This window comes from Leucopleurus acutus, assembly GCF_964270905.1.
Source record: "Leucopleurus acutus genome assembly, chromosome: 3".
In the NCBI taxonomy this organism is placed as follows: domain Eukaryota; kingdom Metazoa; phylum Chordata; class Mammalia; order Artiodactyla; family Delphinidae; genus Leucopleurus; species Leucopleurus acutus.
In genome coordinates, this window is record NC_139145.1 from 19,800,890 (window position 1) to 19,856,205 (window position 55,316).

The 55,316-nt window shown below is 42.1% G+C and overlaps 1 protein-coding gene across 1 annotated transcript; it reads right to left on the reverse strand.

Moving 5' to 3' along the window:
- Positions 1-568: 568 nt before the first annotated feature.
- ZNF346 (zinc finger protein 346) lies at positions 569-25,327 on the reverse strand (the record flags this gene model as incomplete). The annotated part of the gene is made up of 7 exons (XM_082835956.1): positions 569-656; positions 3,005-3,098; positions 9,709-9,942; positions 13,938-14,082; positions 15,841-15,933; positions 16,489-16,592; positions 25,153-25,327. The coding sequence occupies 7 exons, from the start codon at positions 25,325-25,327 to the stop codon at positions 569-571; spliced, it is 933 nt and encodes a 310-aa protein (XP_082692082.1).
- Between the last annotated feature and the right edge of the window lie 29,989 nt (positions 25,328-55,316).

A 55,316-nucleotide genomic window follows, 5' to 3' on the forward strand; every position in this document is an offset into this window, starting at 1 on the left:
CGGCAGAAATCTGTACAACTGGCCAGCATCTGATCCCAGGCTCAGGAAAGCTTGCACTCTTTCGGGGGAGAGGGAGTGTCATATTAACTCCAAGTTTCCATGTGGCAGCCACTTCCATCTGCCCTTTCCTGCCTAGGCCAAGGTCTGGCGTGAAAGCTCCAGGTTTCACTGGAGATACCTAGAGCCCAGGGAGAGCTCAGTTCTTCAGCTGCAGGGACTGGTCCAAAACTGACCTGCAAAGGAAAGATAGGCCTGGCGCCTCATGACATATAGCCCAGAGGAGCTGGGGAAGGGGAAAGGCCGTCCTCCAAACTACCATTCTGGGATACCCCAAGTCCTGTCAAGATCTCTGCTTCCCTCATCCTGACCTACAGGGCCCATTCCAAAATGGGGAGGAGCAGGGGTGGATTTGCCTGGACCAATCAGACGCTCTCTGTGGTCCACTCCTGCCTCAGGCCTGTGTATTCTCCAGGTGTAAGAAAGGAGGAAGAAGGAGCCAAGGGCTGACCATAGTCACAGAAAGTTGGCTCATGGCTGGTTCAACCTGGAGTGCTGGACAGAAACACCTCTAGTTTTCCAAGGTGGCTGAGTCTTTATGAATGGGTTGCCTTTGCATGGGAATCTGGCCCAGAGGTGATGCCATTGTTTTTGGTGACCTGTAATTTGAGAAGGAACAAAGGCACAGGGTTAGTTTGTAGTGGTTGTGATGGTATTCCAGGTAGCTTATTCCAACGGTAGTACAGCTCTTCCAGGGCATGGAGTAATAAGCAGGGCAGCTCTCCTTTACTGAGGGCCACTGCATGCTAGGCACAAGGCCGGGTGTCTTGCTTCCAGTATCCTATTTCATTCTCATGCTAATTCTGCAAGGGGGGGACCAGCACCCCCATTTTACATATGAGGAAACTAAAGTTCAGAAAGTATAAGTGACCTGCTCACAGTAAGCTTTTTTTGTGTGGTAGATTCAGGACTGCAGCGTATGTGTTTCCTCTATACCAAATCATTTATTCTGCCTACAGGGCCCTACGTGACCTGGACGGTACAGAATGACCATTCTCCCCAACACATGGAATGAAATGTAAAGTGGCTCTTCTATCACTATCCCACTAGCACCACCTGATATTGTCTTATATGCTTATGGATTTGTTTAGGATCTGATTCTACCACCAGAGGGGGATCCAAAGGATCAGGGAACAGCATTGGTCTTGGTTCCTACTGTAGCCCCAGTGCTCAAAACAGGGCTTGGCACATAATAGATACACAATAAATCTTTGTTGAATGAGTGAAAGCTTATCTCTAACAGCTCCCCTTATCAGGACTAGAACTTCACATATATTATCTCTAACCCTTATATCATCCCATAAAGTGAGGATAATGAGCTCCATTTGGAAATGGCAGAGCAAAATGAATAGACTTTGAAGTCAGAGGTTTGAATCCTGGGTCTGACTCCAAGTAACTATGAGATTGTGGGCAAAGTTACTTAATCTACCTGACATTCGGTTTCCTTGGGTTGTAAAGTGTGTGTGGGGGGTCCTAATTTGGAGCTGCTGGTGCAAATTAATGAGTTTGAATTAGGTGTCCAACAAATTGTACTATAATCTTACAGAAAAGGAATTGGAGACTCAAAGAGGTTTACTGACTCACCCAAGGTCACACAGCTGGGAAGTGTAGGAAGAAAACAGTAAACAACACTAGCATTTTCAAGTCTGGGTAGTCCCAGGGTAGGGCTCTGACTGGTTCCACGTTATCTGACAAAATTGCCACCAGCCAAGCTGCAAGGGAGGTATGCTGAAACAGGAGTGAGATGCAGGCCAGGTTTCTATGGCTTGTCTCAAGTCCATATCTAAGAGGAACCTCAAGAGTCCTCTCAGTTAAAGACATATCTATCAATAAAGCCGCAGTGTAGGAGAGGAGACTTCAGGCAGAGCAGAGAGGACCAGGGATGTTTTGACCCCAACACTCTGTACTTCTACCACTTTTATTCATTTGGCTCTGTAAGCAATGCAGAACCAATCACCAAAGTCAAAGCAATCATTTTAGCAGACTTGCCTGACTGAAACTGTTTCCTCATCTGTAAAACGGGGATAATTCCTATCTCAGAAGGTTATGTTGTGGCACACTGCCCACACTGCACAGTTCCCTTCTGAGAGGCAGGGACAGAACCATGTGGGCCCTCCCCGGCAGGACCTCACCTGTTTATATCATATGGCGCCACAACCCCCTTGTCAGCATGATGCCCTGGAGCAGCATGCTGTGAGCCAGACAAGCCTCAGTGTGAATTATGGCTCTGCCTCATAATACCACTCTGAACAGTGGTTGCCATATCTGTAAAATCAGAGTAATAACCCCTTCTTCCCAGGATTGTTGTGAGGATTACCTGAGAGAATTTGCTTGGCATGTGGCCCGCAACAGACCAGGAGCTCAAACAAAGAATGTTAGTCATTTTCAAGATTATCATGAACAGATGACTCTGCTAATCTCGTCCCTTCAAAGAACTTATCACAATTTGTAATTATTGGTTGTTTACATGCTTACTGTTTGTCTCCTCCCATCAGAATGTTGGGTTACAAGAGTAGGGACTGGGTCTGTCTTGGCTACCGCTCAGAGGGTGTTCAATATTTGATGAAAGAACCTGGTCATATTTGGTAATAACCAGTAGAGGGAGGTCTTGCCACATAATTGATGGCAGTGAAGACTAAGGTCTTCAGGCCAGTGGTGAGTGGGGGTGGGGGAGCTTCCCTAGTCAGACTGCTGACAGCCAAAAAATCTAGGAGACCACCAAGGGAATTGTTTATGTTTCTCTACTAAAACCTTCAGCCCAACAGGTCTAAAGGCTGGGGAGAAGCTGATGGGAGAAGAACTTTCTGTTAATGGATTGAGCTTCTGTTGACTGGCAGAAAAGACTGCCAGGATTCCCTTTTAGCCAAGGAGTACCTTGGCTTTGTTCTGCTTCCAAAGCCCTGAGCTCCTGCTGCAGGCTCTTGAATTTCAAAGTATGATTACTCACTGGTTCTTGTGTTTGAAGCCGCTGACATGAGCTTGGTACTGTTCTATGGAGTTCAGTACTATCTTACATGTCTTGCAGGCGTAGCCCTTCCCGGCTGAAACACACATAAAAGTCAAGATGCTTAGTTATCCAATAAGAAGGGACCTGGGGACTGCTGCTTTCCACAGCATGTGCAAATGCCCTTCTGAAGATGGATGGGTGGGGTGAGGTTAGGTGATTGGCCCTGATAAGAATCCCAGTGGCCTCAATGCTCAGGGGGCACATGTATGCCTGGGGCTGGGAACCTCCTCGTTCCCCTCTGTGCCCTCAGTCCCAGCACTGAGCCTGGTCCAGAGTAGCTGTCTGTTGAGTAAATAAAAGATTGCTAGAACAAAGAGGTGACATTTGGTGTAACTGTCTTTTCCACCTTGACTGTGCTAAGTAGCCTCATTAAGGATGCCTTTAGCTAAGAGATCTCTGGGAAGGTGCCACTCTCTTTGGGCTTGCAGTAACAGTAATTTATGAGGCCTGTTAGCAAAATCAATCTCTCTCTCTCTCTACCGTGGGGCTCACAGACACCCTGTCTCACTACCAGGGCTGCTCCAGTGACAAAGTGGCCTTTCTTCACATGGTCTAGCAGAGAGAGCATGGGCCAGGAACCAAGATATGGGGCTGGACTCCTGGCTCTGCATTCACGTGACCTTGGCTAAATCCCTTCCCCTTTCTGATCCTCAGCTTTACTCAACAATAAACCAACTATACCACAACCATCATACTTACAATAAAAAGCAGCTATTGTTTACCAAGTGCCTGATATAGGCCATGCACTTCATATAATTTTGATTGGTGCTCATAATGATTCTGTGAAAACCATTATCATTATTCTCTTAGAGATGAGGAAAATAAGGCATGGTTACATGTCCAAGAACACAGAGTTAGTAAATGGCAAGCAGGCTTGGCTGACTGCCAAGGCTGTACTTATTCAGCATGCCAGGTGCTAGCTGCGCAAGACAGGCAACTGTACACATGACTTCAAGAGTCCTCTGACACCTTTTTTAAAAAAAAAAAAAGTATTTATTTTTGGCTGCATTGGGTGTTTGTTGTTGCACGTGGGCTTTCTCTAGTTGCGGCGAGCAGGGTCTACTCTTTGCTGCTCTTGTTGCGGAGCGTGGGCTCTAGGCGTGCAGGCTTCCATAGTTGTGGCTCACGGGCTCTAGAGCGCAGGCTCAGTAGTTGTGGCGCATGGGTTTAGTTGCTCTGCGGCGTGTAGGATCCTCCCCGGCCAGGGCTTGAACCCATGTCCCCTGCATTAGCAGGCAGATTCCTAACCACTGCGCCACCAGGGAAGCTCCCCTCTGACACCTTTTGAATCATCTGCCATCCTAAAGTCTCACAGCTCTGGAGTGAGATCATCTAGGTTCAAATCCCAGCTCTATCATTTCTTACTTGTAGGACCACAGGCCAGTTACTTAGTCTCTCTGGGATTTGCTTTCCTCATTTGTAAAAGTGGGGCTTCCCTGAGACTTAGGTTCCTTACCTATAAAATGAGGTTAATACTAGTATCAACCTCATAAGGTTATTGTAATGATTCAAATAAAAGCAACTGGGACCTAGTAAGTATCCAATAAATGTGAACTTTTGGCTTATCATCACTCTTATGAGTTCCATGAGTGATGCTGGCAAAGAAGTGGAGAGTATCTTTTAACCAGCCTTCCATGGCAGTTGCAGCTACTGAGAACACCAACGATCTCCTCTAATCCAATAAACTAGCAGACATTCCCAGCTACATCTGTTTCTCTTGTATCTTCAGGTATTTCCTGGAAGACACATCCCTTTAAAGCATTTAAGGGGAAAATTACTGCAATCAGAATTCAGGTCTTTTTTTAGACACTGAAGGCCAGAATTAATGGTTCAATACTAACAGGGAAAAGATGCATAATGGACTAGCAGGATCACCCTCCCCACAAAGTCCAGAGTTGAACCTGAAGCTGGTGTGGGGGTGACAACCACCCATTCTTATCAGTTAAGGGTCACTGATGCCCAGATTACAACAGCCCACTCTTATCATCTATTAAGCACCAAGCACCATGCCAAAATTCTGGATACTTATGCCCTTGGATTTTTACAATAGTGCTGCAAGATAGGTGATTAGCTCCATTTTTCAGAGCAGGAAACAGACTCAGGGAGGTTAAGTGGTTGACCTGGGGTCAGAGCTGGGATTTGCCCTCTGGTCTGTGAAGCTCCCGTTTTTCCTTCTGCACCACAGGTCTCTGGACTCTCCTATGGGAGGTACATCTCAGCACACAGTTTACTGATCTGTAAGCTAGATTCAAATCATCATTTGGGGCAAGTGAATAATTCATTGGTGCTTCTAAAAAACCAGCTTTGTCCAGTACCCACACTAATCCATTTTCATTTTACATGTTTGATACTCTGGTTTACCCCTGTGATTTTGTGAAGTATAAGTCACTAGAGTTGATTTTTAAACATCTGGTTTATTTGGAAAAGCACCTGTATCTCCTCCCCTTTACTGCCAAGACTTTTGAAAGCCCTGTCTACAACTGCTTCTCCATTTCCTTGTCTCTCAATTACTTTGCAACCTATCCTCCTACACACACACACACACACGCACACACACACACACACACGCGCGCGCACACACGCACACACGCAGTCTTTCTGAGGCCAATGGAGGCTTCCCTGTATCTGAATTTAATGGACAAAATGAATGCTTATGTGGCCTCTTCATATTTGACCTCTCAACAGCACCTGACAGAACTGGTGACTCCTTCCTTCTTCAAAGTCTCCCCGTCCTTGGCTTTCAGCATGCCGCACTCTTGATTTTTCTTCTCTGGTGGCTCCTTCTCAGTTTCTTTTGCTGTCTCATGTTTGACCTCCACCATTTAATACTGGCAGTTCCAGAGGGCTCAATCTTGGTTTTCTTTCTTTCTCTCTTTAAATTTCTTTTTATTATTTTAAATTGTGGTAGAATACAAATAACAGAAAATTTACCATCTAATCCATTTTAAGTGTACAATTCAGTAATTGTAAAGGACAGTTCTGGGTTAGAGAAATTTGTGTTTTCATCATGTTAAGTATCTTCACATTGTCGTGTAACCAATCTCCAGAACTCTGCCATTTTGTAAAACTAAAAACCTACACCCATTAGACTCCCCATTTCTCCCTCCCCCTAATCCCTGGCAAACCACATTCTTTCTGTTTCTATGAGTGTGATTACTCTTGATATCTCATACAAATGAAATCATAGAGGATTTGTCTTTTTGTGACTGGCTTGTTTCACTGTGCAGAATGTCCTCAAGGTTCATCCAGGTTTGTAGCATGTGCCAGAATTTTCAGGGGGCTCAATCGTAGATCCTTTGCTCCTTTCTCTCTAAACTCTAAGGGATCTCATTCATTTCTCTGACTTCAATGACCACTTATTAGTTTAAAACATATGAAACTACCAATATTTAACAGTTTCTAACCTACCAAAATGGCAATATCTCTAACCCAGACCTCTCTTTTAGGCCTAGACCTATATATCCAATTGCCTCTTGAACATCTCTACTTTGATATCTCGTGGGCATCTTAAACTCAAGCTGCCAAAACCTGGTTATTCACCTAATGGCTTCAGACTAAACCTGGGCACCATCCTTGCCTGTTCCCTTTCCTTCATCTCCCACACTGGATGGCCAATTCTACTTCCTACATACCTCTTGAATCTATCTATTCCTGTCTACCTCTACCACTGCTATCTTAGTCCAGCCTCCCATATTCTCCAGTATGAATTATTGCAATAGTCTCACTGCTGGTCTCTCTCCACTACCCTTCCTCCCTAATTGCAAGCCATTCTCCACTTTGTAACTAGAATGATCTAATAATGCTGAAGCTGTGAGTAGCTTCCCAATGCTCTTAGGATAAAGGTCCAAATCTCTAACATGACCCACAATGCCATGACTAGATACTTGCTCATCTCGCCAGCAGCATGTTGCCCCACACTATCTCTCTTGTCCCTGGTCCCCCATCTTAAGTTATCTTCATAGCATCCTGTTTGTTTCCTTTTCTAAAGCTTGCCACACTTGTAGTTCATTGCTCAATGCCTGTTTTCTCTGCTAGACTCTAAGCTCCACAAGAATATGGACAATACCTGTCTTGTTTATGTAACCCAGAGGGGATGCTGAGAGCTCTGGCTGCTGGAAGGATTTGGCTACCTGAATGATATGCAGGTTTTAGTTTTGACATTCTTGAGTGAATGAGAGGAATGTGAGCTTGGAGTATAAAGCAAACTCCAAGTCTTGTTTAATCTGCTTGGTAGATGCTGCATCCACCCCTGGTGGGAGAGATCTGGACACTCTGGATCAGATACATCTCACATTTGACCCATACTCATCATGAGACACTTGCCAGGAGCCCCATGGAAACTGTTCTCTGGACCTAACACAGAACCCTGACTTGGGTTTCAATGCTGGCTGCCACAGCCTAGTGTGGGACCCAGAACAAATCATTTCATCTTTCTGATCCTAATGTCCTCATTTGTGAAATGGTGATAATCAAATGTGCACAACAGAGTTGTTGTGTGGATTAAGTCAGGTAATTAAGTGTGAGAGCATCTAGCCTAAGGCCTGGACTACAGCAGCCATTGGTAAGTGCAGGATGACTGACTGTCTGAAAGAACAAATGAACAAGGGTTGACTGAAGCCAGCAGGGAAAAGCCAAGCTGCTAACAACCTAAATCCTTTGCTAGGGCAGAACCCCGGTCAGCAGAAGTCACTGCTTGCATACCCTAGGGTCAACATCCCACCTCTGTAAGAAGGGGGTCAGAGAGAGCTCAGTGTCTCTGCTGACATCCAGGAATCGGAGAGCCTACAGCCAAGTACACTCAGAGCTGAAGGCAGGGAGAAGGAGTGTACGTTTTGGAACCAGACAGAGCTACAGACCCCTACTGATGCTGTCACTTATTAACATCAGGTCATATCAGCTGTATGACCTGAGCAAGTCACTCTGAGTCTCATCTTCTTTATTTGTAAAGTGGGAAAATCACAACTATTTTATAGGAATGCTGTGGGGATCAAATTATAATGTATATATAAATATCAAAGTAGGATGTGACACCCCTTCCCCCCACCTAGATTTTCATGAAAGAACTTAGTTGATCTGTAATGAAGTCAAATGATTTAAGCCAGAAAAAAGGATCCAGGATACAGTTCTAGGATTAAATATGGTAATTTAGCTTAGACAAATGGAGGAGGGTAAATACAAGAAGGAGGCTTTGGCTTGAAATAAAAGAAAAGAATGGATACAAGTTAAGATAAGCAGCCTGAAACACTGCAGTGCCTCAGTCCTGCCAGTGGAAAAGAGATAATGAGGGAATGACCAGGGCAGGACCGAGTAAAGCTGGGGCAGGAACTGGAACACTGGGTTGTGCTAGCTGGATGCTATGTCGTGAAGCAGGGCTCTGAGGAGCTTGGTTCTGAAGTTTCCAGATGCCTCAGCATATGGAATTGATCCTGTTAAAGGGAAAGGCACTACCTATATGTAGGACCAGTAAATAAATATTAGTCATTCCTTTCTGATTTTGAAGAGGTTTCTAAAAGAGGGTCTTTCAAAGGCTTTGGAAAGGCGATCCTTGGCACCCTGCTAAAGGAATCTCCCCCTTGCTGCATAGCCACCACTTTGCACCTTCTCATCAGTCAGTATTGCCCAAGGACGGCCTGTGTTGTATGGTGCTTTGGGGTTTGGGGGGTTGTTAGAGAGGCATGATCGTTCCCCTTGCCCATATGTGGTCTGGAACATCTATGGCATCTGGGTGTTCACCTCTCCAGGATTGTGGGAAGAGCACAGATGGCTCTGAGCAAGAGCTTCCTTGCACCTGGATGCCATGGTGCTCTCTGTCTGGTGCTGCATCTCCATGGCCTGGGGAAGAAGCCCTGGGGACCCACACCAATGCTTAAGTGGGCGCCACAAGACAGAGACTGTATCAGATTTGGTCACTACTATACCCCAATGAGGGAATGCAGCAGGTTTTCAATAAATATTTGCTGACTGAAAGAGAAAATAATAACCTCCCCCTCCCCACCCTTACTATAAGCTGTGAGTAGTTACTGTGATGGGAAGGGCTCCTAACTTTTTATGAATGCTCACTCCTGTGATGCTGACTTGTATCTGGAGGTCAGGGCAGTAGCTAATGTTCTGAGTCAGAGTGGTCTCCTTCACCACTCTATCCCAGGGACACAGGTGGGCCTTAGCTGCTGGGAGACGAGGGATTCTGAGGACGTTATAAAATCTGGCAGAGGCTGCTGAGGCCCTCACACAAGAAACGTGGATGACAGGGAGTTTAAATCAGAGGTTACAGATTGGTGGCCCTTGCCCCAAATCTGGCTTGCAGGCAGGTTTGACTCACATACGGTTTAAACTTTTAAAAATTTAGTTGCACATTTAAAAATCAGGAGAATTCTTATTCAAATCTGGCTTCTAGATTCTTTTGAAAAACTGAAAGATATGGTAACAACTGGCTGGAGCTGTCTAGGAGAGGCACATACCCTCAGCTGATCATATCCCCTACTGGCTCTTTCACATATTGAAATTTCCTGTCCAGCCTCTGCAGGCATTTGAGTTTGCAATGCCTGCTTCAGAAGACCTAAGGAGGAAAAGCATAGCCTTGGTGGTCCAGGGAACCCCAGCAGTCAAGCCCCGATCCAGCTCTGGGTGTGAGCTGAGCCCCTTACCTGATGAGTCAGTGACAGCAGGGTCGGCCAGCCGCCCGTAGTGTGCCATAAGTTTGAGCTTGGTCTCCTGTTTCCTGTGTTTCTTGCCCATATAATGTTGCTGAGCCATGACAGGGTCATTGAAAGTCGCGTGGCAGAGGCTGCAGAACTTGTCTGGGTCTATCATCTCTCTATTCTGGTGCAAGGCTAAGGTGGAGGCCACAAGGAAAGGGTTTGTAAGGCGTTTCGACAGAGCTGCGGTGAGAGAGTTCAAACAGAAACAATGAAAAAACCCAGAAGGTGCCAGGCTTTCGCGTATGCTGAATGCAAAGAAAGGCTGGGTCACTAGTTAATCACACCTGCAGGTGTGGCACTGCCTGTGTGAATTACACAGTGAAAATCTTCTCTAATTGAGAAGATATGGGGAGCCCAAAGACCGCCTACTTTGTTCCGCAGCTTTAACTACTTCAGGCACATGAATCCTGATTTTCTTATATTCAGAGAGGGATCTGCACTTCTACTATCAAGTTGACAAATTACAACAGATTAGATATGTACATGCTTGCAATCTTCTCATCCCTCAGAATTCCCCAGAACTTCACAGCAAATAGGACAAGAAGTTTGGGTGTTTTACTCCCATCCTCAAAGTATCCCAGTTATAGATTTGGAAGTCAATGCACAGATGTAGAAAATGAGGGCCTGAGGGCCTGGAGGGTCATTTAGAAAAGGCACTATACTAGGGGGGCCTTTTAGGCTACACTGCCTTCTAGGCTGAGTGGGGGAGCGGAGGATGACATTGACATTTAGTTATGAGATTTGTATATATATTTTCTCTTTTGGTCCTCAGAACTATGCCATGAGGTAGGTGTCATTTTGCCACAATACAGAGAAAAACCGAGGCTCAGATGGGTGAAATGACTTACCCAAGATCACCCAGCTAATGAGTGAATACAGGCCTGTGTGACCCTAAAGACCATGCCCTGTCCTCTATGCCAGGCTACCAGAGCGTGGCAGGGAGATCTGAAGGCTACAGTCCATGCGTTCACCTTCAGAAAACATCCCTGGCTGTGGTCCATGAATTCAGTTAATCAGAGCCTGGTATGGGCATATATGTAAGCCTCCCGTGGGCCAACAAATGTCCTGATGCTGACTGCAGGCTGCACTGCTGCTTTATAAAGTGGATGTCATGACTCACTAATGAGTCCACGTGGCTGGAATGGTGTCAATCTAGTAACCACTGCTTTAAAAATGTGGTCTAGAACCCCCACCAATGGTGGAGGAGAGGTGAGGCTCAGCAGCACTCACAGACAGATGTTCTTTCATCTCTGTACCAGTTCAATGGGGGAAGTTTTGAGGATTTTCAACAAGCCAGAAGTAACTTGCTGGCTTTTCCCACAATGGTTTTCCAGTATAGGAAATCTCAATTTCCCTGGCTACTTGATTTTCCTTAGCCATTGTTTCAGCAAGTCACTGGAAAAGTAAGGTACATGTTGTAGAATATTCAGTAATATTAGAAAATATTCAGTATGTGGTGTTGAGTTAAAAAAAAAAAAAGCAGGTTATACAGCAAACTGGTTCTTATGTCCTCGGTTCTGTAAAACAACAAAAACCATACTGGTGATGTGTGGAAAGAAGACCAAAAGCATGGAGCAGAAGTGTGCTTTTCAGTCTTTTCCAACTTTTCTACAATGAATGTAGATTCTTGATATCAGAAAAGAAATAATCATGACCACTGAAACATAAGGGTCTTTCTTTAAAAGATACTGAAGAGAAGCATCAGAGGTAAATGGTTAAGTAAAGTTGGAGGAACCACTTAATAGACATCCAGTAAAAATGAGAGCTACAGGAGTCTTCTCTCAGGAAACAACTTGAAATATGGAAAGAGAATTCTACAGGAATGTTTGCTGTAGTGTTATTTACAAACATTAATAAAGGAGAGGGGGAAAACGTAAATGTTCACCATTAGAGGACTGGTTAAATAAATGTGCTGTGATGGGATATTGTCATTAAAAATGTTTATGAAAAAGTTTTTAATAACATGGGGAAATACAAATGTTATATTAAGTGAAAAGAGCATAAAAGAAAATTATACATATGATACGATCATGTCATTATTAAAAGATATAACGTGCAATCTATATGTGTATACTGGTATTTTGAAATGTTACCAACATATTAACAGTGTTTCTCTCTTGATGGCAGGATTTGGGTGGTATTTTACTTTCCTCTTTGTACCTTTTGCATTGTTTGAACTAGAAATAACAATAATGAGTATGCGTTGTTTTTATAAAAACAATAAGGTTAAAGTATTTTACGTTTATATACATAATCTAGACATACATAAAACACATATACGCACAGATATACACACATACACATAACAAAAGATTATAGGAGAAACAGTACTCCAAAATGTTAACAGTGGTTATCTTTGAATGGTAAAATTATGAGTATTTTTCTTTCCATTTATCTATATTTTCCATATTTTCTACAACATGCTTGTATTACTTTTACATTAGAAAAATGTTTAATTTCAGAAATATAGTTGTAAACTCATGTAATAACATGGAAATGTGCTTAAACTACAAAATCAAAAGTTAAAGCAGGATACAAATGGTACATGCACTATGATTATAACTATATAAAAACATACCTGTTATGTGGCAAGGGCCAAAAGTAAATACAAAACATAAACCCTTGAATATGGAATCTTTGGACCGGGCATATTCCAGGGAATTTTCCCATTTATAGAAAGTTAAGCTCATATAAACCTAAAGATAAGTGACCATATAAAGTTCTGTTCTTAAGCTAATTTCCCTTGGTCTAATGTTTAATCTTTTTGGTACCATAAATGGTACCAACACTGACTTTAAACAAAAGCAATTAGTACTAGTATAACTTAATGATGAACAAACCATAAGCAAAGCCAGTGACACGCTCCAGGTGGTGGATGCCTGATCAACTACTGCATTTTATGTGGGGATTCCATTCACTGGCTATCTTGATGATGGTGATAATACTAACAATAGGAACTGTCGGGAATTCCCTGGCAGTCCAGTGATTAGGACTTGGCACTTTCACTACCAGGGCCTGGGTTCAATCCTTGGTCGGGGAACTAAGATCCTGCAGGCCACTTGGCCAAAAAAAAAGGGAACTGTCCTTTACTGAGCATTTATTACATCCTAGGTTCCTTGTATACCTTATTTCATCCTCAAAACCTATGAAGTAGTATTATCAACATTTTATAGGTGAGAAAACTCAGGCACAAAGAAGTTCAGTCATACAGATGGTAAATAGCAGTGGCAGGATTTAAACTTGGGCATCCATGACTTTATCTGTTTCATAGCAGGAATACTAGATTGGGGTGTAATAAGAGAGTATAATTATGAGTGATTTTTTTACCCTCTCTTCAAAGTCTTCCAAAACATCACTGTCTTGTTTTTATAATACAGCAATTCAAAAAAGGACAAGTATTATAGATAGTATAGTCTACTTCTTGGTCCAAAATAAAGACAGAAGCAAAAATTACCAAGAAAAAAATAAAATAAAGATCAAAGAACTTTCAGTTTTGACTAATTGCAGTTAGCAGAGGTTTAAAATCCCAGAAAGTCATTAGTTAATGAGATGAAAGTGAAGGCTGAGCCCCAGTGGTGACAAGATAAAGGGGGCTATTTTAGAAGTCACTGCACTGGGAATGAATTCATGGCAGTTGCAAATACAGTTTGCTGGGCAGTAGTGGCAGCACTGAAGTATTCAGCTTCGAAAGGCAAGTCCCTGTCTTGAGGAGAACAGGCAGCTTTGAGGATTAAAGTGAGCAGGGCATAACCTGAGCACACGAAAAAGACACGGATTTAGCTTTTAACTTGGAATGCATGGCAACAGGGCAGGTGGATGCTAGGAGGGAAAAATCTAAGTGAGAGAGGTAGGAGATGGAATGCTCTCCTGGTGTGCATAGCCTGGAGGACTCTGGTACTCCTGACTTATAATTATTTTTAAGGACAAAAGCTCAGGGCTAAGAAGCTTCTATAGAGAAAAACTGATGTAACCAAAGAAAGGGAGGTTAGGTGAGTACAACTCCGAGGATGCATTTCACTGAAGCTGGGTCTACTTTGATATTTTTAAGGGCTCTCAAAAGCAGTTCAACCTCTTCAAGTCTGTGGCCCCAGTGAGCATTTCTGGGAGCACCTGGCATTGGTGCCTTGAGGACGGGAGGGGTCCCGATACATAGCACCACTCAGGAAAACCAGTACCTTCCACCTTAGTGGATTGCTGCTTCAGCTTTAAGTTCTTTGCGTGGGTCTTCCCCAGGTAGTGCGACTGGGCCACGACAGGGGAGGAAAAGGTCATGTTACAGATGGGGCAGCACTGGTTCTTGTCTTTGCTTCTGCTGCTCTTCTGGTTAGGAGAAAGAACACAGGTCTGATCACGCCACTGCCCGGCCATAAAATCTTCACTGGTTCCCCACTGCCCATAGGAGAATGAGCATTCAAGGCCCCCTTCACACACTAACCCCAACCTACCTTTCTGGATTCTTTTCCAGCTACTTCATCCCATGCTCTACTCACCATTCCCCATTTTGTTCTCTGCTACTTCCTTGTTTTACTTGGGCCATTCCTGCTGCCTAGAATGATCTTCCTTTCTTTACTGCCTGGCATATGTCTGCTTAGCCTTCAAGGCCCAGATTAAATATTACCTCTTCTGAGAGACTTTTACTCAAGAAAATTACTCAGTAAACAATTATCAAGCCACTTTGTGTGATTATTCCAGGAAGGAAGAACTAATCTTGCTCTTCCTCTGTACTCCTGGAGTGCATTAAATAGACCTCTATCATACCACTCGCTTGTCACCCTAAACTGACAGTGTCACAGCTTAGGAGACTTTTCTGTGAACTAAAGTGCAACATTTGGGCAAAGACTGTTGGATTCATCTTTGTTTCCTATCCTTAGCACTCTGCTGGAGTCTGGCACACAGCAGATGTTCAGGGTTTGATGAACAAGCAGATCATTGGGTTTTATTTCATGATTATGATTAGGCTAGAAAACAATGTACTTCAAGTCTATATTAAGAGTTCCCAGCCTCTCTCTTATGTCTGATTTCTGAATACAGTATTCATTCTAATATAGCATTTTTCAACCTTGGTACTATTGTCATTTTGGGTTGGATAACTCTTTGTTGGACGGGGAGGGGCCCACGATCTCATTAGAACTACTGGGCCACTCCGAGAGTAGAAGGATCAGAGATATAAAGAGGTGAAGTGACTTGCCCAGGGTCACAGAGTTGATCTTGTCTTTCTGGATTCTAAATCACAAGAAGGGCAACCAGGGGATGAGCCAGTGAATTTGGAGAAGGGATAAGCAAGGCCCTTGCAAACCTGTGGTCCCTATGACAGGGAGGCACAGTTTGTAGTGTAAGCTCTTACTCACTGAGCATCCACTAGGAATTGGAATTTTACCTCACAATACCCTTAAGAGGTAGGAACTATTATCTCCATTTTATGGGTGAAGTACAGAGAGGTTAAGTGACTTGTCCAAAGTCACCCAACCATTAAGTTGTAGAGCTAGTATTGGGCCCTAGTCTGCTGACTTTTCATCCCATGACATTTGCACAGCCTGCTATGGAACAAAAATAATGGTACACCTGAGGCACTGGGGTTGTTTCAGCATAATTCTCACAGTATTTCTAAGGCAAAAAGCAAACATGCTGGAAAAGTGTTTATTCCACTTGTTTATTCCAAATATTCAAGTATTGAACTCAGCTCTTTCCCCCAGATCTCAAGAAAGCAAGCAACCTGGCTTTCTTCCACTTTCTCTTCTTGAGTAGGGAATGGACAGCTGTCCTACTCTAACAAACCACTGACAATGGCTCCATTTACTGAGCCCCTACTATGTGCCAGGCTCTGTGTTGGGTGCTTTAATAAACCTTCCTTCATTTTAGTTTGGAAAAATCCTGAAAGGTAGTTGACATTAGCATCCTCATTATTATAGAGGAAGAAATCAAGGCTCAGAGAAGTAATAAGACTTGCCCAAATCACAGAACAGGGCCAGGATTTGTAGCCAAGTCAGTCTGACTCAAAGCCCATGTTCTTTCCACCACACCAACCTGCCTGCTGGCTTCATCAGGAAGTGAGCAGTCTCAACATGGCAGCTGTATTACCTGATCTGAGTCTAGCTTCTTCGTGTCCCCCTTTAATGTCTCCATTCCATGGATTGCTAGGTATCTCTTCACTTTGTTGGCATGTTTTTTGCTCTGCAAGAACCCAGGAAAAAGATCAAAGATAGCTAAATGCCATTTCATATCTAAGGCACTCAAAAACACTAGATTTTCATCTGATTCATCCTCACAGACACTTTTGAGGAGGAGAGGGTGGGGGAAGAAACCTAGTTTATTGAGTTCCTACTCTGTATAAAGTACTTAAATGCTGTCAAATCTAATCATCACAATAATTTATGAGAAAATTATCATCATCTCAATCTTATAGATGAGGAAACTGAGGCTGAAGATAGTGAGGTTTCTTGCCCAAGATGAGTAGCGGAGATGTGATTCAAACACAGGTCTATTTAAAGCCAAAGCATGTACTTTCTACTGTACCAAGCTGCATGGGAACATGTAAGTATAATGATCCTGATTTGGATGGAAGAAATGAGACTCAGAAAAATTAAGTCAATCTTCAAGTCACAGCCAACATGCATGGAGGCAACACCTGGGTGGCTAAAAAGGAATTCACTGCACAAGCCAGGGAGAAGTGGGGGTTTGACACTGGGTCTGGAAAAATAAAGCAGTACTAAAGGTACAAGGGCATACCTGGTAGTGTGCCAGCTTCTGGGACTCAGAAATTAGCAAGGCGCAGCAAACCTTACACTGGGTGCTGGTGAAGAGACACTGGTTCTTCTGGATCATGTGTTCCACTACAGAGAGGAAAATAAAAAATCTTTGAGTTAAAAACCTGCCTCAACAGCACTGTCTTTGAACCCTGCCTCAAACACATGAACTGAGTAATGGAATGCCATACTATTAAATCAGCAAACCTCAGCCACCCCTGCCCTACTGCTTTCATGACTCACGCTATATTCTTGTGCCACCTCACCTGTAACTTACTTTATACTTTTATGTACGCCAACTTTCTTTCTTTCTTTCTAAATGATTATTATTATTTATTTAGTTATTTTTGGCTGTGCCACATGGCATGTGGGATCTTAGTTCCCCGACCAGGGATGGAACCCAAGCCCCCTGCAGTGGAAGCGTGGAGTCTTAGCCACTGGACCGCCAGGGAAGTCCCTATGCCAACTTTCTTTACTAAGTAAATTCTTTTAAAAAGGAATCTTTAAATTATAAACTTAAGTAAATACCAATAAAAATAAATACAATAAAAATGAAACAATTCTAGCCAGATACTGGTGTGAGAGGCTTGCAGTTCTCTCTAAAAAGAACATTAAGAAAGTGGCAAACGCAGTCTCTGCTGCTGTCACTGCCCCAGTCTCTTCCCCCGGCCTCTTGTTGCCACTGAATTGCCAAGATGTCACTTTCTAACAAGCTGACTCTGGACAAGCTGGACGTGAAGGGGTAGCGGGTCATCATGAGAGTGGACTTCAATGTTCCTAGGAAGAACAACAAGATAACAAACAACCAGAGGATCAAGGCTGCCATTCCAAGCATCAAATTCTGCTTGGACACTGGAGCCAAGTCAGTTGTTCTTATGAGCCATCTGGGCTGGACTGATGGTGTCCCCATGCCTGACAAGTACTCCCTGCAGCCAGTTGCTGTAGAACTCAAATCTCTGCTGGGCAAGGATGTTTTGTTCTTGAAGGACTAGAAAGCTTGTGCTGACCTAGCTGCTGGGTCTGTCATCCTGCTGGAGAACCTTCGCTTTCACGTGGAGGAAGACGGGAAGGGAAAAGATGCTTCTGGGAACAAGGTTAAAGCTGAGCCAGCCAAAATGGAATTCCGTTAGGTAATTTTAGATATTTCAAAATCAGATCAAGAACAGTGAGAAGGGACTTCCCTGGTGGCGCAGTGGTTAAGAATCCGCCTGCCAGTGCACGGGACACAGGTTCGAGCCCTGGTCTAGGAAGATCCCACATGCCACGGAGCAACTAAGCCCATGCACCCCAACTACTGAGCCCACGAGCCACAACTACTGAAGCCTGCACGCTTAGAGCCTGTGTTGCGCAACAAGAGGAGTCACCGCAATGAGAAGCCCGTGCACTGCAACGAAGAGTAGCCACCACTCGCCGCAACCAGAGAAAGCCTGCTCACAGCAACAAAGACCCAATGCAGCCAAAAAAAAAATTACCTAATGTGTCACACAAGTTCCACACCATAGGAATCTATAGTATTAACCTGTGCTTAATTGTTGGGCCTGGAAAACAAAGCTTTACTTTTTGAGGAGGGAGTAAAATCTCACACAAGGCATGAGTTCTATCATGACATCGACAATCTGAGGCAGGGGTAGAATCTGGCAAATTCATGTGTTTTATATTCTACTCTGGACCAAAAAGTGGGCAAGATTCTCTGGAGGGAGGTTCTTGGGGGGGAACTTTTTTTTTTTTTTTTTTGCGGTACGCGGGCCTCTCACTGCTGTGGCCTCTCCCGTTGCGGAGCACAGGCTCCGGACGCGCAAGCTCAGCGGCCATGGCTCACGGGCCCAGCCGCTCCACGGCATGCGGGATCTTCCCGGACGGGGGCACGAACCCGCGTCCCCTGCAACGGCAGGCGGACTCTCAACCACTGCGCCACCAGGAAAGCCCGGGGGGGAACTTTTAAGGTGCCTCTCCCTACTCCACAAGATACAAAGCTTATTTATTTATGCCAGCCCTTTTGGGAAGAAGGGCTGTTGTCTGGCTATATTTCTGACCCTGAGGGTCTTTTGTTTATTTCCCTATTTTTCTCCTACAGTGTTTGGTAAATTTTTGTGAAAGACTGTGGCTGCCTCAGCCGTGCTCAGAGAAATCAACAGAAGTGGGTCTGTGAACACATCTGGGCCAGAGCTTTTTTTTTTTTTTTTTTTTGTGGTATGCGGGCCTCTCACTGTCGTGGCCTCTCCCGTTGCAGAGCACAGGCTCCGGACGCGCAGGCTCAGCGGCCATGGCTCACGGGCCCAGCCGCTCCGCGGCATGTGGGATCTTCCCGGACCGGGGCACGAACCCGTGTCCCCTGCATCGGCAGGCGGACTCTCAACCACTGCGCCACCAGGGAAGCCCGGGCCAGAGCTTTTTAAAAGGAGGGTGAGAGGCTCCTCAGAATGCAAAGCCCATAAAGGGAAAATGCTACCCAGGAGTCAGGATCCAGCCATTCTCTCCTCGCATGGAGATGATGGATTTTGTTTTATTAAAGGAGACGGGGTTTCCTTTCAAGGATATTCAGAATCTGACTCCCAAAGACTAAACAGGGCAAGGACCATGTCACTTATGACTTTGTATACCCAGTATCTAATAAAATGCCTGACCCAGAATGGCCATCACTAAAAAGTCTACAAATAACAAATGCTGGAGACAGTATGGAGAAAAGGGAACCCTCCTATGCTGTTGGTGGGAATGTAAATTGGTGCAGCCACTGTGGAAAACAGTATGGAGGTTCCTCAAAAAACTAAAAATAGGGCTTCCCTGGTGGCGCAGTGGTTGAGAGTCCGCCTGCCGATGCAGGGGACACGGGTTCGTGTCCCGGTTCGGGAAGATCCCACATGCCGTGGAGTGGCTGGGCCCGTGAGCCATGGCCACTGAGCCTGCGCGTCCAGAGCCTGTGCTCCGCAACGGGAAAGGCCACAACAGTGAGAGGCCCATGTACCGCAAAAAAAAACAAAACAAAAAACCCCCAAAAAAACCCTAAAAATAGAGTTGCGATATGATCCAGCAATCCCACTCCTGGGCATATATCCAGCCAAAACTATAATTCAAAAAGATACATGCACCCCTATGTTCATAGCAGCACTATTCACAATAGCCATGACATGGAAACAACCTAAATGTTCATTGACAGATGAATGGATAAAGAAGATGTGGTACATATATACAATGGAATACTACTCAGCCATAAAAAAGAATGAAATAATGTAATTTGCAGCAACACGGATGGACCTAGAGATTATCATACTAAGTGAAGTCAGAAAGAGAAAGACAAACACCATATATCACTTACATGTGGAATCTAACATATGACACAAATGAACTTATCTACAAAACAGAAACAGACTCACAGACATAGAGAACAGACTCATCATTGCCAAGGGGGAGGTGGGAGAGGGATGGATTGGGAGTTTGGGATTAGTAGATGCAAACTATCATATATAGAATGGATTAAACAACAAGGTCCTACTGTATAGCACAGGGAAGTATATTTAATATACTGTGATAAACCATAATGGAAAAGAATATGAAAAAGAATATACATGTATATGTATGTATATATATGAAACTGAATCACTTTGCTATACAGCAGAAATTAACACATTGTAAATCAACTATACTTCAATAAAATAAATTAAAAATAAAATCCCTAACCCACAGGAGGGGCTTGGTGAATACCTGCTGAATAAATGAAATACACATCTTTGGCCTCAGAGAATACATTCACACAGTTCACAATTATGTATTCAGAATGCCTTCTACGTGCCAGCAATGGGTTTAGTGCTGGGGCCATGTCAACAAATAAGAGAGAGTACAAAGTAAATAAATAAGCAAGATAGTGACAGAGAGTGAGAAATATTATGAAAACAAGCAGACAAAGTAAGTGGTAGAGAATGTTGGGGCAGTATAGTCAGTGAAGACCATGCTAGGGAGGCGTTAGCCACAAGAAGGTCTGGGGGAAACTGTTCCAGCCTGAGACAGTGTCAAGTCTCTGAGGCAGGGATGAGTTTGGCATATGCAAGGAATGAAGAGAAGGACAGTGTGGATAGAGTATGGTGAATGAGAGAATAGTGGTAGGAAATAAAGTTGGAGAGAGTTTGAGGCCTACCAGATCATGTGGAATGAGTATAAGGCCTCATAAACCATGGTATGAACTACAGATTTTATTCTTAGTGCAATGAGAGGTGACAAGATATGGCTTATGTTTTGAAAAGATTAGTCTATTCGTTGTGTCAGCAGATTGTATGGGAATAGGAATGGAAACAGGAAGAACAGGGAAGAGGCTGTTGCAGTCTTCTAGGCAATAGATGAAAGAAATGTGGATTAGGCAGGTTGTCAGTGGAGATGAGAAAAGTGGATGGATTTGGAATTATGTTCTGGAAGTAGATCTGACATCCAATTTCTTTGATTGGATGTAGGGGGTGAAGTAGGAGAGCATTCAAGGATAACTCCTAGGTTTTGAATTTGAGAAACTAACAGATGAGAACTGGAGGAAGACAGCCTTGGAGGAGAAATTAAAGACGTTTCCTTTGGCTATATTAAACATGAGTGGTCTATCACATACATGGGTAGAGATATCAAGTAGTCAGCTAGAGATTCAGGCCTAGAGCTTGAGGGAAAGGTCAGAGCTGGGGATACAAATTGAGACTCCTGGGACTGAGTCTTGGACCCTCCAAATTTAGAAGTCAGGCAGAGGAAGTGAAGTTGAATATAAAATGAGTATGAGGCGGGACTTTGGCTATAGCAGAGTGAGGAGATCCTCTTCACCCAAGGCAACTAAAACACTGAACAAAATTGACAAAAACAATCCCTTCAGTACCCTGGAAATTGACCAAAGGCACTTAACAATCTGGGAAGCACTTATGCTTGTACATCTGCTGAACTTTGGGTGAGAAGAGCGGGAATCTGGGACTGCTCTCATCCCCTCCCACACTCAGTCAGTGCAGAGGTTCTACCAGGAAGAGGTAGGATGTGAGAACCAATAGCTTCCCTGTGGAAGAGGAAATCACTTGATTTGGAGTGGTGGGCAATGCCCCTATCTAGTGATAATATTGGTGGAAGTGATGGTCTCAGAGGTAGGTGAGGAGGAAAGGCCAAAGGCTCTACTATAGCCTTTGCTGTGTCATGTTTGTGGTTGAGACTGTGTGGCAGTGGGGACCTAAGAGGGCCCAAGTTAGCCACATACTCCTGGCCAACTCTGAGGTTGTACACATGCACAGAAGAGATGCAAAAGGCCCTGACAGAAAGTAAAAGCCAGGGCTGACTTTAAAATGGCCTGAACTTTGAATGTAATTTCCTACCTACCTACAGATCCAACCGAGGCCTTTACTGGCTCCAGGTGTTTACTGAATCACTGGTTGACTACTAAGCAACATATAGACACATGGAAGACAGAAATTATAAAAACGAACCAAATTGGGAATATTTGCTCTTAAAGTCTTCAGCTACCATGTAAGCGATTTTCTTCCAGGCTGTGAGGAAGCCTTAACTATTCCATGCATGAAATCACATGGAGAGACCCTGAGACTATGTGAAAAAAGAGATGCCCGGCCAGCCTCCAGAAGTTCCATCCCACTGCTGTTTCAGCTCTAGCCACTACCTGACTGCAACTGCATAAGAGACCTTGAGTCAGAACTGTCCAGCCAACCCTTTCTTGAATTCCTGACTCACAAAATCTGTGAGAGATTCATGAGGTTGGAGGAAGCTAAGGTCCACAGAGGGAAAAAGAACTTATATGAATTATCAGAATTCTGAGAAGGTGGCCTGAATGTGAATCCCTGTTTCCCAAATATCCACATACAACTCTAATCCAATTACCAGAGGGGATAGGTTTGATACAGGAAATTAGATGCTTAGAAAATCATTGGAAAGGCTGAAGGTACTAGGTTGAGCCTTCCAGAAATGTCTCTAGGAACAATGCATAACTGTTCCAACAGGTGAGCTATAATCTCTGAGGCCTCCACTGCAGCCTTGCTGGAAGTAAGAAGCTTCCATTGTCATTGAACATGCCTCTTAACATATGAAGCTGGAGAATGGATGCTGGAACACTGATGTAAGAAGATCTCATAGTTCCACGACCTTTCTTGACAGTAACAATAGCTGTAGAAATATGATCTTCACTGCATTTCTGCCTTCCAAATCTTACGAGAAGGCATCTGATTGGCAGGATTTATTTTGTATCCATATTGTAGACAATCAGAAGAGGTATGGGGCAGAGGCTGAGAGATCTAGAATGCGACATAGAGGGCTGATTTTCATAGGGTCATGAAGTAGGGACAGTAAGTCTAGCCATATCAACAACTAAATTAAATGTCAATAGTTTAAACAGCCCACTCAAAAGGCAGAGATTGGGCTTCCCTGGTGGCGCAGTGGTTGAGAGTCCGCCTGCCGATGCAGGGGACATGGGTTCGTGCCCCAGTCCGGGAAGATCCCACATGCCGCGGAGCGGCTAGGCCTGTGAGCCACGGCTGCTTAGCCTGCGCATCCGGAGCCTGTGCTCTGCAATGGGAGAGGCCACAACAGTGAGAGGCCCACATACCGCAAAAAAAAAAAAAAAAAAAGGCAGAGATTATTAGAGAATAAAAAAAACAAGATTTATACAATGGAATTCTATTTAGCAATAAAAAGGAATGACGTATTAATACACACTACAATTTGGCTAAACCTCAAAAACATGCTGAGTGAGAGAAGCCAAATGGAAAAGACTATATATTATAGGATTCCATTTACTGAAAGGTCCAGAAAAGGCAAATTTATAGACAGAAAACAGATTAGTGGTTGCCGAGAGCAGGAGGTAAGAGTGGGGATTTAATGTAAAGGAGCACAAATTGGAGTGATGGAAATATTCTAAACTGGACTAGGGCTATACAACTCTATACTTTTACTACAATTAATTGAATTTTACAGTTACAATGGGTGAATTTTATGGTATGTAAATTATAACTCAATGAGAAAACAAAAATTATAACTAAGAGAAAATAAAAAACCAAGGTGAGTAGGACTCGGTGTTTTAGGTATCTACCTACACCTCAAATAAATTATTGGACAAAGTGAGGAGAGCAGGGAAGTGAACTGGGTTCTAAATGACTGTGGGCATTCATACACACATAAACAGTTCACTTCCCAGAGCACAGCTGCTGTGTTCTCTGCTTCAATGTCCAAGGCATGCCTTCTGTATCCCCTGAGGACAAAGGGCGCTTCCTCTTTGTGTACCCTCAACTCTTAGACTTCCCACTTCACTGCACCCACTACATTATACTGCAACTGTCTTGGTGTCTGCTTCCTGGATTAGACTACAAGCCCCTCCAGGGCAAGGCCAGTATTATTCTCAACTCTGTAGCTCTGATGCCCAGCCAATCCTGGGAACAGAGCAGGCATCAGTGAATGTTGGTCAAATTAATGAAAGGAAAATTGCAGGCGGTGGAGGGTGGAGGAGAGGCAACTTTGTGCCAAACAAGTTTGAAAGTATGGGGGTGAGGGGGATAGGAGCCTCTTATTAATTTAGGAGTCAGACTAGACTAGTTTTTAAATTGGAGAAATATACACCAGGGTATAGGTATGTATACCACCCCAAATTTAAACATATCTTCCTTGGATGTGGTCAAAAATTCCATTTTATCCCAGGACAATCAGTTCACAAGCAACATATTAACTTTCCAAGATTAGTCTGCTCAGCAAGCAAACAAACCTTTAGAGAAATCTGATTTCCCTGCAGATTACCTGACAGGATCAGCACAAAAGCCCAGTTTGTGTACTTCTGGGTTAGAGTTAAGCAGCTAGCTCTGCTAAGGACTGTGAAGGGGGTCACAAAACGGGGTCAGAGCAGCTCTTTCCATCCTCCTCTTTCTATCTCCATCTTATCCAGGGCTAGGTCAAGTGCAGAACAAGCTGGGAAGCTTCAGCCCAGAAGTGCCCCCCTAGAGAGACTTGTATATCCTGTTCTCCACAACCTTGGGTCAAGCGTGGGATACAAAAAGCTGGAGCCATAGTATACCCGGCCAGGCTCCCGGGCTCCTGGCTCCCATATTAGAAAAGGGATTCAAGTGGTGGAAACAGGTGACACCAAGAAACAGGGGTAAGCCAGGGCTCAGTCTCCAAGTTCAGGAGGCACACTGAGGTATGGAGAAGGCCTTCTAGAGCCCTCGGAAGTGTGGGGCATGAGAGAAGGGAGGCAAGAGACACTAGGGGTGGGGGAACCTGGAGACTGGGATGGTGAAGGGGTTACGAGGCTGGCGGGGAAGGTTCTGAGGGTCTCCGAAACGGCGTGGACGGCACGCCCGGAGGATTCCAGTCCTCAAGTTTAGGAAGAAGTAAGCTCTCGCGGGTGAGGAAGGCGGGGTAAAGAACCACGCGGCCACAGCGTGAGAAGGCCCTTGACCATTTGCGCGCGCTTCTTGTGGCGTACAACCTGGATTTTCAGGGGCGCTGGCACAACGCGCCCAGGTCTTGGTGAGGTTTACGAGTCAGGGAGTGCCGGGGCGCATCACGCCAGGGGGCGGGCCGGGCGCCAGAGGGTGTGACCGTAGACCCGGGGGCTGGTCCGCGTCCCCGCCCCGCGCTTCCGCCACTCTCCGCGAAAGGAGCAGGCGGGCGAGTGTCTTCCTGCCTCTGAAGTCCCCGGACTCACCTTCCTCCCTCCCCACTGGTTGGGCCCCGGACACTGCTTCCCAGAGGCGGCGCGCCCTCTCGCGGTCGAAGCGCAGCCCGTCGGGTTCCCGGCCCTCCCGCTCCTCCGAGTTGTTGTACGGCCGGGCCGCGCCGCTGTCCGCAGCCTCCGCGGTGCCCAACGCGGAATACTCCATCTTCCCCACAAACCCTAACCGGCTATAGCCGCTCATGAACCTTGGTCTCGCGAGATGTGGGTGGGAGGATGGCTTTGCCCGGCCAACAAATCTCGCGAGGTTTGAGTACTGCAGGCTGCGTTGCGGTTCTGACCCTGGCCGTTCTTTTTCGTCGACGCTGCTGGGACTTCGGAGCTTGTGCAGTGGATTCGGAAGTCGGTCGCAGGTTCCACCGCATACCCCTCCCTCCGGGACAGGCTCGTGCAGTCCTTGGCTCAGGGTTCTCACCTTGCTCCGGTCAGCATTTGACACCTCACTTCTTTCGCATGAAGGCTCTGTTATGTGGGAATATCTTCTTCATTTCGCTAGCAGGGCAACATTTGTTGCCATTTGAGTTCCAGATGCTGACCCCCAGCCTAGACCTCGCCCTAAACTCCACTCCAAAGTAACTGTCAAAAGCCAAAATTTAATCTTCCAACCCCGCACCTGCTCCTTCCCCAGTCTTCCGGAGCCACTATGTCTTGGCTGTGGTTATTGTAGCATCCTTACTGGTCTCTTCGCTTACCTTTAAGGTATTCCTAAAACAGTGGCCCCAGCGATCCTCTTATAACAGGCCATATCATGACATCCCGGTGCTCAGATTCTCCAAAACTTTACCATCTTACTCTTTTTTTTTTTAAATTTATTTATTGTTGTGTGCGTTGGGTCTTTGTTGCTGCACGTGGGCTTTCTCTAGTTGTGGCGAGCGGGGGGCTACTCTTCGTTGCGGTGCGTGGGCTTCTCATTGAGGTGGCCTCTCGTTGCGGAGCACGGGCTTTAGGCACGTGGGCTTCAGTAGTTGTGGCTCGTGGGCTGTAGAGTGCAGGCTCAGTAGTTGTGGCGCATAGGCTTAGTTGCTCCGCAGCATGTGGGATCTTCCCGGACCAGGGCGCAGACCCGTGTCCCCTGCATTGGCAGGTGGATTCTTAACCACTGCGCCACCAGGGAAGCCCTCGGTGGCTTCTCTTGTTGTGGAGAATGGGCTCTAGCCGTGTGGGCTTCAGTAGTTGTGGCATGTGGGCTCAGTAGTTGTGGCTCACCAGCTCTAGAGTGCCGGCTCAGTAGTTGTGGCACAAAGGGCTTAGTTGCTCTGTGGCATGTGGGATCTCCCTGGACCAGGGATCGAACCCATGTACCCTGCATTAGCAGGCGGATTCTTAACCACTGCGCCACCAGGGAGGTCCCCTATCTTACTCTTTGTAAAAGACAAAGTCCTTGGGTTAGCCAACAGGGCCCTATACAATCTGACTTCTCTTAACCTCCCTGACGTCATCCTCCATTTTGTTAGCCTCCAATCCCTTCATTCCTGTCCCAGTTACCCTGGCCTTCTGGAATGTATTTCTCCCATATAGCCTCATGGCTCAGTCTCGCATTTCTGTACGCCCCTCCAAACACACTTCATATCCTCCTTTACTGCTTTATTTATTTTTTTCTCCTTAACACTTATTATCAGATATAGTATGTACTTTGCTTTTTATCTTGTTTATTGTTTGTTTCCCCACTGGAAGGCAAGCCCCAAGAAAACAGGAATTTTTGTCTGTTTTGTTCTCAGCTGAATCCCCAGCACATTGATATAGAGCCTGAATCCTCATAGGTACATACAAAACATTTGTTGAATGAATGAAGCTTTTGATATTAAGTTATTCCAACCTCAGTTATTCAAACACTTGTTGAGAGTTTTCTATGAGCTAGATGTTGTCTTAGGCATTGGAGTACAGTGGTAAACAAGACAGACAGAATCTCTAGTAGAGTGTTTTTTATTCTAGTGAAGGAGAGTGTAATAAACAAGTCAACAGGAGGAGAAATAAAACAGGAATATATATTGGGTGAATGATAGGGGAGGAATATTAGTCAGGGTGGTAAGAGAAAGCCTCTGAAGAAATGACATTTGACCTAAGACCTGACTGATGAGAAGGGGATGGCCATGCAAAGAGCTGGGGAAGAGTGTTCCAGGCAGAGGAAATAGCAGAGGCTCTGAGGCAGGACTGAGCTTGCTGTAATAGGAGGAACAGGAAAAAGGACAGTATGGCTGTAGTGCAGTGAACAAGGGGGACAGTGGTATCAGAGGAGGAGGAGAGAGATTTTTCTTGCCTGAGATCACAGAGCTCATCAGTGGTATTTACTCATTTAGACTACAAATACTGAGCACCAGCTCTGTGTCAGGCCTCATGCCAGGCTCTGGAGCTTCCAATGCCATAGATGACTGATGTTTGTGAGTGCTTTATAGTTTATGAAGCACCTTTAACATACATTATAACGTTTAATCCTCAGGGTGGTTCTCTTATGATAGATTCTTATTTGACGATAAAGACAGAGAGGTGAAGGTTTTTATCAGGGTCACACAGCTAGTTAGTGACAGAGCCCAGTCACTAGTGTGCTTGAACACACCAGTCTTCAGACTGCAAATCCATGTCTTTTTGCCAATACCAGATGACCAGCCTAAAAACCGATGACTATATGTTACTTATTTATCTTAAAGAAGATTTCTAGTTACTCATATTTGCATAGCATGAATTGTTCAGGTAGAAATACGAAGGGATAGAGGGCATTTTTGTCAAAGTCCCAGAACTCAAGCATATGTATTTTTTAAGCACAGTGGAGCAAATCTTGAGAATGGGATACTTAAGATGCTATATATTATTGGAAATAATAATAAATAATCCCCAGTTCCCCACTCCCAATCCAATTAGATGCTCAAAATAACTTCCATTTATTCTCCAATGAATGCTGTCACGATTTGTCCCCTGTGTCACTGAGGCAGAGTCCTGAGCTACAGCACTGAGTGTCTGAACAGCCCGTGTCACCATTTTTCTGCTTTGTGTAAATGCTTCTAATATTGGTCCAGGCCTGGACTCCTTATTGGGATCCAGCAGTGCAGGTGATGCCTTGTATTTGTGGGGCTTTTTTATTTCTTCCCTGTGGAAAATGAGAACCACTTCTCAACATGTTCTACTGTGTATTGTTGCTATGGGAGAAGAACAATCCCAGGGAAATGGCTTTGTGAAGGGACAGAAATTGGCCACAGTTCAGCAAACATTTCAGTTGAATAAACAGTGACTGTGTGTGTGTGTTCTTGGGCATGCAAACCCACACTACAGAGCTTTTTATTTTTTAAATTTTATTTTATTTATTTTTTTATATTCCTTTTTTTTTTTTTTTTGGCTGTGTTGGGTCTTCGTTGCTATGCGCAGGCTTTTCTCTAGTTGCGATGAGCCGGGGCTGCTCTTCGTAGTGGTGCGCAGGCTTCTCATTGTGGTGGCTTCTCTTGTTGTTCTAGGCGCAGGCTTCAGTAGTTGCAGCACGTGGGCTCAGTAGTTGTGGCTTGTGGGTTCTAGAGCACAGGCTCAGTAGTTGTGGCACACGGGTGTAGTTGCTCCTTGGCATGTGGGATCTTCGCAGACCAGGGCTCGAACCCGTGTCCCCTGCATTGGCAGGCGGATTCTTAACCATTGCGCCACCAGGCAAGTCCTACAGAGCTTTTTAGTAAAATATGGTTCCTACTCTCAGGGAGATTAAATTCTGGAGATGAAAGTATCTACTTATACATGATATCAGAGAGTATATGTTAACTGCTGTAATGGAAGTGACAAGTGTTTTGATTGTGCCCAGGACTTAATTTATAGAGGTGACTGAGTGATGACACAGGAGTTCAATGCCATTGAAAGTTTTATTATGTGCAGTTCCCAAGAGGCCCATGCAGGGCCATATGGAGAAGCACCAAGGTTGGTCAGGCGGCAGAAGGTGTGAGGGGAGAGCATTGCCCAGAGCCTTTATTGTGGTTTCCCCAGGAAGGAATGGGTGAGGCAAGGTAAGAGGTTGGGTTGACTAGTTTGAATAATTTCAACAGGGCTCTGGGCCATAGGAGTGGTCCCTGGTTTTCTGGTACCTGGCCCTAGGGTGATTTAGGGTAGTGAGAATATTGGTTTGGTGTATGAGAGTCCATAAAGGAGGTGGTTAGGGATACTGGTTTGGATTGGTTGGTTTGCATATGAAAGGTGTGCTTGAAGGCAGGTGGCTTTCTATCTCTAGGAATTAGCAAACCCTGAGAGGGGCAGTTCCATCCTGGTCTGCAAGGTCCCAAGATGTCAAAGCATCATAAAATAAAACAGAAAATTAAAACAAAACAAAACAAAACATGAGTAATACAACAACCAAGGCTAGTGTGCATAGGGTGGGACAAAGAAGCCACAGTTGTGGGGATCATGATGGTTTCTGGGTTACCCCATATGATGCTTTCTACTTCTCAGCTCTGCGAACACATCTCCACCTGTTACAAGTGGCCATAGATTAGGTTTTACTAACAGGATATGAACAAGTGTTATTCGATTCCAACCTGAGATTAATCCAAAACAGCATGGGTGCTCCTGAGGGAAATTGTGGAAAACAGTTGCCTGTAGAAAACGACTTGCCTTCACTCTGCGGGGGTACATCTTTGCTACAATTCTAGTCTATTTCTCAGGCTAGGTCATTTTTATTACAGTGTCTTCAGGGCTGCATACAGGGAAGCAGTGTCTTCAGGGGATGCCAAGTTTTAATAAAGTGACTTTCCAAGGACAGATTGAGGATATAGTGGAGTTTGCTGATCATAGATTGGGATTTCCAGAGGATTTTGAGAGGAGGAGGATTAGACTGGATTCAAGTAGAGCTTCCCAACTTTTTCCATGTAATAGCCCACTTAACAAATGAGCATATCTGTATGGCAAGTTAGGGTAAACAGATAAGACTGCTTCTTCTCATCACTCTAGTGGCAGTCTAGGGATTTCAACCATTTTAGGCCCTGCCAAGTTGCCTTGGGGAAGAAGGGGTGAATATTCAGAGCCATATGAGATGCAACGGATGGCTATGATGTTCTGGACCCGGATGATGTCTGAGGCAAGCAGGATGGGGATTAACCCCAATAATCTCTGAGAAAAAAAACAGGCAGTCAGTTAAAGCCATGAGGTACTCAGCTTGACATCAACTGCTCCATTCTGCACCCATGACCTATGTGACCGTAGGTAAATTATTTCACATTTGTGACTCTGCTTCTTCATCTGTAAATGAGAAAATGATACCCATCTTAAATGGTGGTTGTGAAGATTAACGAAAACAATCTCCATAAACTACTTAGCACCTTGCCTGGCACATAATAAATGGTAGTTGCTACCAGTTTATTCTGAAAGCTACATTTTCCTGGTAATTTAACAAATTGATACTACGTTTTAGTCTCCATCTTGGTGAAGACCCTATCACCTAAATCCTGCTATTTAAAAAAAAATTTATTTATGTTGTTTTTTTAGTTTTGTCTGTTTATTTTTGTCTATTTATTGGATCTTCGTTGCTGCATGCGGGCTTTCTCTAATTGCGGTGAGTGGGGGCTACTCTTTGTTGCAATGTGCGAGCTTCTCATTGCGGTGGCCTTTCTTTGTCGCGGAGCACGAGCTTGTGGCTCGCAGGCTCTAGAGTGCAGTCTCAGTAGTTTTGGTGCATGGGCTTAGTTGCTCTGCGGCTTGTGGGATCTTCTCAGACCAGGGCTCGAACCCGTGTCCCCTGCATTGGCAGGCGGATTCTTAACCACACTGCACCACCAGGGAAGCCCCCTAAATCCTGCTTTTTTAGAACCAGTTTTAGATCCCACAATTCCTAGAACCAGGTTCAGTTAATAGTCTGTGCATTTGATTATGGATCAGAGTGATGTAGTCTAGTTTAATGTATCTAAGGAAATCTAGAGTGGCCTAAAATGATCGATGAAGTTCCACCATCTCTGCTGAAGAATTGCCAAGAAATCTGTATAGATATTGAACTGGCATAGTAGTTTAAGTCACATGAAATCAACAGGATTTACTTAGGACCTACTACATTTTGTGCCAGTGTCTTAATCCATTTGGGCTGCTATAACAAAATACCATAGATTGAGTAGATTAAATAACAAACATTTGTTTCTCATAGTTCTGGAGGCTGGAACGTCCCAGATTGAAGTGCTGGCAGCTCTGGTGTCTGGTGGGGACCTTTTTCCTGGTTCATAGATAGCCATCTCCCTCCGTCCTCACACGTTAGAGAGGGTGAGGGAGCTCTCTTAGGGTCTCTTTTATAAGGGCACTAATCCCATGAATGAGGGTATCACCCTCATCACCTATTCACCTCCCAAAGGGCCCACCTCTTTTTTTTTTTTTTCACGGTACACGGGCGTCTCACTGTTGTGGCCTCTCCCGTTGCGGAGCACAGGCTCCGGACGCACAGGCTCAGCGGCCATGGCTCACGGGCCCAGCTGCTCTGTGGCATGTGGGATCCTCCCGGACCGGGTCATGAACCCGTGTCCCCTGCATCGGCAGGCGGACTCTCAACCACTGCACCACCAGGGAAGCCCAGGCCCACCTCTTAATACCATCACAGTGGGGTTTAGGATTTCAGCATCTTAATTTTGGGAGGACACAAGCAGTCTGTTTCAGCCAGGCGTTGTACTATACTCCCTCACCTACAGTACTTTAATGACTCCCCATCGCTTGCAGGACAAAGTTAAAATGTCCCACTGTGGTGTAAGAGGCCCATTATAGCCTGACTCTTTCCCTCTACACTTCCTTCTTCTGATATTTTCCCAAGTGCCTTGTGCTCCACCCATATTGAAAGGACCTCAGCGCTGTGGTTTGTTCCCCGACTGGGGCATCTTTTCATACCTCTTTACCTTTACCTTTAATGCCCTTCCACCACATTACCTTGTCCATTTGACATACTTCTTGAAGTTTCACCTCAAATATCAGCCGCAGTATTACTTACTATGCAGAAAAAAGTTGATAAAGCAGGACTGAGAGTGCTATCCTTTGAAAGTCCTGCTTTCAAGGTTGGCCTTTGGCTAGCATCTGGGAATTTGGATTTCAGGAGGGTTCCTAACTACCCTAACATATAGGAGTGGATCACTGAGCCTAAACTGTGCTAGCAACATGGTTTATGCTAAACACCTTCTTTCCTTATGGGAGCCTGAAATTTTGGTACATGGTAGGCAGAGAGTGCCTACACGACTAACCCCTGATAAAAACCCTGGATTTCTAGGCTCTGGCAAATTTCCCTGGTAGACAACACTTCACAAGTGGTATTATAGTCATGCTGGAGGAATTAATTATATCCTGTGTGACTCCACTGGGAAGGGACTCTTGGATGCTTGTGCCTGGTTTCCTTTGGACTTTGCCCCATGCCCCCTTTCCCTTCGCTGATTTTTATTTGTATCTTTTGGCTATAATATATCATAGCTGTGAGTGCAATTATACTCTGAGTCCTGTGAGACCTTCTAGTGAATCACTGAACCTGGGGACCCCTGACACACCTACTAGATGAAATTCTCCTTAACTTCTCCTCTCTTCTAGGAAGAAGTAAACAACTCATTTCTCCATGCTTCTATCACCCTTTCTACTGCTTTTTCCTTATTTAAAAAATATTTTAAGTTCATATTTAATACATATAAAACATTACATATAAATTATAAAGAATGAAAATATGATGAACACTCATGAAGTCATCATCCAATCTGAGTTAGAACATTATCTATTACCCCATCTCTTCCTAACCATTATTTTGAATTTTGTATTTATAATTTCCTTGCTTTAAAAAAATTATAGGGACTTCCCTGGTGGTCCAGTGGGTAAGACTCTGTGCTCCCAATACAGGGGCCCGGATTTGATCCCTGGTCGGGGAACTAGATCCCGCCTGCATGCCGCAATGAAGAGTCTGCGTGCCGCAACGAAGATCCCGCCTGCTGCAACTAAGACCTGGCGCAGCCAAAAATAAATAAATAAATAATTAAAAAAATTACGTATATGCTTAAACAACATATTGTTTAATTTTGTTTGTGTTTTTTTTTTTTTTTTCCAGTACGCGGTCCTCTCACTGTTGTGGCCTCTCCCGTTGCGGAGCACAGGCTCTGGACACGCAGGCTCAGTGGCCATGGCTCACGGGTCCAGCCGCTCCACGGCATGTGGGATCTTCCCGGACCGGGGCACGAACCCGTGTCCCCTGCATCGGCAGGCGGACTCTCAACCACTGCACCACCAGGGAAGCCCCCTAATTTTGTTTGTGTTTGAGCTTCATAAGCATGGTATCATACTGTTTGTATTTTTTTCTGTGATTTTCCTTTTTCATTCAACACTAAGTTTCTAAGATCTATGTTGTTGCAAGCAACTATGGTTCATTCATTTTCACTGTGGGTTAATATTTTACTGTGTGGATATACCATAATTGCCTTATCTTTTCTACTATTGATGGACATTTGAGATGTTTCCAGTTTTTGCTATAGTGAGCAGAGCTACTATTAACATTCTTATAATTATCTCCTGGGGCACTTGGGCAGGACCTTCTTAGGGTTCACACCTAGGAGTTGAATTGTCAGGTGGTAGGGTATGTGAATGTTATACTTTATAAGCTAATGTATAAGCAAATTGTTTTCTAAAGTGGTTGTATCAATTTATATTCTCATCAGCAAACTGTAAGAGTTTCCATTGATTTTCATTCTCTCCAGCACTTGGTACTGTCCGACTTCTTTAGCTTTTGCCAACCTAGTTGGTGTAAATGGTATTAGAAGTATGTTACACCTTCTCATTCTATCCTTCATTTTGCCCTACTTTTTAAATTCATTAAACATTTATTAAGCATCCTCCATGAAGTAGATATTTTTTAGGTACTAGGGAATTTAATGTCTTTTTTTTTATATGCTTTTTTTTCTTTGTCCACATCACGTGGCTTGTGGGACCTTAGTTCTCTGACCAGGGATCGAACCCAGGCCCCCTTCATTGGGAGCTTGGAGTGTTACCCACTGGACCACCAGGGAAGTCTCCTCTCTTGCTTTCTTTAATTTCTTATTTAATTTATTGTGATCAGAGAACATACTGTATAAGACTTCAGTCTTTTGAAGACCGTTGAGATTTGTTTTACGGCCCAGCATGTGGTCGAGTTGGTGAACATTTCATTTGTATTTGAAAAGAATGCGTATTTTGCAGTTGATGGGTATAGTGTTATATAAATATTCAATTATGTCAATGTAATTGATAGTGTATTCAGATCTTCTATATCCTGAGTTTTGACTAGTTCTATCAATTACTGAGGGGCGTGTGTGTGTGTTCAAGTCACTAACAATGACTGTGGATTTGTCTACTTTTCTTTTTTTAATAAATTTATTTATTTTATTTATTTGTATTTGGCTGTGATGGGTCTTCGCAGCTGCGCGGTCTTTCTCTAGTTGCGGCGTGCGGGGGCCACTCCTCCCTGTGGTGCACGGTCTTCTTATTGCAGTGACCTCTCCCGTTGCAGAGCATGTGCTCTAGACACACGAGCTTCAGTAGTTGTGGCACGTGGGCTCAGTAGTTGTGGCTCACAGGCTCCAGAGTGCAGGCTCAGTAGTTGTGGTGCACAGGCTTAGCCGCTCTGCGGCATGTGGAATCCTCCCGGACCAGGGCTCGAACCCTTGTCCCCTGCATTGGCAAACGGACTCCCAACCACTGCGCCACCAGGGAAGCCCTACTTTTCTTTTTGGTTCTGTTATTTTTTGCTTCTTATATTTCATTTTATTAAAAATTAATTATTTCTTATTTTTGGCTGCGTTGGGTCTTAGTTGTGGCGGGTGGGCTCCAGGGTGCGTGGGCTCTGTAGTTGTGGCATGCGGGCTCCAGAGTGCATGGGCTCTGTGGTTTATGGCACATGGGCTCTCTAGTTGAGGTGCGTGGGCTTAGTTGCCCTGTGGCATGTGGGATCTTAGTTCCCTGACCAGGGATTGAACCTGCGTCCCCTGCATTGGAAGGCGGATTCTTTACCACTGGACCACCAGGGAAGTCCCTTGCTTCTTATATTTAATTTCTAAATATACTAATAGGAAAGTCATATTTTTCAGCCAAACACTTTTATCAGTGTGTAATGCCTCTCCTTATCTCTAGTAATACTTCTTATGTTAAAGTCTGTTTTGTCTGATACTAATTTAGCTAAGCCAGCTCTCTTTTGTTTGTATTTGTATGGCACCTATTTTTTCATCCTGTTCTTTTAACCTTGATGACCTTATATTTAAAGTGTGTCACTTGTAAATAGCATATAGTTGGATTTTTAAAATCCTGACAATCTTTGTTTTTTATTTAGTGTTTTAGTTCATTTCGATTTAATTTAATTACTGATACAGTGTGTTTATTTCTACCATTTTGCTATTTATTTTGTTTGTTCTTTCTGTTCTTTGTTCCTTCATTCCATTTTTTTACCTTCTTTTGTATTGAACAATGATTTTTTATCATTCTACTTTTTTTTAATTATTATTTAACTATTTAGATATTTGATTATTATTTGATAACTCTTTTAGTGGTTACTCTAGGGATTATACTATGCATTCTTAACTCATTACAATCTATCCTAAATTAGTATTTTTCACACTTCCTGAACAATGCTAGAAACTTAAAATAGTTTAACTCTAACACTTTGTGCTTTCTGTGCTATTGTTGCTATATGTTTTATTTCAGTGTATATTTTAAATTCCTTAAGACATTATTTTCTTTGTTGTTTTAAACTGTCAATATTCATTTCCAATATTCATTTGTATTTACCTATGTAGTCACCCTTACAGGGGTTCTTCATTCTATTTTGCAGTTCCATGTCTCCATCTGGCTTATTTTCCTTCAGACTAAAGAATTTCATTTAGTATTTCTTACAGTGCAGGTCTGCTCGTGATGAATTCTTTCAGTTTTTTAACATTTTTAAAAAATTTAACTTGAAGTATAGGTGATTTACAATATTAGTTTTAGGTGAACAGCCTGGTGATTCAGTATTTTTATAGATTATACTCCACTTAAAGTTATTACAACATAATGGCTATAATTCCCTGTGCTGTACAATATATCTTTCTTGCTTATCCATTTTATACATAATAGTTTGTATTTCTTAATCACATATCCCTACCTTGCCCCGCCTCACTTCCCTCTGTCCAGTGGTATCCACTAATTTGTTTTCTATATCTGTGAGTCTGTTTCTGTTTTGCTATATACATTTATTTGTTTTATTTTTTAGATTCCACATATAAGTGATGACATACAGTATTTGTCTTTCTCTGTCTGACTTATTTCCCTAAACATAATACTCTCTAGGTGTATCCATGTTGTTGCAAATGGGAATTCACTCAACTTTTATTGTCAGAAAATGTCCTCTTTTGCTTTTATTAATTATTTTTCATTCTGGTAAAGTATACAGACCATAAAGTTTACTATTTTAATCATTTTTAAGTGTATGGCTCAGTGGCATTAAGGACATTCATGTTTTATACAACCATTACCACTATCCATCTCCAGAACTTTTTCATTATCCCAAACTGAAACTCTGTACCCATTTACCTCTCCATTATCCCCTACTCTCAGCCCTTGGTAATCACTATTCTACTTTCTGTATTTATGAATTTGAGTATTCTACGTATTTCATATAGGTAGAATCATACAATATCTGTTCTTCTGTGTTTGGCTTATTGAACTTAGCATAATTTTTTTTTGTTTTGTTTTTTTATTTTGGCTTCATCAGGTCCTAGTTGCAGCATGCGGGGTCTTCGTTGCAGTATGAGGGTTCTTTCCTTGCTGCGCATGGGCTTCTCTCTTGTTGTGGCACGAGGGCTTCAGAGCACGTGGGCTCAGCAGTTGTGGTGCATCCCACAGCATGTGAGATCTTAGTTCCTGCCAGGGATCGAACCCATGTCCCCTGCATTTGAAGGCAGATTCTTTTTTTATTTTATTTTTTATAATTGCTTTACAATGGTGTGTTAGTTTCTGCTTTACAACAAAATGAATCAGTATATATATACATATGTTCCCATATCTCTTCCCTCTTGCGTCTCCCTCCCTCCCACCCTCCCTATCCCACCCCTCCAGGCGGTCACAAAGCACCGAGCTGATCTCCCTGTACTATGCGGCTGCTTCCCACTAGCTATCTACCTTACGTTTGGTAGTGTATATATGTCCATGCCTCTCTCTCTGTCACAGCTTACCCTTCCCCCCCCCATATCCTCAAGTCCATTCTCTAGTAGGTCTGTGTCTTTATTTCTGTCTTACCCCTAGGTTCTTCATGACATTTTTTTCATTAAATTCCATATATATGTGTTAGCATACGGTATTTGTCTCTCTCTTTCTGACTGACTTACTCTGTATGACAGACTCTAGGTCTCTCCACCTCATTACAAATAGCTCAATTTCGTTTCTTTTTATTGCTGAGTAATATTCCATTGTATATATGTGCCACATCTTCTTTATCCATTCATCCAATGATGGTTGTTTCCATCTCCGGGCTATTGTAAATAGAGCTGCAATGAACATTTTGGTACATGACTCTTTTTGAATTATGGTTTTCTCAGGGTCTATGCCCAGTAGTGGAATTGCTGGGTCATATAGTAGTTCAATTTGTAGTTTTATAAGGAATCTCCATACTGTTCTCCACAGTGGCTGTATCAATTCACATTCCCACCAACAGTGCAAGAGGGTTCCTTTTTCTCCACACCCTCTCCAGCATTTATTGTTTCTAGATTTTTTGATGATGGCCATTCTGACTGGTGTGAGATGATATCTCATTGTAGTTTTGATTTGCATTTCTCTAATGATTAGTGATGTTGAGCATTCTTTCATGTGTTTGTTGGCAGTCTGTATATCTTCTTTTGAGAAATGTCTATTTAGGTCTTCTGCCCATTTTTGGATTGGGTTGTTTTTTTTTTCTGTTATTAAGCTGCATGAGCTGCTTATAAATTTTGGAGATTAATCCTTTGTCAGTTGCTTCATTTGCAAATATTTTCTCCCATTCTGAGGGTTGTCTTTTGGTCTTGTTTATGGTTTCCTTTGCTGTGCAAAAGCTTTGAAGTTTCATTAGGTCCCATTTGTTTATTTTTGTTTTTATTTCCATTTCTCTAGGAGGTGGGTCAAAAAGGATCTTGCTGTGATTTATGTCATAGAGTGACCTGCCTATGTTTTCCTCTAAGAGTTTGATAGTGTCTGGCCTTACATTTAGGTCTTTAATCCATTTTGAGCTTATTTTTGTGTATGGTGTTAGGGAGTGATCTAATCTCATACTTTTACATGTACCTGTCCTGTTTTCCCAGCACCACTTATTGAAGAGGCTGTCCTTTCTCCACTGTACATTCCTGCCTCCTTTATCAAAGATAAGGTGACCATATGTGCATGGCGTTATCTCTCGGCTTTCTATCCTGTTCCATTGATCTATCTTTCTGTTTTTGTGCCAGTACCGTACTGTCTTGATTACTGTCGCTTTGTAGTATAGTCTGAAGTCAGGGAGCCTAATTCCTCCAGCTCCATTTTTTGTTCTCATGATTGCTTTGGCTATTCGGGGTCTTTTGTGTTTCCATACAAATTGTGAAATTTTTTGTTCTAGTTCTGTGAAAAGTGCCAGTGGTAGTTTGATAGGGATTGCATTGAATCTGTAGATTGCTTTGGGTAGTAGAGTCATTTTCACAATGTTGATTCTTCCAATCCAAGAACATGGTATATCTCTCCATCTATTTGTATCATCTTTAATTTCTTTCATCAGTGTCTTATAATTTTCTGCATACAGGTCTTTTGTCTTCTTAGGTAGGTTTATTCCTAGATATTTTATTCTTTTTGTTGCAATGGTAAATGGGAGTGTTTTCTTGATTTCACTTTCAGATTTTTCATCATTAGTGTATAGGAATGCCAGAGATTTCTGTGCATTAATTTTGTATCCTGCTACTTTACCAAATTCATTGATTAGCTCTAGTAGTTTTCTGGTAGCATCTTTAGGATTCTCTATGTATAGTATCATGTCATCTGCAAACAGGGACAGCTTTACTTCTTCTTTTCTGATTTGGATTCCTTTTATTTCCTTTTCTTCTCTTATTGCTGTGGCTAAAACTTCCAAAACTATGTTGAATAAGAGTGATGAGAGTGGGCAACCTTGTCTTGTTCCTGAGCTTAGTGGAAATGCTTTCAGTTTTTCACCATTGAGGACAATGTTGGCTGTGGGTTTGTCATATATGGCCTTTATTATGTTGAGGAAAGTTCCCTCTATGCCTACTTTCTGCAGGATTTTTATCAAAAATGGGTGTTGAATTTTGTCAAAAGCTTTCTCTGCATCTATTGAGATGATCATATGGTTTTTCTCCTTCTATTTGTCAATATGGTGTATCATGTTGATTGATTTGCATATATTGGAGAATCCTTGCATTCCTGGAATAAACCTCACTTGATCATGGTGTATGATCTTTTAATGTGCTGTTGGATTGTTTGTTAGTATTTTGTTGAGGATTTTTGCATGTATGTTCATCAGTGATATTGGCCTGTAGTTTTCTTTCTCTGCGACATCCTTGTCTGCTTTTGGTATCAGGGTGATGGTGGCCTCGTAGAATGAGTTTGGGAGTGTTCCTCCCTCTGCTATATTTTGGAAGAGTTTGAGAAGGATAGGTGTTAGCTCTTCTCTAAATGTTTGATAGAATTCGCCTGTGAAGCCATCTGGTCCTGGGCTTTTGTTTGTTGGAAGATTTTTAATCACAGTTTCAATTTCAGTGCTTGTGATTGGTCTGTTCATATTTTCTATTTCTTCCTGATTCAGTCTTGGCAGGTTGTGCATTTCTAAGAATTTGTCCATTTCTTCCAAGTTGTCCATTTTATTGGCATAAAGTTGCTTGTAGTGATCTCTCATGATCTTTTGTATTTCTGCAGTGTCAGTTGTTACTTCTCCTTTTTCATTTCTAATTCTATTGATTTGAGTCTTCTCCCTTTTTTTCTTGATGAGTCTGGCTAATGGTTTATCAATTTTGTTGATCTTCTCAAAGAACCAGCTTTTAGTTTTATTGATCTTTGCTATTGTTTCCTTCATTTCTTTTTCATTTATTTCTGATCTGATTTTTATGATTTCTTTCCTTCTGCTAACTTTGGGGTTTTTTTGTTCCTCTTTCTCTAATTGCTTTAGGTGCAAGTTTAGGTTGTTTATTCGAGATGTTTCGTGTTTCTTAAGGTAGGATTGTATTGCTATAAGCTTCCCTCTTAGAACTGCTTTTGCTGCATCCCATAGATTTTGGGTCGTCGTGTCTCCATTGTCATTTATTTCTAGGTATTTTTTGATTTCCTCAGTGATCACTTCATTATTAAGTAGTGTATTTTTTAGCCTCCATGTGTTTGTATTTTTTACAGATCTCTTCCTGTAATTGATATCTAGTCTCATAGCGTTGTGGTTGGAAGAGATACTTGATACAATTTCAATTTTCTTAAATTTACCAAGGCTTGATTTGTGACCCAAGATATGATCTATCCTGGAGAATGTTCCATGAGCACTAGAGAAAAATGTGTATTCTGTTGTTTTTGGATGGAAAGTCCTATAAATATCAATTAAGTCCATCTTGTTTAATGTATCATTTAAAGCTTGTGTTTCCTTATTTGTTTTCATTTTGGATGGTCTGTCCATTGGTAAAAGTGGGGTGTTAAAGTCCCCTACTATGAATGTGTTACTGTCAATTTCCCCTTTTATGGCTGTTAGTATTTGCCTTATGTATTGAGGTGCTCTTATGTTGGGTGCATAAATATTTACAATTGTTATATCTTCTTCTTGGATCGATCCCTTGATCATTATGTAGTGTCCTTCTTTGTCTCTTCTAATAGTCTTTATTTGAAAGTCTATTTTGTCTGATATGAGAATTGCTACTCCAGCTTTCTTTTGGTTTCCATTTGCATGAAATATCTTTTTCCATCCCCTTACTTTCAGTTTGTATGTGTCTCTAGGTCTGAAGTGGGTCTCTTGTAGACAGCCAATATATGGGTCTTGTTTTTGTATCCATTCAGCCAATCTGTGTCTTTTGGTGGGAGCATTTAGTCCATTTACATTTAAGGTAATTATCGATATGTATGTTCCTATTCCCATTTTCTTAATTGTTTTGGGTTCGTTATTGTAGGTCTTTTCCTTCTCTTGTGTTTCTTGCCTAGAGAAGTTCCTTTAGCAGTTCTTGTAGAGCTGGTTTGGTGGTGCTGAATTCTCTCAGCTTTTGCTTGTCTGTAAAGGTTTTAATTTCTCCATCAAATCTGAATGAGATCCTTGCTGTGTAGAGTAATCTTGGTTGCAGGTTTTTCTCCTTCATCACTTTAAATATGTCCTGCCAGTCCCTTCTGGCTTGCAGTTTCTGCTGAAAGATCAGCTGTTAACCTTATGGGGATTCCCTTGTGTGTTATTTGTTGTTTTTTCCTTGCTGCTTTTAATATGTTTTCTTTGTATTTAATTTTTGACAGTTTGATTAATATGTGTCTTGGCGTATTTCTCCTTGCATTTATCCTGTATGGGACTCTCTGTGCTTCCTGGACTTGATTAACTATTTCCTTTCCCATATCAGGGAAGTTTTCAACTATAATCTCTTCAAATTTTTTCTCAGTCTCTTTCTTTTTCTCTTCTTCTTCTGGAACCCCTATAATTCGAATGTTGGTGCGTTTAATGTTGTCCCAGAGGTCTCTGAGACTGTCCTCAGTTCTTTTCATTCTTTTTTCTTTATTCTGCTCTGCAGTAGTTATTTCCACTATTTTATCTTCCATGTCACTTATCCATTCTTCTGCCTCAGTTATTCTGCTATTGATCCCACCTAGAGTATTTTTCATTTCATTTATTGTGTTGTTCATCATTGTTTGTTTCATCTTTAGTTCTTCTAGGTCCTTGTTAAATGTTTCTTGCATTTTGTCTATGCTATTTCCAAGATTTTGGATCATCTTTACTGTGATTATTCTGAATTCTTTTTCAGGTAGACTGCCTATTTCCTCTTCATTTGTTAGGTCTGGTGGGTTTTTATCTTGCTCCTTCATCTTTTGTGTGTTTTTCTGTGTTCTCACTTTGCTTATCTTACTGTGTTTGGGGTCTCCTTTTTGCAGGCTGCAGGTTCGTAGTTCCTGTTGTTTTTGGTGTCTGTCCCCAGTGGCTAAGGTTGGTTCAGTGGGTTGTGTAGGCTTCCTGGTGGAGAGGAGTAGTGCCTGTGTTCTGGTGGATGAGCCTGGATCTTTTCTTTCTGGTGGGCAGGTCCACATCTGGTGGTGTGTTTTGGGGTGTCTGTGGACTTATTATGATTTTAGGCAGTCTCTCTGCTAATGGGTGGGGTTGTGTGCCTGTCTTGCTAGTTGTTTGGCATAGGATGACCAGCACTGTAGCTTGCTGGTTGTTGAGTGAAGCTGGGTGCTGGTGTTGAGATGGAGATATCTGGGAGATTTTCGCCGTTTGAGATTATGTGGAGCTGGGAGGTCTCTTGTGGACCAGTGTCCTGAAGTTGGCTCTCCCACCTCAGAGGCACAGCCCTGACTCCTGGCTGCAGCACCAAGAGCCTTTCATCCACACGGCTCAGGATAAAATGTAGAAAAAGAAGAAAGAAAGAAAGAAAGAAAGAAAGGGAGGAAGGAGGAAAGAAAGAAGGAAAAAAAGAAAGAAAGAAGGTAAAGTAAAATAAAGTAAGATAAAATGTAATAAAGTTATTAAAATAAAAAATAATTATTAAGAGAAAAAAACAGAAAACAAAAAATGGACGGATAGAACCCTAGGACAAATGGTGGAAGCAAAGCTATACAGACAAAATCTCACACAGAAGCATACACATACACACTCACAAAAAGAGGAAAAGGGGAAAAAATCATAAATCTTGCTCTCAAAGTCCACCTCCTTATTTTGGGATGATTCGTTGCCTATTCATGTATTCCACAGGTGCAGGGTACATAAAGTTAATTGTGGAACTTTAATCCGCTGCTTCTGAGGCTGCTGGGAGAGATTTCCCTTTCTCTTCTTTGTTCGCACAGTGCCCAGGAGCTCAGCTTTGGATTTGGCCCAGCCTCTGCGTGTAGGTCGCTGGAGGGCGTCTGTTCTTCGCTCAGACAGGACGGGGTTAAAGGAGCCGCTGATTCGGGGGCTCTGGCTCACTCAGGCCGGGGGGAGGGAGGGGCACGGAGTGCGGGGCGAGCCTGTGGCGGCAGAGGCCGGCGTGACGTTGCACCAGCCGTGGGCCGTGCGGGCCGTGCGTTCTCCCGGGGGAATTGTCCCTGGATTACGGGACCCTGGCAGTGGTGGGCCGCACAGGCTCCCTGGAAAGGGGGGCGTGGATAGTGACCTGTGCTCGCACACAGGCTTCTTGGTGGCGGCAGTAGCAGCCTTAGTGTCTCATGCCCGTCTCTGGGGTCTGCGCTTTTAGCCGCGGCTCTCGCCCGTCTCTGGAGCTCCTTTAAGCAGAGCTCTTATCCCCTCTCCTCGCGCACCAGGAAACAAAGAGGGAAGAAAAAGTCTCCTGCCTATTCGGCAGGTCCAGACATGTCCCCGGACTCCCTCCTGGCTAGCCGTGGCGCACTAACCCCTTGCAGGCTGTGCTCACGCCGCCAACCCCAGTCCTCTCCCTGCGCTCAGACTGAAGCCCGAGCCACAGCCCCCAGCCCCGCCCGCCCCTCGGGTGAGCAGACAAGCCTCTCGGGCTGGTGAGTGCCGGTCGGCACCGATCCTCTGTGCAGGAATATCTCCGCTTTGCCCTCCGCACCCCTGTTGCTGTGCTCTCCTCCGCGGCTCCGAAGGTTCCCCCCTCCGCCACCCGCAGTCTCCGCCCGCGAAGGGGCTTCCTAGTGTGTGGAAACCTTTCCTCCTTTACAGCTCCCTCCCACTGGTGGAGGTCCCGTCCCTATCCTTTTGTCTCTGTTTATTCTTTTTTCTTTTGCCCTACCCAGGTACGTGGGGTTTTTTTTTTGCCTTTTGGGAGGTCTGAGGTCTTCTGCCAGCGTTCAGTAGGTGTTCTGTAGGAGTTGTTCCATGTGTAGATGTATTTCTGGTGTATCTGTGGGGAGGAAGGTGATCTCCGTGTCTTACTCTAACGCCATTTTCCCAGAAGCCCTCTGAAGGCAGATTCTTAACCAGTGGACCACCAGGGAAGTCCCGGCATGATGTTTTTAAGGTTCATTTATGTTGTGTCATGTATCACAATTTCCTTCCTTCTTAAGGCTGAATAATATTCCATTGTATGTATGTACCACATTTTGTTTATCCATCCATTCATTCATCAATGGACACTGGGTTGCTTCTACCTTTTGGCTATTGTGAATAATGCTTCTGTGAACATTGCTGTTCAAATATCTGTTTGGATCCATGCTTTCAATTCTCTTAAGTATTATACCTAGAAGTGGAATTGCTGGATTATATAGAAATTCTATGTTTATCTTTTTGAAGAATGGCCATACTGTTTTCTACAGCGGGTATGCCATTTTATATTCCCACCAGCAATACAAAGATGTGGAGATATTGGAACCCATGTCCACAGCATTGGCAGGTGGATTCTTTTTTCTTTTTTTTTTTTTTTTGTGGTACGCAGGCCTCTCACTGTTGTGGCCTCTCCCGTTGCGAAGCACAGGCTCCGGACGCACAGGCTCAGCGGCCATGGCTCACGGGCCTAGCCGCTCTGCGGCATGTGGGATCCTTTTGGACTAGGGCACGAACCCGTGTCCCCTCATCGGCAGGCGGACTCTCAACCACTGAGCCACCAGGGAAGCCCGGCAGGTGGATTCTTAACCACTGTGCCACTAGGGAAGTCCCTTTTCCATCAATTTAAAGTGCTGTTTTTCATTCTGAAGCATTCCACTTCTGTTTTCCATTGTTTCTGTTGAAATGTTAGTCATGAATCGTATTCATGTTCCTTTGATCATAATGTATCTTTTATATATGGCTGTTTTTAAGATTTTCTGTTTATCATTGCTTGTAGCACTTTGGTATGATATGTCCTTGTATGTTATTATATTTATTTATTTTGTTGTATTTATCCTGTTTGGGGTTCAGAGAACTCCTTGAATCTATGGTTTGATATCTTTTGTAGTTTAGGAAAATTTTTGAAAAATATGTGAATTCTTAAAGAAAATATTTAAATTAATCCAGTATTTCTTTAAATTTTATTTTTGTTCTGTTGTCTTCTCTCCTCCTAGAACTCCTATTACTCATATATATTTGAACTTTTCACCGTGTCCTGTAATTCTCTTACATGCTAAGTATATTCCATAGTATTTTTCTCCTGTGCTTCTATCTGGATATTTTCTACTGTCATTTCTTCTACTTCAATAATCCTCTGTCCTACTATGTTTAATCTACATTAAGTCCACCTGTGGTATATTTAGTTTTGGATATAGCAATTTTTAGTTTTACAATTTCCATTTTCTATTTTTAGACTCCTGATATCTGATGAAATTTCTCAACTTTTCTTCTATTTTCTTTCTTTTTATAACTGAGATATTGTTGACATACAGGCTGTACAAGTTTAAGTTGTATAGCATAATGATTTGACTTAAATATATCATGAAATAATTACCACAATAAGTCTAATAAACATCGATCATCTCATATAGATAAAAATTTAAGATAAAGAAAACAGTTTTTTTCCTTGTGTTGAGAACCCTTAGGATATACTCTTAACAACTTTCATTTGTAACATATAGTAGTGTTATATTTATCATATTGTACATTACATCCTTAGTACTTATATTTATGTTATAACTGGAAGTTTGTACCTTTTGACTGCCTTCATCCAGTTCATCCTCCCTGCATCCTCCACCTCTGGTAACCACAAAGGCAATCTCTTTTTCTCTGAGATTTTTTTAAAAAATTATTTTATTGAAGTATAGTTGATTTACAATGTTGTATTTATTTCTACTGTACAGCAAAGTGATGCTGTGGATTCTTAGTTTTACTGTGTATTAGGACTGGTCTTCTTCAGTTTTGCCCTTTCTCCTAGGAAAATGCTGTTTAAAATATGGATTGGTAGGGACTTCTCTGGCAGTCCAGTGGTTAAGACTCCATGCTTCCAATGAAAGGGGCATGGGTTTGATCCCTGGTTGGGGAACTAGCATCCCGTATGCCATGTGGCCAAAAAGAAAAAAAAAAAAAAAAAGGATTGGTAATCTCTTTATCTTCTGCTCAATCATTCAGTGAATCTAAACTGTTCTAAAAAACAGTCTATCTAAAAATATGGTTTGTGAGGGAGTTCCCTGGTGGTCTAGTGGTTAGGATTCTACACTTTCACTGCTGTGGCCCGGGTTCAATCCCTGGTCAGGGAACTGAGATCCCACAAGCCAACGTGGTGCGTGGGCCAGAAAAAAAAAAATCAGTATATATGGTTTGTGGTGTGGTGGTGGTCCATGAGCTCTTCATAACAATCTATACTAAGGTAGTAAGTACAGAAATTGAGGGGAATCATCTAGAAGTTTTTTTAGCAAATTTGTTGTTGCCACAGTATCCAGTGGCACAATCAGTGGGTTGTCAGGGTATAGTCCATTTCACATGTTGTTGGACTTTTGTGGTGAAGTACATGTGGTACAAGCTGCATACTAGTCATGCACCCTAAGACCAGGCTGTAAGGGTTGGAAATTAACAAACAAAACAAATCTTGTCCTCTGTCACAGATAGTTTGAGATGCATTGGTGGCTTTTTTGTGGTGATGTGTAGCTTTTATCTCTATTGGCTCTGTTTTCCTTTAACTGTAAGTTATATCTAAACACTTAGTGTATTTAAGTTAAACATGCTGGCTAGAATACATCTTAGGAACTGTTGTATGATTCATGTTGAATCACATCTGAAAAATATAATAATATAATATCTGGTTATTTCACCAATAGTGAAGCTAAGATTGACCACTGGATTATGGTGGTAGCAGTTTGATCTCTCCATTATGTACTTTTTTCCTCCCTTGTGATCAGAAAGTATCTTTGTGGTGTTTTTTGGCATTCAATGCTTATACAGTTCTCTAGCAACCATTCACATAATGGTTTAAACCTCAGTTGATAAGCCTTGCTGAGTCAATAATTTACTTAGGATCTGTAAAGTTATATTTTATTCCTTCTGTGCTTTATTAGCTGGCATACTACTGTGTGGTAGAGCTTTCTTTCATGAACTGGGACTATTAAGTTACCCTGAAATGTATTGCCTACTGTGAAAGGGGTATAAATGCTTAACTCTTTACTTTTAATTACTAATTTTTAAAGCAAGAACTTCTTTAAACATCTACTTTGGGCAGAAATGGGTTTTTTTCTGTTTTTTGAAAAGTATTGTTAGGGAATAATTGATTTTTTTCATTGATTCAAGGTGTTTTAATCTTTAATTAACAGAATCCTTGATTTAATCCCCTCCCGCTTCTGAAACAATCCGAAATGTATAGGAAAGTTGTAAGCACGGTACAAAGAACCTTTCTTGAACCATTGAGAGGAGTTGCTGATCTGATGTCTCATCCTTCTTAAAACCTTGGTGGTCTTTCATCCAAACAAGGATATTCTCCCAAATAACCAAAATACAACCATCAGAATCAGGAAATTAGCTATTTGAATTTTGCCAAATGTCCTCATAATGTCCTTTGTAGCAAAAGGATCCAGTTTAGAATCATGTGTTGCTTTTAGTTGTCATATGTTTCATTTCTTTCCCTCTCAAACAGTTCCTTAGACTTTCATTATGTTTCATCACCCTGACACTTTTGAAGATTACAGGCCAGTTATTTTATGGAATGTTCTTCAGTTTTAGTTTGGTATTTTCTCAGATTATGTATCTCTGGTAGAAATATTAGAGAAGTGATGCTATGTTATCATTGTATCCTTTCACGTAGTATACAACCTTGATATATCTTTTTACTGTTGATGCAAAATTAGTCTTGTAATTTATAATCAATAAGTGTATTGCTTGTAATCAATAAGTATATTGTGGGAAATTACTTCGAAGCCATGTATAAATATCCTGTTCTTCATCAAACTTTCCATTTATTCATTTATATACAAATGGGCTCATGGTTTCCTATTTTATTCAGTGGGTTATAATCAGTTACTATTATTTATTTTGATGCTCAGATTTTCCCAGATTTGGCCAGTGGGGAGTCCCTTTGAGCTGGCTCCTTTGTCCTTTTCACAGTTTCCTCATTATTTTTTGCTTTTTGGCATAACAAGATGCTCCAGGCTCATCTCATACTCTACCTGTTCCAGCCATATAATGGAATGGAGTCAGCCATTTCTCCAAAGAATCTTAAATCATTTTCGTGGAGAATGGTATTTAGTAGCCACAGACTGGGCACTGGGTGTGCTCATTGTCATTGGGGTGTTGGTGCTCTCTGGCCTTCTCAGTAAACAGAGCTAGGGCACTAATACATCCCATGTTGTATCACCTTTTCTTACCCTGCTCAGACTCTGTATCCCAAAATGGGCTGCCCCTCCTTGGGGGAAACTTCCTCACTCCAGTCAGGCTCTGACATCTCATGCTGGGCTGGCGCCCTGTGTGGACAAACTGCTCACACTGGTCAGGTCTGATACTTTGCTCTAGGCTGCTGTTCTGCCAGGATGTTCTTTTTACCCCATTATGGATTCTACTCTCCTCACCTGGCAACTCTCTCACATGAACGCTCTCCTTACTCCTTCAAAGGCTCCATCATTACATTCTTGGTTAGTGTAGCTCTTCCCATCCCAGGTACAAATGCCTATCTTGTTTTGTACCAACTAATTGCTTTAGAACTGAATTGTTCAAGAAAGGAGGGGAAAGATGGTGGATGGAATGGAAGAGGGTGAAGGGAAAAGGAATTATTCTTTTGGAGCCTCAAACATTCATAAATCTGGCCTCTGATTGATCATCATTCCAACAGTTTTTTTTTCTTTTGCTCCAGATTCATCTTGTGCTTTTCCATGTACCAGACTTTGATTCAGACATTCTTTTAAGGAGCCCTGTGTTGTTTGTTTGTTTGTTCAGTTTTAGTGGGGAATGATATTAGACACCACAATCTGGAAGATAGAAAACCTTTTGCTAATGTGGAGACATTGCTTCTAGTCCATTTTGGTGGATAGAATTTAAAGATACATATTAAAAATAATTCATATTGGTATTATCCACTCAATTTTAACATTAGGGTATTTTTATTTGATTTCCTTATTTATTATTTTTTAAAATTTATTTATTTATTTATTTTTGGCTGCATTGGGTCTTTGTTGCTGTGTGCGGGCTTTCTCTCATTACAGCGAGTGGGAGGTACTCTTCGTTGCAGTGTGCAGGCTTCTCATTGTGGTGGCTTCTCTTGTTGCGGAGCACAGGCTCTAGGCGCGTGGGCTTCGTAGTTGTGGCTCATGGGCTCTAGAGTGCAGGCTCAGTAGTTGTGGCACACAGGCTTAGTTCCTCCGCAGCATGTGGGATCTTCCTGGACCAGGGCTCAAACCCATGTCCCCTGCACTGGCAGGCGGATTCTTAACCACTCCGCCACCAGGGAAGTCCCTGATTTTTAAATTATATACATTACATATAATTTAAATAGTATATTTCTCTTATTGAAAATGTTGATTCCTAATATCATTAACACAATTATTTCTTTGCTTTAACCTACAATATAAAGACAGTCTAAAATGATAAATCTGAAATTACTACAAACAATAAAACTGCTGAGGAAAGTTTAACATTTCTTTGTAGATCTTTTTGTTCTTGGATTGTGTCCCACTTAGGATGTGCAGTCAAAATACTGTGTTGTAAAGTCTTTGAAGTAATTCTTTCTTTATGTGGTTACTAATTTAAAACTCAGTTTATTTTATTCATTTTTATTTATTTTCAATTTAAGAAATTTTTAAAAATTAGGCTTTTTTCCCCCAGGGGATGGAATTTTTAAAAATTGAGATACAGTTGATATACAATATTATATAAGTTACAGGTGTACAACATAGTGATTCACAATTTTTAAAGGTTTTACTCCATTTATAGTTATTATAAAGTATTGGCTATATTCCCTGTGTTGTACAATATATCCTTGTAGCTTATTTATTTATTTATTTCCCATTATGGTTTATTACAGGATATTGAATATAGTTCCCTGTGCTATACAGGAGGACCTTGTTGTTTATTTTATTTTAAAAAAATTATTTATTTATTTAAGTAAATTTAATTAATTAATTAATTTATTGGCTGCATTGGGTCTTCGTTGCTGCATGCAGGCTTTCTCTAGTTGCGGCGAGCGGGGGCTACTCTTCGTTGCAGTTCGTGGGCTTCTCATTGCTGTGGCTTCTCTTGTTGCAGAGCACAGGCTCTAGGTGCATAGGCTTCAGTAGTTATGGCATGCAGGCTTCAGTAGTTGTGGCTTGCAGGCTCTAGAGCACAGGCTCAGTAGTTGTGGTGCATGGGCTTAGTTGCTCTGTGGCATGTGGGATCTTCCTGGACCAGGGCTCAAACCCGTGCCCTCTACATTGGCAGGCAGATTCTTAACCACTGCACTAACAGGGCAGCCCCTGTTTATCTATTTTACACATAGTAGTTTGTGTCTGTTAATCCCAAACTCCTAAAAAACCTAAGTTTTTCTTTGACTAGGTGAAGTGTATAAATAATGCAAAGGTCAAAACTGCCTTTTGTCTATTCCTGCCTGCTTCCAACCCCTTTGTCCTTATTCTTTAAAAGTATTTTTGTTTATTTATCCTTTCATCAGTTTTTGCAAATACAAGCAAACATATATATTCTAACTCTCTCCTACTTTTTCTTATATATAAAATGTAGCAAACTATGTATATCTTATCTTTTAAAAAAGCTTTATTGGGCTTCCCTTGTGGCGCAGTGGTTGAGAGTCCGCCTGCCGATGCAGGGGACACGGGTTCGTGCCCCGGTCTGGGAAGATCCCACATGCAGCGGAGCGGCTAGGCCCGTGAGCCATGGCCGCTGAGCCTGCGCATCCGGAGCCTGTGCTTCGCAACGGGAGAGGCCACAACAGTGAGAGGCCCGCGTACCGCAAAAAAAAAAAAAAAAAAGCTTTATTGAGGCATAATTTACATACCATAACATTTACCATTTAAAGTATACACTTCAATGATTATTAGTATATTCACAGAATTGTGCAATCATCACTGCAATATAATTTTAGAACATGTCTATCACCCCAAAAAGAAACCTTGCATACTTTTATGTCACTCCCACTCCACTCCCAGCTCTAGGTAACGACGGATCTATTCTGTGTCTCTATTGACTTGCATTTGGCCTTTTCTACTTAGCAGTATATCCTGGGAGGCCCCTATATATGTCTGTTTTTAAAAAATGTATACCTGTTTTACTCATTTAAGTAAATTTTTATCGAATTATGACATACATACAGAAAAGTGCACAAATCATAAATGTATGATGATTAATTTTCACAGAGTGAACACTCTTGTGTAACCAGAACCCAGATCCAGAAACAGAACATTACCAGCACGAAAGAAGCCCATCTTGTGTCACCTTCTCATACTTCCCTCACCGCCCTAGGGTAATGACTATCCTGATTTCTAACACCATAGATTAATTTTGCCTGTTTCAAACTTTATATAAATGGAATCATACAGTATGTTTGTATGTGTATGTCTGCTTTCTCTTTCCCAATATTATATTTGTGAGAATAATCAGTATTATTGCATACAGTTGTAGTTTGTTCATTCTCATTACTATATAGTATTCTGTTGTATTATATTCCACAAATAAATTACCCATTATAACACAAATGGATATTTGATTTGTTTCCAGTTTTTGGTTATTATGTATACTTCTCCTATGAATATTCTTATATGTGTCTTTTGGTGAACTTTTGTGCTCATTCGCCTAGGGGTGGAATCACTGGGTCATATGGTATGCATACGTTCAACTTCAGTAGAAACTGCCAAATAGTTTCCCAAAGTAGTTCTTCCAATTTACAGTCTTAGCAGCAATTGTTCTACATCCCCATCAACACTTGACATTGTCTTTTTCATTTTAGTCATGATGGTGGGTATGTAATAAGATTACCTGTGGTGGAGTATTTGCATACATAGTGACTAATGCAGCTGACTACCCTTTCATAGGTTTATTTGCCATTTGGTATCCTGTTTTGTGAAGCACATGTTTAACTCTTTTGTCCATTTTTCTATTGGATTATCTGCCTTTTTCTTTTCCTAAGGAGAAGGACACTGTGTACAAATACTTTGTGGGTGAATACATATATATATATATTTTCACAGTAAAATATCTTTTCCCAGTCTGCTGCTTGACTTTTCACTGTCCTATTATGTATTTTGATGAATAGAAGTTTTTGTCTTCCAGCTTTGTTGAGTTATAATTGACATGCAGCACTGTATTAGTTTAAGGTATGCAGCATAATGGTTTGACTTACATGCATCATGAAATGATTAGCACAGTAAGTTTTGTGAACATCTGTCATCTCATATAGATACAAAATTAAAGAAATAAAAAAAATTTTTTTCCCTTATATTGAGAACTCTTAGATTTTACTCTCTTAACAACTTTGATATATAACATCCAGCAGTGTTAATTCTATTTATCATGTTGTACATCACATCCCTACTACTTATTTGTCTTATAATTGGAAGTTTGTACCTTTTGACTGCCTTCATCCAATTCCCCCTCTCCCAACCCCCGCCTCTGGTAACCACAAATCTGATCTCTTTTTCTATAAGTTAGTTTGTTTGTTTTTGAAGTATAATTGACCTACAAATAAAAGTTCTTAATTTTAATATAGTCCATTTTTCTATGGTTCTCGCTTTGTGTCCTATTTAAGAAATACTTGCTTACTCTGAAGTTTGAAAATATTATCCTATGTTTTCTTCTAAAAATGTATTATTTTACCTTTCACAGATTAAAAAACACCTGGAATTGATTTTTGGGTATGGTGTGAGGTAGGAAGGAAGATTCACTTTTTTTCCCATGTGGATATTAATCTGATCCTGCACCATTTATTGAAAAGACTGTTCTTTCTCCACTGCATTGAGGTATCAACTTTGTCATATATTAGATGTCCATAGATGTGTGGGTATGTTTCCAGGTTCTCTGTTCTGTACCAATATTCTGCTTGTCTACCTTTGTGCCAAAACCACACTGTCTTTTTTTTTTTTTTTTTTGGTCATGCCGCAAGGCTTGCGGGGATCTTAGTTTCCCAACCAGGGATTGAACTTGGGCCCTGGCAGTGAAAGTGCTGAGTCCTAACCACTGGACTGCCAGGGAATTCCCCACACAGTCTTAATTATTATAGCTTTATAATACATCCTAATGTCTGGTAGCATATTTCCTAAAGCTTTGTTTTTCTTCTTCAAGATTGCCTTAGCAATTATATTCACCATATAAAATTGGAATCAATTTGACAGTAATCTTATGCAAGGACTTGTGTATTGTTCATATTTTATTCTTACCACTTGACATAGTGCCTGAAGGTGTATGCTCAATAGAAATTTGTTGAGTAAATGAATGAAGGAATTAGAATGTAATCAATGAAAATACAAGCACTAGGAAGGCAGGGAATTTTGATCCTTGATATGTCCAAAGCATCTGGCCCATAGTAGACACTCAATATAATTAATTGGGTAAATGATGATGAGTAAGCACTGATCTTTGGCTCTAGGTTCCTGATTATCTTTCAGCTTAAAGCTAAAATATATTTCCTCAGGGAAACCTTCCCTAATAGCTTCTGACAAAGTTCTCTGCTTATATTCCATAGTTTCCCATAATTTGCCTTCATAGCATTTAACAGGCTTGTAATTTTTTTTGTATTATTTTTTATTCCCTACTAGACTGTTAGGGCCTGGGTCTGTCTTGTTTACTGTAACCTTAGTACCTTGTATTAGGGCATGTATTTGGCCTTCAATTATTATTGACTGACTGACGGAAGAATCAACCAAATGTCTTAGAATGGAGAATCAGGGAGGTTCTGTAAGAGGAGGAGATGTTGATTCTGAGCTTTAGAAGATGATTAAGAATTCTTTATATGGAGGAGAGAAAGTTAATTTTAGATAATGGGAAAACTATGTGTAACAGATGGTAAGGCGTCAGTATGTGTGACACTGTGGAATGGCAGCTGGAGCCTAGGGTAGGGATTGATAGGAGCTAAACCTGGAAAGTTATGCTGGGCAAACTTTGAGAGAGCTGTGCTTATTCTGTGGACAATGATGAGTTATTAAAGGTTTTTATGCAGAAAAATGATAGGATCGGATTAGTGTTTTGAACATAATGCTGGTGATAGTGCATAAGCTATTGCAATATTCTAGGTATGACATGAGAGGGACCTGAACCAAGGCAGAGGCAAAGGAGGGAGTGGATCTAAGTGTCTTTCTAAAGTCAAGATTCTATGACCCATAGAATGTGCCAGGGTGGTGGCCCAGGAGGCTTATAGTTTGAGGGAATAGGTAGATAGTATATAAAGCCATTAACAGAGATAAGGAATATATTAGGAATATATTACAAGTTTAGAGGTGAAGACAATGAAGTTTTGTCTTTTTCTCAACTTTTTTTTATTGTGGGAAAATACACAGAACATAAAATTTCCTATCCTAACTATTAAAAAAAATTATTTTTATTTATTTATTTTGGCCATGCCATGAGGCTTGTGGGATCTTAGTTCCCGACTGGGGATTGAACCCAGGCCCTTGGCAGTGAACATGGAGTCCTAACCACTGGACCGCCAGAGAATTCCCCTATCTTAACCATTTTTAAGTGTCCAGTTCAGTGGTATTGAGAACATTCATACTGTGTAATTGTTATCACCATCATTTCTAGATCTTTTTTCATCTTGTAAAATTGAAACCCATTAAACAATAACCTCTCATTTTCCCCTCCCCCTAGCCCCTGACAATCACCATTATACTTTCTGTGTTTATGATATTGACTACTTTAAGTACCTCATATAAGTGGAATCATATAGTATTTGTCTTTTTGTATCTGGCTTATTTAACTCAGCATAATGGCCTCAAGGTTTATCCGTGTTGTGGCATATGTCAGGATTCCCTTCCTTTTTAAGGGTGAATAATATTCCATTGTATGTATACACTACATTTTACTTATCCATTCATCTGTCAATGGACACTTGGGTTGCTTTCATGTTTTAGCTATTGTAAATAATGCTGCCTATGAACATGGATTTACAAATATCACTTTGAGACCTTGCTTTCAATTCTTTTGGGTATATACCTAGAAGTGGAATTGCTGGATCATATGGTAATACTATTTTTAATTTTTTAAGGAATCTTGATACTGTTTTCCACAGTGGTTATACCATTTT